Source organism: Hyperoodon ampullatus (genome assembly GCF_949752795.1).
Source record: "Hyperoodon ampullatus genome assembly, chromosome: 15".
In the NCBI taxonomy this organism is placed as follows: Eukaryota; Metazoa; Chordata; class Mammalia; order Artiodactyla; family Ziphiidae; genus Hyperoodon; species Hyperoodon ampullatus.
This window is the reverse complement of record NC_136928.1, coordinates 10,919,757-10,991,845: the sequence shown is the minus strand read 5'-3', so window position 1 is coordinate 10,991,845 and position 72,089 is coordinate 10,919,757. Positions and strand designations below refer to the sequence as shown.

Here is a 72,089-nt window from a genome sequence, read left to right as displayed (position 1 = left end):
CCCTGGTGGTCCAGTGGGTAAGACTCCATGCTCCCAAGGCAGGGGACCAGAGTTCGACTTCTGGTGGAGGAACTAGATCCCGCATGCATGCCGCAACTAATAGATCTCGCGTGCTGCAACTAAGACCCGGCGCAGCCAAAATAAATAAATATGTATATTTTAAAGATACGTATATACATATGAAAGGAAATGATGACTACAAACCATGATAATGATTTCTTTGGGAGACAGAGAACGAAAGGATGAATGTGTGTGTGTATATATATACGCATATACTGAGGAAGCCAGAAGGAGAGAGAAAAACATCACTTATGGAGCAATGATGACAACGTATCATAACCAAGGATTTTGCTCAGTCTACTCTGTGTATTAAAAAAGAAAGAAAAACAGATAAAGCAGGAAAGCATGTATTTTTCAGATATTTTGGAGGTAGAATCCGTAGATTTCCTGACTTTTTTTCTTAGTGGTTTGAGATTCACTCTCCCAAGGTAAGCGGCCCCACGAGCTTTTCCTTCCTTCCAACGGAGAGACCGGGGTCAGCCGAAGAACGGCGGGTGCGAGCCAGTTTAGAACAGAGGCCCGGCAGTAGCGGACGAAGGGGGCGGGGTAAACAGGAAGGCGGGGCTAAACGGGGCTTTCTGGGAGCAGGGCTGTTGGGCAACCGCAGTAGCGCGCCTCGCCGCTATGGCGGCGCTGCTGTCCAGTTAGCCGCCGGTGGTGGCAGCAACTTCCCCTCAGGAAGTCCGGTCTCCGCCTCCTGCTCCCACCCCGCTTGCTCGGCGGCGGAGGCAGCGGTTGTCCCTGCCTCTCCGCCTACTCCACCTCGGCCTACCCACCGGCCGGCGGCGTTGGCGGGGAGGGGGACAGTAGTTGTAGACGGCCGCCCCTGCCTCAGAGAAGGTGAGTTCCCGCCCCGGCAGCGGGGGCGGCCCAGGCGTTCAGCCCCTCGACCCCACGGCCAGGGAGAGGCCGGGCGGGCCCGGAGAGTACGCTCCCCTCTTCACCCGCCACCCCCGGAAACGGGCGCCCGTGCCCCACGCGGATCGCTGCCGGGGAAGCTGAGATTGGAGCGGGAGAGAGGCGACCAGGCCGAGGCCGTGGATCTGAAGCGTCAGGGAGAGGGAAGGGGATGATGAGGCCACTCGGAGATCGAGGGGACAGAGACGGGGAGAGAAAAGGCCCCAGACGTGGAAGGGCGTAGACCTGCGCAGGGTGAAATCAACATCCTGGAAAGTAGCGAGCTCACTCACACTTGGGGAGAAGTGGAGTTCGGAGTTTGGGGAGAGTAGGAAGTAAACACGCGAGCTGAAAGGTGCCGGGCCCTAGAGGAGAGAAGGGGGTGAAGCTTTTGAGGGACCACTTTGTAGAGTTTGCCCGGGTTTTTGAGGATAACGCCGTGTAAAACAAGCCTCTGAGATTTACAGCCCTATCTTGACAGTGGTCTGAGTTTTAATATGTACCTGCCAGCGTCAAAGCTAATAAAGCAGGACATCGGGGCGGCGAAAACAGCTTTTATTCAGCAACTACTGACAGTAGGAAAAGAGCTGAGCTCCATTCCGATTTGCGCAGAGGTGTCTGGGGAGAAGATGTAGGAATGGGGCAAGGTGGAGCTCAAGTAGAGGCAGGGACGTGCAGAATTCCAAAGGGTTGGGTGGTGTCCTTGCAGGCGAGCTGTGGCAGTTTGCTGGCAGTTAGGGAAGTGAGGATTCTGTTTTCCCGCAGGGACTGGGAGACAGAGGCCCTGTCCTTCCTGATGATTAACACTGCAAAGGAATGGCTTCCAGATCCTTGAGAAAGACACCCCTAAGTTGTAGGAGGTACACACATACGTCTCAGAGACAGAGCAAGGGTTCACAATCGTCATCCCTTTTTAGTAAGTACTAAAGAGGGGCCAGGGACCTGTCCTCAGGCGTTGGCTAGAACAAACAGTAAATGTCTTTTGACAGCCCCAAGTTTTTCCAGATCTGAGCTCAAAATGGGGCTGGTTCATCCGAGGGCCGTAGCCACAGGCTGCTGGAGGCCAAGTTCAAGTTTGGTCAAGTCTTTGTGCAGAAGTTTGGAAGGAGTGTATCTGCCTAGAGTTTTCACCAGCACATTTTCCCTAACACAAAAAGCTATTTCTTGATCATCTCAATCTAAGAGATGTTTGAGTTTCTACAATTACTGTATACCTGCAAACAAACTGCTGGTTCCAAACCCTGAGTTTAGGCTTTAAGGAAGTTTTGGAAAGGATTTTAGACGGTGGAGCTTGATCTCACTGCAGAAGATCTAGTAAAACATTACGCCATCTTCATTTCCATAATTAATTTTTAGTATCTGCAGTGTTGCCTTATGTTGCTTTTTGTCTTCAGAGAGGAAGATGGTGGAAGCCAGAACATTGTTGGATAACTTAATTTCCTTTTTCCTGAGGGACAGCAGTAAATATAGTAACTTCATTAAAATCATTTTTATTTTCATCCTCTTCCACAGTATACTCTATTTTTGTGTGGTAGTCGATAATCTTTTATACCTTTCACTTGGAGGAATGGCAAACAGTAAAGTATTATAAATTTCTTAAAACATTTTATAAGAACTTTATATAAATTCCATTCACTAAAACTGGAAATTAGAATTTCATTGCAACCAAATGATGTTCCATTAAGTCCCTTAGTGAAGACAACCTTTGGAAGACTAGATTTAGTGTCTTCAATCAACCTGGGTTAGTGTGATTGTTAGGATATTAAAAAATAAAATCTCTTGAATTTTCTGCTTTCATACCAGATTTCCTGCCTTTCACTAACAAGTAAGCCTGAGCAGTTTATAGGTGTCAAGACTACAGTTCATTTTAGCTCCCATGGCCACATCACAGGAAGATTTGGAAACAGTTTCTTACGGAAAAAAAACAAAAAACAAAAAAAACCAGCTTTCTGCCAGACTTGGTTTTTTGCAATGACTTTGAATATGTGCAATTACTAAACACTTTAAATCAGTTCACACGATGCTAGCAGTTACTTTTCTATACTGCTTCAAGGTGGTATGAGAATACTGGAATAGGAGTCTTGACTGTTAAGTTCTAATGCTAATTTCTTAACTAGCTGTATGACCCTAAGTCCCAAACTTCCTGGACTTGAGTTTTGTCATCTGTGGGGAGAGGAGTTGGACTAGCCCAACTGAGTGGTTCTCAAATCAGGGGTGCTTTTGCCCCACCCCCTCTTCAGAAGACATTTAACAGTGTTTGGAGCCTTTTTTTTTTCCCCCTTGGTTTTTGCCACTGGACAAGAAAGGGCTTGGTGATTACAGGTGCTACTGGCATCTACTTGGTATAGGCCAGAGATGCCGCAAACAACCTAAAATGCACAGGCCACCAACACAAACAACAAAGGATTATCCTACTGAAAATGTCAGTAGTGTCGAGGTTGAAGTCTGCACTAACCAAACTGAGCTCCTTGTCAGCTCTAAAATTGTGAACCGATTTTGCTGTTCCATAATGATATTCTTTCCATGGCTTGGCTGTGTACTAGAACAGCAATTCATAAAACATGAAACTTTGACCTCTAATGGCCATCAAATGACATTCAAAGACTAATGAAGTCTGTTGAGTTATGCTTGAGACCACTAGGATTTGAAAAACAAAATACAACTTGTTACCTAAAAATTACCTCTTGTCGCTTTAAGTAAATATCCTTAATTAACTTTTCAGTTAACTGCTACTTAACACATGGTAAATATTTGATATACTGTTTAAAACACTAGTAGGAGTAAGACCCAAGGTATTTTTAGTTTAAATATTTATAAAAGCCTAACGTAATTACCAATATAATAGTACATGAACAATAAGAGAAAAAAAATTTGCTTAGTACTTGGCCAGTATCTTTTTTTTTTTTCTTAAAAGACTTTATTAGGAGATTCCTCCAAAAGGTATCAAAGAATTGTCATGCTTCCAGTTATTAAAATTCCACTCTCACTTTCAAGATCCTGATACTGTTAAAACTGCTGATCCATTTTCACCTATAGCTGTAACACTCTTATAAGGAGCTCCTCTATATCGGGCTTGATAACAAACAAAGGTCAGTAAGGATTAAAAATTAGCAAGCAGGGAATATATAGACAGTGTAAGATTATAAATAGGAAATTGAGAAATTAAACTCAATCCCAAAAACCCAAAGAAATACCACATGACCAGACTTCTATGAAAAGAAGTATACATTGCATTTATGGTCAAGGGAAAGATTTTCCAGGACACTTTGTAATTCATTCAGTCAAGTTTCTCAGATATTTTTGATAGTTAAAAATGTTCTACTGAGTAATAATATTCCTAAGAAATCAGTAAAAACAAAACCACAGCAAACAGTTCTTGCTTATCTGCTTTTCAGGAAAAAAAATTAGACTCATTTTAAGAATGAAGAATATTTCTGAATTCTTACTGAATCATAAATCCATTTACATAGCAATTGCCAAAAATGTGCCTTTGTTTTCTTGACAGTAAGCAGAGATTCGAGTCAAATGACAGAAAATCTAGCTAACAGCCCTTCTTACAGTTACTCAGAAAACAGTTAGAGCTCCTACTATGGACCAGGTACTGTGTGTTAGGACAAGAGCATTCACAGACCCATTCACGTTTACTGATCTTTTAGAAGGACTGGTGTGTGTTTGATGGCATTCTGAGATAGGATGTCTGCCATGGGTCCAAGTAACACTAATTTCACAAGCAAGAGCCGTGAGCTAGCTAGCCATAGATTACTTATAATTATTGATGTTCAAAGGTTTAGTTCAAGTTAAGACATATATTTTATGTTAAGTACGTAACTAGTGCCCGTAGTTAATGATTTTGTTAATTTCTTTGTATTTTGTCATTGGAGATATGCCATAGTAAATCCTCAGTTACTTTTATGGTTGTAGTATTAGTGTAAAATAGCAAGAGCTTGGCAAACTCATAGGTCACATACTAATCTCATTTCCTGAAAAGGCAAGGTTAATAACTAACACAGTTAAGAATATTCATGATGCTAACAGGTACACGCTGCATCTCTCAAAACTTCTTAAATGGGATTTGACCCTCAAGGTCAAAACAAAAATAAAACAGCATACTTTGGTTAATGGTTTCTTTGGGGCTTTTTTGGTTTTTTTGGCCGCACCACTTGGCATGCAGAATCTTATTAGTTCCCCAACCAGGGATCAAACCTGTGCCCCCTGCAGTGGAAACGCAGAGTGCTAACCACTGGACCACCAGGGAAGTCCCAGCATACTTTGGTTAAGATAACAGAATCAGTTACCTCATCTCCTAAAACTTAGTGCTGTGTTCTACTTAGTCTTTCCTAAGATTATAATGGTATTAAAAGATTGCAAATCTCAAGAGCCAGGAACAAGGCAAGGATATCCATCCTCACCACTTCTTTTCCGTATTGTACTAGAGGCCCTAACCAGTATAGTCAGACAAGAAAAAGAAAAACGTTTACAGACAGGAGAGGAAGAAATCACACTGTCTTTATTTGCAGATGCTATGATCATCTATGTAGAAAACCCCAAGGAATTTTGGGAAATGCTACTAGAATAAGTAGTGAGTTTATCAAGGACATGAAATACAAGGTCAATATACAAATCCAATAGTATTTCTAAATGTTAGCAACAAGCAATTAGACATTGAGATTTTTTTTTAAATACTATTTACTATTGCATCAAAAACCAAAATACTTTTGGATAACTTTAACAAAGTACAGTGAATGCTACATAACATTGCTGAGAGAAAGAAGATGCAAATAGTGGGGGAAATTGTCTTTTAATGCTTCTTAGTGAACTAAATTTAAAAGTATAGGACCATGCCATTAATTTGGTATATTTATTAAAGAGGAAGAATTTATTAAAGGGAACCTAATTACACCTAAAACTTAGCAAATTAACATTCCTAATTTTGCTCAAACATTTTTTTCTTCAGTGATTAAAGATATTTAAATATTTTTAAAACCTTTATGCTGTATTATGTTTTAATACCATGTCACAACACAAATCAAATAATGTGCTTTGGGCATGAAAAAATTTAGTAAATTTTTCACTCAAATTGAGTTGATTTGCTCGTTCAACTATTAAACCTATTGAGGCATATTAAAAATATTTCATACAATGCAAAAGTTAAATTCAGGTTTTGCTGTTTCTAAAAGGGTGGTTGGAATGTAACAAATTCTCTCTGACAGGTCTATAATTAGGAAAAGTGGAGTGGTTCTTAGTATTTTATTAAGATATGAAGCATTTTTTAGACAGTTTTGAATTACGAGTAATTCATACTATTCATGTGTTTCATATTTAACTCAGTAGTTCACGTGCAGTGTTTTTATTACTTTAGCTTTTGCAATGGCTTTAGCTACTAATATTGAAATAAAAAAGACCAAACCTTGTACAGCTATTGAATAACAACGTGCATAGTTTCATTTCTCCAAAATAAAAGATTCCATTTTCTTTCTCTTTCCACTATGATATCTTTCCTGGAAGTAAATGGCATTGTGAGTGTTGGTCTATAACTAGGCCTGTGGTGTACAAATAGGAATGTCAAGTTTTCAGAATTTTGCTAGATTTTTTCCAAAAATTTTAGAAGGTACAACTGAAAAAATACTCCAGATTAGTTTCAGAAGAGACAAACTATTTCTTGCTTGAGGCCTAATACCAGCTTGTAAATAGCCTGCGTGTTTCTGCTTGACATTCCATATTCTTTTAGACATATATGTAGCAGACATTAACACAGAACATAAACTGAAATCTTTATAAAGAGTTGGTTTAAAATCAGAGCAATCAGAAAAGATAATAAGGATCAAGTTGAACTTTCAGCTTTCATTAAAAAAAAAACAAACAAAAAAAACAAAGTCCCTCTGAAACATGAGTTAACTTGAGATACAAAGAATAGGTACTCCTGTCAGGCACTCCTGACCTGTTTACCCATAACCTTTTCTACTTTCTGTAGTTACTAGAATAATTGGTTGGAAAAACATTTCATTCTATCAGTTAAGTAGATGAAATCCTGAATAACAATAAAAAACAGCTCAGCTGTACAGCACTCAGTATGTGCCATGCAGTCCTCTAAGCACTTTACATGTATTAATTTCCTTAAGACACACAATAACTCCGAGGTGTATGTTATATCCTGTTAGAGGCTGAGAAACTTGACCAAGGTCATATAACTGATAAATGCCAGAACTGACTCCAGAGTCCCTATGTCTGGCTCCTAGAAGCAGTGAGATAATTAACATAGTATGACAACCAGTAGTTCTGCATAGGTGACTTGAGCTTTGTTAGATGGGTGATCTTTCTAGAAACAAAGCCAACACTTAAAAATCCAGTCTAACAAATTAAGGTAGAATTTTTTTTTCAAAACATGCATTATAGATCTTTAAGCTCCTCTTATACACTTTACTGAGGTATACTTACAATGAACGGCACTTATTTAAAGTGTACAGTTCAATGAGTTTTTGACAGGTGTATACTCCCATGAAACCACCTTCATAAACAAAATGCCAAATGTTTCCACCAATCCCAACAGTTTCCTCCTGCCCCTTTACAGTCCATCCCTCCCTCCACCCCTGTCCCTGGCAACCACTAATCTGCTTTCTATCACTATAGATTAGTTTGCATTTCTAGAACTTTTTATAAGTAGACTCATAGTAGGTACTCTTTTGTGTCTTACTCAACATGATGATTTTGTGATTCATCCATGTTGTATGTCTTGCTATTTTGTTCATTTTTTACAGCTGAGTAATTCTGTTGTATGGATATACCACATTTTGTTTACCCATTCCCTTGTTGATAGACATTAGAGTTGTTTCAGTTTGGGGCTATTACAAATAAAGCTTCTGTGAATATTCATGTACAGGTCTTTGCATGGACATATGTTTTCAGTTCTCTTGGGCAAATACATATGAGTGAAATGACTGGATCATATAGGAGGTATTTAACTTTTAAAGAAATTGTCAGATTGTAAAGTTGTACCATTTTAAATTCTAACTAGTAGTGTATGGGAGTTTCAGCTGTTCAGCGTCCTTTCCAACACTTGGTATTTTCAGTCCTTTTAATTTAGTCTTTCTAATGATGGTGTAATATTATCTCGTGGTTTTAATTTGCATTTACTTGGCTGTTTATATCTTTTTTTCTGAAATGTCTGTTCAAATCGTTTACCCATTTTTAACTGAGTTTGTCTTATTATTGAGTCATACAGTTCTTTATTTATTCTAGATATAAGTCCTTTGTCTGATGTATGAAATAAGAATGCATTCCACCATTTTGTGGCTAACTTTTCATTTTTTTTAATGGAAAGCTGTGTAAAGCCCTGGAGATCAGAAAATATTTCAGGTTTTGTAAAAGCAGAGAAGTGGATTCCAGAATGTGGAGAAGTTTTACATCAGTTGGAAAGGCAGCCAAGCATATCAGTTAATAACAGATTCTGGAGCCAGACTGCTCCTGTCATTTATTAACTGCAATCACAGACATGTTCCTTAACTTTTCTATGCCTCAGTTTCCTCATCTATTAACTATGTACGTAGTTATATAATAGTACTTACCCCATAGGCTTCTTAGGAGGATAAAATTAGTTACTATTCTTAAGTGCTGAAATAGTACCTGGTACATGGTAAGGGCAATGCTGGGTAAGTGTTACAGAACAAATTATTAATAGGTGACTTGTAAATGTAATACTTTGAAGTGACCATAAAAGGCAATTTCAGGTTTACTAAAAGTACAAGTGATGCCATGCCTGATTTTCTTTTGTGAACCATCTGTTAGGTCAGAGGAATGTTGTGGGATCATATTCTTCAGTGAGGACACTCAGTTTTCTGTGAGATTTTGGGGTATCCAGCAGTGTGCCTGGAGGTACTTGAAGTTTAAATGGCACATTTTATTTAAAGATTAAATTAAAACTTTTACATAAAATGGATGTTTTAAGGCTAGAATTCAAGAAGTTCACGAGTTTTTAAGGTTAATCATGAAACTTGAAATACATCTTTCTGTGATTGATCTCTAGGCTGTATACTCCCTAGACCTCCAGGCAATAAGAGTTCACTTGTCTGACTGTATAGAATGCTTTGGTCAAAATGATTGAGATTGAGAACGATTGCTGTAGAAAGAATAGTTACAATTTAGGAAGACATGTCCTGTGTTTTTCAGATATTAATAAAATGGAAAAATAAGACATTTATATAGTACAAATAGATTTGAATAATCAGACTCATAAGAAGGAAGATGGTGGGGAGCGGAGTGGAGAAGCATAGAGTGTTCACGTAAAGATGCTGAATTTAATTTTGGAATAAACTCAGATTCTATGAAATTCTTAATGTCTTTCTTATTGGGAATGAATAGGTCAATCCTAGATGAAGGAAAAGGGTGAATTCTTTGTAGCGTGCCATAGGTATTATCTTACTGTCTTCCTACTTAAAGTTTTCGCCAGTAACATGGATGAACACATAGACTGAATGCATATAAAAACTATGTGTGGGAAAAGTAGCAAATGTCAAGATTAAAACAATTTGAATTTTAAAGATCTTCAGAGGTAGGAATGGTGGCCTAAACCCATTACAAGATGAAGTGTAAAGTCCTGCATTTAGAGAAATTAGTCAATTACATTAAGTACCAGATGGGAGAAGACAGCCAACGTAGGGAGAGAAATGCTACCTCTGGGATTTTAGCAATCACAAAGGTCAGTAGAAGTCAGTAACATGTCTGCTATAAGACACGAAGTACTAGGGCTGAATGCCCCAGATCATTTCCATAAAGTCCAGAGTTCTACTGGTGCCCTAATAACTTCTCCTTCAGAATGGTATTTTCTGGACTAAAAAATATATTACCATAGTAAATATCAGAGGCTTACTAAATGTTTTTATAGTAAAATTGTCATTCTAATAAGCAAAAAGCCAGTACTTTAGCCTTGCAAGCACTTAGGAAATTAAGATTTGAGATGGTATATGAAATGATATCCAGTTGAAGATTGAAAATATTACCCTAAATGTCTTACCTCTCTTTATTTTATTCATAGATACCATGTTGAATGAGCAAAGACTGAACTTTTTACAGATACCTTTTGTAAAAGACTTATAAGGAATAGTGCCGTAATTTGAATCGCAGTGGATTTCACATTATGAGGTAGGTTGAAAATAAAGAGCTTCTAAATTGTTAGTAGTTTTTATACGGAAGCTGGTACTTTGACTTGAAAGCAAGCAAAACTTGAAAAGTGTTAGTTCAGACTAAATATATTAAAACGCGTGAGTGCTATCTTCAAATTCAGAGGTATAAATTTTGGATCACTTTCTCTAAAATAAACAATATTATTTATTTTTCAAGGTAAAATACATACTCAAAAAGTTAGCTTTACTTTCAGATTTACAGGAAGCAAAATAAGAAATTGAAGATGTATTTTATGAGTTTTCAGATGATTGATCTATGTTGATGTAATTCTAAACTTTGAATTATTTAATTGTTATAACAAGACTGTGCTTGGTTTCAGGTGAATGGGAGTGGAGTATTGGACAAAAAATAGATTTTTTAATCTCTGCATCATGGTTTTTAGCTCCTCAGTTGTTGTACAGTCTCACTATTTGGGGAAAGTTCATGCTAAAAAACTGAAGCAATTAATGGGTGAATATGATCAAATTTCTCCACCAAGTTCTCAACCTGATTAAGGTAAGGTTCCATTCACCTCTTCATTCATCTCTGCACCATCTGTGATCTTTTGGGATTGGCTTCTTTCACTCTGCATGTCTTCAAGGTTCATCCACGTTGTACCATTTATTAGTATTTCATTCCTTTTTATTGCTGAATAATATTCCATTGTGTGAATTGCCACATTTTATTTATCCATTCATCAGTTGATGATCACTGAGTCATTTCTGCTTTTAGCTGTTAGGAATAGTGCTGCTGTGTACATTTTTGTACAAGTTTTTGTGTGGACATAGATTTTCAGTCCTCTTGCGTTGAAACCTAAGAGTGAAATTGCTAGGGTTATGTGGTAACTCTGTTTGACACTTTGAGGAGCTGCCAAACTGTTTTCCAAAGTAGCTGCACATTTTATATTTGCACCAAGAATGAATGAAGTTTCCAGTTTTTCCTCCTTTTTGTCAACACTTATTATTATGTCTTTTTTTTGTATTTTTTTATACAGCAGGTTCTTATGAGTTATCCATTTTATACATATTAGTGTATATATGTCAATCCCAATCTCCCAATTCATCACACCACCCCCCCACCACCACTTTCCCCCTTTGGTGTCCATACGTTTGTTCTCTACATCTGCATCTCTATTTCTGCCCTGCAAACAGGTTCATCTGTACCATTTTTCTAGGTTCCACATATATGTGTTAATATATGATATTTGTTTTTCTCTTTCTGAATTACTTCACTCAGTATGACAGTCTCTAGATCCATCCATGTCTCTGCAAATGACCCAATTTAGTTCCTTTTTATGGCTGAGTAATACTCCATTGTATATATGTACCACATCTTTATCCATTCGTCTGTCGATGGGCATTTAGGTTGCTTCCATGACCTGGCTATTGTAAATAGTGCTGCAATGAACATTGGGGTGCATGTGTGTTTTTGAATTATGATTTTCTCTGGGTATATGCCCAGAAGTGGGATTGCTGGACCATATGGTACTTCTATTTTTAGTTTTTTAGGGAACCTCCATACTGTTCTCCATAGTGGCTGTATCATTTTGCATTCCCACCAACAGTGCAAGAGGGTTCCCTTTTCTCCACACCCTCTCCAGCATTTGTTGTTTGTAGATGTTCTTATGATGCCCATTCTAATGGGTGTGAGGTGATACCTCACTGTAGTTTTGATTTGCATTTCTCTAATAATTAGTGATGTTGAGCAGCTTTTCATGTGCTTCTTGGCCATCTGTATGTCTTCTTTGGAGAAATGTCTATTTAGGTCTTCTGCCCATTTTTTGATTGAGTTGTTTGTTTTTTTTAATATTGAGCTGCATGAGCTGTTTATATATTTTGGAGATTAATCCTTTGTCCGTTGATTCGTTGGCAAATATTTTCTCCCATTTTGAGGGTTGTCTTTTCGTCTTGTTTGCAGTTTCCTTTGCTTTGCAAAAGCTTTTAAGTTTCATTAGGTCCCATTTGTTTATTTTTGTTTTTATTTCCATTACTCTAGGAGGTGGATCAAAAAAGATCCTGCTGTGATATATGTCAAAGAGTGTTCTTCCTATGTTTTCCCCTAAGAGTTTTATACTGTCTGGTCTTACATTTAGGTCTCTAATCCATTTTGAGTTTATTTTTGTGTATGGTGTTAAGGAGTGTTCTAATCTCATTCTTTTACATGTAGCTAGCTGTCCAGTTTTCTCAGCACCACTTATTGAAGAGACTTTCTTTTCTCCATTGTATATCCTTGCCTCCTTTGTCATAGATTAGTTGACCATAGGTGCATGGGTTTATCTCTAGGCTTTCTATCCTGTTCCATTGATCTATATTTCTGGTTTTGTGTCAGTACCATATTGTCTTGATTACTGTAGCTTTGTAGTATAGTCTGAAGTCAGGGAGTTTGAGTCCTCCAGCTCCGTTTTTTTCCCTCAAGACTGCTTTGGCTATTCAGGATCTTTTGTGTCTCCATACAAATTTTAAGATTTTTTGTTCTAGTTCTGTAAAAAGTGCCATTCGTAATTTGATAGGGATTGCATTGAACCTGTAGATTGCTTTGAGTAGTATAGTCATTTTCACAATATTGATTCTTCCAATCCAAGAACATGGTATATCTCTCCATCTGTTGGTATCATCTTGAATTTCTTTCATCAGTGTCTTATAGTTTTCTGCATACAGGTCTTTTGTCTCCCTAGGTAGGTTTATTCCTAGGTATTTTATTCTTTTTGTTGCAGTGGTATATGGGAGTGTTTCCTTAATTTTTCTTTCTGATCTTTTGTTGTTAGTGTATAGGAATGCAAGAGATTTCTGTGCATTAATTTTCTATCCTGCAACTTTACCAAATTCATTGATTAGCTCTAGTAGTCTTCTGGTGGCATCTTTAGGATGCTCTATGTATAGTGTCATGTCATCTGCAGGAAGTGACAGTTTTACTTCTTCTTCTGCAATTTGTATTCCTTTTATTTCTTTTTCTTCTCTGATTGCCAATGCTAGGACCTGCAAAGCTTTGTTGAATAATAGTGGTGAGAGTGGATATCCTTGTCTTGTTCCTGATCTTAGGGGAAATGCTTTTAGTTTTTCACCATTGCGAATGACGTTGCTGTGGGTTTGTCATATATGGCCTTTATTATGTTGAGGTAGGTTCCCTCTATGCCCACTCTCTGGAGAGTTTTTATCATAAGTGGGTGTTGAATTTTGTCAAAAGCTTTTTCTGATCTATCATATGGTTTTTCTTCTTCAATTTGTTAATATGGTGTATCACATGGATTGATTTGCGTATATTGAAGAATCCTTGCATCCCTGGGATAAATCCCACTTGATCAGGGTGTATGATCCTTTTAATGTGTAGTTGGATTCTGTTTGCTAGTATTTTGTTGAGGATTTTTGCATCTATATTCATCAGTGATATTAGTCTGTAATTTTCTTTTTTTGTAGTATCTTTTTCTGGTTTTGGTATCAGGGTGATGGTGGCCTCATAGAATGAATTTGGGAGTTTTCCTTCCTCTGCAATTTTTTGGGACAGTTTGAGAAGGATGGATGTTAGCTCTGTTCTAAATGTTTGATAGAATTCACCTGTGAAGGGCTTCCCTGGTGGCGCAGTGGTTGAGAGTCCGCCTGCTGATGCAGGGGACATGGGTTCATGCCCTGGTCCGGGACGATCCCACATGCCGCGGAGCGGCTGGGTCCGTGAGCCATGGCCGCTGAGCCTGCGCATCTGGAGCCCGTGCTCCACAATGGGAGAGGCCACAACAGTGAGAGGCCCACGTTCCGCAAAAAAAAAAAAAAAGAGGTCACCTGTGAAGCTATCTGGTCCTGTACTTTCGTTTGTTGGAAGATTTTTAATCACAGTTTCAATTTCATTACTTGTGATTGGTCTGTTCATATTTTCTATTTCTTCCTGGTTCAGTTTTGGAAGGTTATACCTTTCTAAGAATGTGTCTGTTTCTTCCAGGTTGTCCATTTTATTGGCATAGAGTTGCTTGTAGTAGTCTCTTAGGATGCGTCGTATTTGTATGGTGTCTGTTGTAACTTCACCTTTTTCATTTCTAATTTCATTGATTTGAGTCCTCTCCCTTTTTCTTGATGAGTCTGGCTAATGGTTTATCAATTATGTTTATCTTCTGAAAGAACCAGCTTTTAGTTTTATTGATCTTTGCTATTGTTTTCTTTGTTTCTATTTCATTTATTTCTGCTCTGATCTTTATGATTTCTTTCCTTCTACTAACTTGGAGTTTTGTTTGCTCTTCTTTCTCTAGTTCCTTTAGGTGTAAGGTTAGATTATTTACTTGAGATTTTTCTTGTTTCTTGAGGTAGGCTTGTATAGCTATAAAGTTCCCTCTTAGAGCTCCTTTTGCTGCATCCCATATGTTTTGGATCATCATGTTTTCATTGTCATTTGTCTCTAGGTAGTTTTTTATTTCCTCTTTGATTTCTTCAGTGATCTCTTGGTTATTTAGTAACGTATTGTTTAGCCTCCATGTGTTTGTGTTTTTTACATTTTTTCCCCTGTAATTGATTTCTAATCTCATAGCGTTGTGGTCAGAAAAGATGCTTGATATGATTTCAGTTTTCTTAAATTTACTGAGGTTTGATTTGTGACCCAAGATGTGATCTATCCTGGAGAATGATCCGTGAGCACTTGAGAAGAAAGTGTAATTTGCTGTTTTTGAATGGAATGTCCTATAAATATCAATTAAATCTCTCTGGTCTATTGTGTCATTTAAAGCTTGTGTTTCCTTATTAATTTTCTGTTTGGATGATCTGTCCATTGGTGTAAGTGAGGGGTTAAAGTCCCCCATTATTATTGTGTTACTGTCGATTTCCTCTTTTATAGCTGTTAGCAGTTGCCTTATGTATTGAGGTGCTCCTATGTTGGGTGCATATATATTTATAATTGTTATATCTTCTTCTTGGATTGATGCCTTGGTCATTATGTAGTGTCCTTCCTTGTCTCTTGTAACATTCTTTATTTTAAAGTCTCTTTTATCTGATATGAGTATTGCTATTCCAGCTTTCTTTTCATTTCCATTTGCATGGAATATCTTTTTCCATCCCCTCTTTCAGTCTGTATGTGTCCCTAGGTCTGAAGTGGGTCTCTTGTAGACAGCATATATATGGGTCCTTTTTTTGTATCCATTCAGTGAGCCTGTGTCTTTTTGTTGGAGCATTTAATCCATTCACGTTTAAGGTAATTATCGATATGTATGTTCCTATTACCATTTTCTTAATTGTTATGGGTTTATTTTTGTAGGTCCTTTTCTTCTCTTGTGTTTCCCACTTAGAGAAGTTCCTTTAGCATTTGTTGTAGAGCTGGTTTGGTGGTGCTGAATTCTCTTAGCTTTTGCTTGTCTGTAAAGCTTTTGATTTCTCCATCAAATCTGAATGAGATCCTTGCCAGTTAGAGTAATCTTGGTTGTAGATTCTTCCCTTTCATCACTTTAAGTATATCATGCCACTTCCTTCTGGCTTGTAGAGTTTCTGCTGAGAAATCAACTGTTAACCTTATGGGAGTTCCCTTGTATGTTATTTGTCATTTTTCCTTTGTTGCTTTCAGTAATTTTTCTTTGTCTTTAATTTTTGTCAATTTGATTACTATGTGTCTCGGCATGTTTCTCCTTGGGTTTATCCTGCTGGAACTCTCTGCGCTTCCTGGACTTGGGTGGCTATTTCCTTTCCCATGTTAGGGAAGTCTTTGACTATAATCTCTTCAAGTATTTTCTCGGGTCCTTTCTCTCTCTCTCTTCTCCTTCTGGGACCCCTATAATGTGAATGTTGGTGAGTTTAATGTTGTCCCAGAGGTCTCTTAGGCTGTCTTCATTTCTTTGCATTCTTCTTTCTTTATTCTGTTCCACGGCAGTGAATTCCACCATTCTGTCTTCCAGGTCACTTATCCATTTTTCTGCCTCAGTTATTCTGCTATTGATTCCTTCTAGTGTATTTTTCATTTCAGTTATTGTATTGTTCATCTCTGTTTGTTTGTTCTTTAATTCTTCTAGGTCTTTGTTCTTTAATTATTCTAGGTCTTTGTTAAACATTTCTTGCATCTTCTCGATCTTTGCCTCCATTCTTTTCCCGAGGTCCTAGATCATCTTCACTATCATTATTCTGAATTCTTTTTCTGAAAGGTTGCCTATCTCCACTTCATTTAGTTGTTTTTCTGGGGTTTTACCTTGTTCCTTCATCTGGTACAATGTCCTCTGCCTTTTCATTTTGTCTATCTTTCTGTGAATGTGGTTTTCCTTCCACAGGCTGCAGAATCGTAGTTTTTCTTGCTTCTGCTGTCTGCCCTCTGGTGGATGAGGCTATAAGCTTATAGGATAGATGATTGCTACAGGGGCTCTTTCTTGATCTGTGTCTCAACAAGTGACACCTATCTGCCTTTTTGATTATAGCCATCCTAGTGGCTATGAAGTGAAATCTTTTTATTATAAAACATATTTAAACATATAAGGAGAGAAAGCAGTATTATGAATGCTCATGTACCCACCATCCAGTTTTAACAATTATCAACATCTTTTTAATCTTATTAGTGACTTTTAACAGTTTTATTGAGGTACAGTTGACATACAGTAAACGGTATGTATTCCAGGTATACAGTTTGATAGATCTTGAAAGGTGTATATACCCATGAAATGATCACCACAATTAAGATAGTAAACATATCCATACCCACAAAAGTGCCATTTATAATCGCTCCCTCCTACTTTTTCCTGCCTCATCCCCAAGCAACCACTGTGTTACTACAGATTAGTTTGCATTTTTAAGAGTTTTATATATATGGAATCATATATTATGTACTCTTTGGTCAGGCTTCTTTCATTCAGCATGATTATTTTGAGATTCATCTATTTCAAGTGTATCAATAATCTATTCCTTTTTATCATTGATTCCATTCTATAGATATACCACTATTTGATTTATGCATTCACCTGTTGATGAATATTTGGGTTTTTTTTTCCTTTCCAGGGCTATTACAAATAGCACTGCTATGAACATTCATGTATAAGTCTTTATGTGGACATATGCTTCCTTTTCTTTTGGATAAATATCTAGGAGTGGAATAACTGTATCGTATGTTAAGTGTATGTTTAACTTCCTCAGAAACTACCAGACTGTTTTCCAAGTAATTGTATCATTTTACATCCCTACCAGCGATGTATGAGAATTTCAATTGTTCCACATGCTCACCAGTCTCTTTAATTTCAGTCATTCTAGTGAGTGTGAGGTAGTACCTTTTTGTGGTTTTAATTGACATTTGCTTGATGATGAATGACATTGAGCATCTTTCATTTGTTTATTGTCCATTTGTATATATTCTTTTCTGAAGTGTCTGTTCAAATTTTTTACCCATATTTAATCAATTATTTGTTACATTATTTTGCTCTAGTCAGAATTTTTATACTGTTTGAGTAGAATAAGAGCTAAATTTTCTGACTCACCAAATTAGGCTTCATTTAGACTTTCTTTTTAATCTCAAATTGCCAGTAAAGCTAGCTCATCATTAGTGACTCTAGATTGCTCTCAGACTTGTTCTGTTAATGGAAAGAAATGTTTGATTCTACATGGGTTACACTGCCTCCTAATTTTTGGAAATAAAGTATAACACAAAAATATCTAGTGCATTATCATCTCATAGTGAGTACCTTTTCTGCTAGATTTGTAATGCAGGATTTGAGGTGAGGGGAGAGAAAGAGAAATAGTAGTTGTACTACCCCCACCCCCCAAAAGAAATTTAAACAAGCAAACAAAGACTAGCATTATCTGCTTTAAATTTCTTTTGAAACTTTTCCCTAAATAAATCCTAGCCCCTCTCAGCTGTCACCTCCATTTCCTTCCTTAACCCTCCCACCAATGCTTTAATAATAGAGAACAAACCAGAAGGCATTCTAGAATGCTTTTTTCACCAATCAGAAGTCATGGAATGAAATCCAAGACCCTGTTCTGAAGATACGGAACTCTTTTCCCTCGTCTTTCCTCATGCCCTATACCTATGATTAGTTTTGTCTCATAGCTGAATTTCTAATTTCCGGCATTCCCAAACCACTTTACAAACATCCTTTTATTATTAAGTCTTACAATACTCTAGTCAGGTGAGTATATTTGTTCATTTTATTTTGTTTGAGTAAACAGAAGATTTTAAAGATCAAATTACTTCTCTATGGTTTATTACTTTTCTTAGATAGCAGTATACAAAAAATTGACTAATCTGAACTTTAGAAATCGTTTGAACATTCAGATCAGGCCAGTCACCATGGATGTGTAAGTCGTTGTATCCCTATATTCCTTAACGTTTTTAGCCCTACAAAAGAATTCTATATGTCAGCTCCTTTCTACCCTCTTCATCCCACTTCTGAGAAAGATAAAATTATTTGTGAGTGACCTAGGCAATATTTGACCTTTCTGATGCTCCTTTTTGGCAGTTAATGTCATGATGGTTAACTTTCATGCCAAAGTAGGTTTTAATTTGTTTGGGCTTCTTTATTTTGTTTTTTGAGACTCTTTTCAAGAGTAAAAGAAATATTCAGCATAAAATAATATAGTAAGAAGAATTTTCTCCCATCTTCTCTACAGAGAATCCCTTGTCAACCTAATGAAGCATTCAAAGAAGACATCTGACTCTTTTCAAGATGAACTTGAGGATTATATCAAAGTGCAGAAAGCCAGAGGCTTAGAGCCAAAGACGTGTTTCAGAAAGATGAGAGAGGATTATTTGGAAACCTGTGGATACAAAGAAGAGGTTGATTCTAGACCCAGGTGTAGAATGTTTGATCAAAGACTCCCTTATGAACCCATCCAGACCTACCGAAGACCATGCAATATTTCACAAGCAGTGGAGAAGCGGTTACCTCAGTGGCTACCAGCTCATGACAGCAGGCTGAGACTAGACTCCCTGGGCTACTGTCAATTCACCAGGGACTATTTCTCAGGAAAACCAGTAGCCCTGAACTTTAGCCAACAAGAGTATAACTGTAGCTCATACAGTGTAGAATCTGGAGTTTACAGGCACCTCTCCTTAGAAAACAGTACCAGTGCCCATCAAACTAGTTATAAACAGATACATCAGAAGAGAAAAAGGCACCCAGAGGAAGGCCGGGAAAAACCAGAAGAGGAGAGGCCCAAGCATAAGAGGAAGAAAGCTTATGAGGAAATAGATTTAGACAAACACAAGAGTGTCCAAAGAAACAAAACAGAGGTGGAAACAGTCAGAGTCAGTACAGAAAAGCATAAGAACCGAAAGGAGAAAAAAAGCCGAGATGTAGCCTCTAAGAAAGAGGAACGTAAGCGTAGAAGAGAGAAAAAGGAACAAGGGAAAGAAAGGACAGAAGAGGAGATGCTTTGGGACCAGTCTATCCTTGGATTTTGAAGCTCTTGCATTGGTTCTCCTGAGGTTAAACTGAAAAAATAGTTGAGGAGCTTGGTTTTATGATGTCCACGTTCATATCGCTCTTTTCATGTGAACAGGTACAAAGGCTAAGTGAACAGAAAACAGTGTACTTGCTGTCCAACATGGAAATTACTTTTCCTCCTTCTAAAATCATTACTACATTTTTCTTATACATAATGTAATTTCCCTTAATGAGGTAAATAAAATGCTTTATTCATCAAATTGCTATGATGGTGGAAGTGTTTTTCCCTTGGGAGGTCATTTATTTTAAATTGGAGGATTAATAGGCTTTACAGAATCTATTTCTTGATTGGGTTTTAGTTTGGGGTGGGTGTTTTTATATTCGTTTTCTCTGTGAAGCAGTTTAGATTGATTTTTTTTCCTTTGTTAGATCTAACTTGCAGTACATTTTCTAGATTGGAAAGTGGAAAATGACATACATTATAATAAGCTTAAGTTACATACAGTTTTAAATGTTTCAAGAAGTCTTGATACAAAATCAGTTTATATTCTGGAAATGTTTATAATATAATAAAGTTCTAATTTCTACAATTTTTTTGTTTTCTAATTTCTACATTTTTGAACACACAGTGATGTGTTCCTATTCAACGAAGATTTTCTTCTAGAAGAGCAATAACTGAGCATGTATAAACCCACTTTTTAGGGCAGAAATCTGAACGACCACAATTTTTCCAAATAGTTGAAATTGGGGAATTTATAAGAAAATGCCATTAGAGGAACTTCCTTGGCAGTCCCGTGGTTAAGAATCTGAGCTTCCACTGCAGGGGGCACAGGTTCCATCCCTGGTCAGGGAACTAAGATCCCCCATGATGCGTGATGTGGCCAAAAAAAAAAAAAAAAAGCCATTGGAATATTCTTTCCTGACCAGTGTTTTCATTCTGATAAGCCGCTTTTTTACAATAAGCATATCAAGTGTTTGAGCACTGCTATTTTGTTGTAGAAAGAGTGGTGGCCTGGGAATCTGAATCCCAGGATTCTAGACTCAACTATGCCATTAAGTTGTTATGTGACTTTGGGGAATTCACTTTATTTTCCTCATTATCAAATATACCTAGAAGGACTGGCCTCTAAAATGCCTTGGATAACAACAAGATGCTGTGATATGAAAACTCTCTTTGCATTCTACAATGTTGTGCTTACATGTTTATTGTAATCTTAACTTTAAAATTATTTTGCTTAAATTATTTTTAATCACATATATTCCCTTCCCCTACTCAACCCTCTGCATGCAACCAGTCTCCCCACCCTTGCTAGGCGGCTGCCTTACTCAGCTCTGACCCCTCTCTGGGTCCCCACCTTGCCTAGCTTCCTACCTCAGTGGGTCCCAAATAGCAAAGAAGAAAGAAAGGAGGGCTTCCCCAGTGGCGCAGTGGTTAAGAATCCGCCTGCCAATGCAGGGGACATGGGTTCAAGCCCTGGTCCGGGAATATCCCACATGCCACAGAGCAACTAAGCCCGTGAGCCACAACTACTGAGCCCGCATGCCACAACTACCAAAGCCTGCGCACCTAGAGCCCGTGCTCCGCAACAAGAGAAGCCACCGCAATGAGAAGCCCACACACCGCAACGAAGAGTAGCCCCTGCTCGCCACAACTAGAGAAAGCCCGTGCACGGCAACAAAGACCCAACGCAGCCAATAAATAAATAAATAAATAAATAAAAATAAAATAGACCAAAAAAAAAAAAAGAAGGGGAGGAAGGTGAGAGGGCAGGTGACCCATTTTATTTTAAACTAATGACCACAAACCTCCAACCCATCAGGTTTCCCTGGTAAAGTTCCCATCCTCAGAGATGTCTTATATTTTCCCCTCTCTCCTCAAACCTTCCCCTCCCTGGTACCTGCCATACAGGGCCCCCTTTCTCTCAGCTGATGACCTCACCTCACACTCCAGTGAGAAAAACAGAAACCTTCAGAGGGGGGACTTATTCATTGTCCTACCACTGGATCTATAAACTTCCCTCAAGTATTCTGTTCTCTGTCTTCTCTACAATAATAGTGTCCCTTAATAAAGACAAATCCCTCGCCTCATGCACTGAATCCTACACGCTTTTACCTTTTCAAGGACTTCATCTCTCTCTTGCACCTTGAGTCTCTCCTCTACTGGATTATTCCTTTATATGCAAACAAGCTTCTGTTTCCCCTCTTCAAAAAACAAAGCAAACAGAAAAGCAAAACTCCCTTGACACCCTACATCCTCCTTCAGCTATCTCCTTTCTCTTCCACATCAAACTTGTCTACAACAGCTGTCTATACTCACACCTCTCATTCTCACCTCCTATTCTAGTTTCTGTTCCTACCATTCCTCTGAGACTGCTCTTGTCAAAGTCTCCAATGACTTCCATGTTGTCAAATCCAATGGATATTTTTTATTTGTATTCAATTCAGCCTCTCAGCAGCTTCCATTTGGTCAGTCAGTCCCTCTTCCTTGAAACATTCCTCTCTCAGCTTCCATAGCACCACACCCTCTTCCTTGAAACATTCTCAGCTTCCATAGCACCACACCCTCTTCCTTGAAACAATCCTCTCTCAGCTTGCATAGCACCACATTCCCCTGATTTTCCCTACCTCCATAGCTGCTGCTCCTTATGGGCTCATTTACTGGTTCCTCTTCCACCCACCTCTAAATGCATCATGTATATTACATCAGGAGTCAATCCCAGACCACCACTCTTTCTAATCGCACATCCTAAGTGATCTCATCCAGGCTCATGGCTTTAAATTTACCTGTATGTTGATTTGTGGACTGAATGTTTGTGTCATCCCCCAAATTCATATGTTGACATCTAATCCCCAATGTAATGGTATATGGAGCAGGTACCTCCCTACATTTGGGAGGTAATTAGGTCATGAGGCTGGAGCCCTCACGAATGGGCTTAGTGCCCTTATAAGAAAAGGTCAGAGAGGTAGCTGAGCCACCCAGTCTACAGCAACGTGTTACAGCAGCCCAAACTAAGACAGTTGATGACCTCTAAATTTCTATTTCTAGCCTAGATTTTCCCCCTGAGTCCTAGACTCATAACCAACTACATTTGTTGTTATTTCCACCTAGAACACCAAAAGGGCACTTACATCCCTCATCACCAGTCATTCTTCCCTCAGTCTTCCTCATCTCTGCAAATAACAGCACCATCTTGATTGTTCAAGCCAAAAATCACTGAAAGCTCACTTGACTCTCTCCTACATCAGAGCCATCAGTGATCCCTCCTGGTTATATCACCAAATTATCTCTCCTATTGTCCAATTCTCCCCATCTTCATTGCCACTACCCTGACCCAAACCATCATTTATCTCTGGTATTATTTTGGTTTTATTTGTACCAAACAGGACTAATAGGTCTGAGAGAAGCTGAAAACTGGGAGAAGTCATCAGAGGCTCTGAGTTGGTGAGCGCAAAACCAGCAACAGGAGTACTGAGAGACCAAATGTATCATGGTCATCTAGCACTGAGGATTTCAAAAATATCCAGCAAATATTTCCTTCCAGAAAGACAAAGCCTTACCTGAAAAGAAAACTGCTAGGCTAAGAAACCTAATAGATCAGGGAAGTAACACCAGAGGTAAGGGAAAGAGAAGGTACCAGTAGTAGGGAGAAGGGGAAGGTCCCCGATGAAGAACCCAGAAAATTCTGCAACAGCAAAATACATCTGAGGTGAGAATGCCACCTTGCCAAGCAAGACCCATAGGCCTGTAGGAAATAGAGCAGAAAAATTTTCTGAACCAAGCTTAGCTCTGAAAAGCAGAGAAGTAGCCATATTTTGAGCCCTTCACTGTAACAAGAGGGAGCCCTCAAGCTGTGATGCTGGGAAAGGTACCCTAGGCCATTCTCTCTCCACAAAAATGTGTTCACAGTAGTCCAGGTCACCACATTTCACTTAAACTTTGGAAAGGAGGAGGAGAATATGATCTAGCCACACAAAGTGTTACAAAAGAAAATTGGACTAAAATACTTTGACAAGACACCAGAAAAATGCAGACCCAAAGCAGATGAAAACTCTAATCTGACCCTTCAAACAAGGCTGCAAGTGATCAAGAAAGCAATTAAAGCTTTAAGAAAAGCACATAAAGTGGAAAAAGAACTCTGAAATAAAATGGCCAGACAACTATGCAACTGAAAAAGACAACAATTAATTCCAAGAAAAATACAATATAATGCAGTAAAGAAAAAGTAATTGTATTTTTTAGTCAAAAATATTCATTGAGCATCAAATTTGAGCCAGACATGGTTACTAAAAAATGACCTTGACAGACATGGGAAAAAATTAGTAAAAGAAAAAAAAGTCATTTCAGAAATAAAAGGAATACAAGAGAGTATAAACACCATAGAAAGAACAGGGAAATAAACGGTAAGAAAGAGAGTAATGAAGATAATCCAACAAAAGTAAATTTACACCTTGCAAGAAGGCGATAAAGATAAAAGATGAGCAAAGGAGATCCAAATATACTGGGAGTCTCTAAAGAAGAAGAATCAATGAAGCAGCACAAACATTTAAAACTCTATATTTGTTTATTAATGACAACAATATGTATACACATTTGCAAAACAGTTGACTGTTGACTTTGGGCAACGCATGGAGTGTTCTGAATTCTCAGACTCCAAGACAGTTGAACTTTCAACTCTGACAACTTTGGCTTTGAATTTCAGTTGGGCACTTACAAGCTGTGCGTGGTAGATTCTTTGTCGGGGAAAATGACAGTGATAATTTCCCCTCCCTGTAGCCACCCCTTGTTTCCCATCCGATAAGGCTGGGCTTGGCTATGTGACCTGCTTTGGCCAATGGGAGAACAGCAAATAAGATGCGAGCTGGATTTGGAAAGTGCCTGTGCTTGCCCTCATGCTGCTTTCGGAACTCAGCCACCTCATACAAGCCCTACTGAATAATGAGAGACTTGTGGCTATGTTTGCACCACCCAGCTGCCATTGAACTCTCTTCCTCCTCCCCAGATACAAGGCACCTTGGCCACCCAGCCCACACTGAGCCAGCCCAACCAACTCACAAAATTGTGAGAAATAAATGTTTGCTGTTTTAAGTCATAAGTTTTGTGGCGGTTTATAATGCAGCAAAAACTATATACTGCATGACTTTAGGTCAGTTTCTTAATCTGAGTCTCAGTTTTTTCACCTGTGTTGCAGAGATAAAACAATTACCCATGGAGGGCTCTTTTGAGGATTAAATGAGGAAATATATGTGAAGTTCCTGGCACAGCATAAATACTCAATAATAAAAAGAACCGACCTCTGCAGGCTGGAAGGGTGGCCGTCCTCAGGCTGGGGTATACAGCTTTAGTGCTTTGCAAGCAGTCCTCAAATCTAGAATGCCAGAGGGAGCCTGTGAAAGCACTGGAAGGATGAGGCAGCAGAGGCCAAGCTACCAGGTGCATGCCTCAGGCCACAGCACTAGCCATTGGGGGTGGGGGGGAGTGCAGTCTAGGCTATTCCCTGCCACTATCACCGCCCGCCACCCCATTCCAGTGCGCCCCCCCCACCAGCGATGGATGCAGGGGCACTCAGTGACTTAGCTGGCTCCTCTGGGAACGTAAAGTATGGATCTCTGAGGACAAGAAACAAGCCAAAGGGCTTCCCTGGTGACGCAGTGGTTAAGAATCCACCTGCCAATGCAGGGGACACGGGTTTGATCCCTGGTCCGGGAAGATCCCACATGCCGTGGAGCAACTAAGCCTGTACGCCACAACTACTGAGCCTGCGCTCTAGAGCTCATGAGCCACAGCTACTGAGCCCCCATGCCACAACTACTGAATCTTCGTGCCTAGAGCCCGTGCTCTGCAACAAGAGAAGCCTGCGCACTGCAAGGAAGAGTAGCACCCACTCGCCGCAACTAGAGAAAGGCCGCATGCAGCAACGAAGACCCAACGCAGCCAAAAATAAATAAATAAATAAATAATTAATTAAATTTTTTTTAAAAAGAAAGAAAGAAACAAGCCAAAGAAAAGGACAATCCTCCCAGGCAGGATGGATGTCCAAATCAAAGAAATGCTTCACAGATTGCCTGAAGACCAGAGTCCCTAATAGCAGTGGACACCAACTGGGCCCTGGGTCCTGGCAGAAATTGAACATCCTTGTATACCTCATGCTCACGGCCACCACAGAGGGAACTGCCATTACCCCCACCATGTTACATGGAAGAAACGGAAGAAAGCTGAGGCTCAGAGAGATTAACGTGTCCAGGGTTACTCTGGAGCCCAGGCCCATCTCCTTCCAGGTCTGAGGTTTGAAACACCTCCCCCCAATTCTCGCCCCCCATTTAGGGAGCTGGAGTCCAGGAGGAGCTGTGCTGGGTTGGGGTACCTGGCAGATAGGTGCTGCCTACCCCAAGGGGCCAAGGGTGAGGAACTGGGTTTGCCACAGACTTTGAAAGGAAGGAAGGAGTCGCTGGCCCCACGGTGTATGAGACAATATGCAGAGGACGGTGGGCAGAGTCCTGGAGGGACTTGGAAAGTGAGGTGTAACCTTGGTCTAACAGGAAAGGGAGTAACGGGCGGTTTCTAGGCAGAAAAGAAGGGCGTTGGACTGGATGGGCTAGAAGGTTCCCCTCCAAGCAGCAGGCTCCGCCACAAGGGGACCTCATTTCCGCGTCTGGAGCAGCCTGAACCTAGCGACTGTGAGCTCCTCCCCAAGCCTGGCTTCTCTCACCCTCCCAGGTCTCCCCTCCATTTCACTCCCCGCCCAAGGTCTCTGGCCAGGGCGGAGCGGGAAACGACCCCAAGCGGCGCCCTTCGGTGCAGCCCCGCAGCCTTGGTTTCGTCGCGCTGCTGCCTTCGCTCGCGTACCCAGGGCGCCGCGAGGCCACCTGGTCCTCCATCACTAACTCATGTCAGCGACATCGGTGCGCACACTGTCTTCTGGTGAGTGCTGACAGCTCTGCACGAAGCAGCTTCGCTTCCTACTCGTACCGCCACCCAACCCCAGATTCCCTTCAGTTCTGGACAAAACTTGTGTCTCACCCCGCACTAGGATCGCCCCAGAGCGTCTCAAACGACTTTCCCCTAAGAAGGCGGCGATCGCTGAGGCGATAGCTGTGGTGGCCACGCCCCCCAGGGGCGGATAGTGCGCCGGACATGCAAATTAACTGGCGCTTCAACCCAGGGGAGACGCGCGCAAGAAAGGACGCGAAAAGTCACTGGTCAATCAAGAAGCGAACAAAGATGTCTGCGAAAGAGGCTAATGTTTTCGGTATAGTATTCACATAAGAAAGGAGGTGAGGGGACTTCCCTGGAGGTCCAGTGGTTAAGACTTCGTGCATCCACTGCAGGAGGCATGGGTTCCATCCCTGGTGGGGGAACTAAGATGCCGCAGGCCACTCGGTGAGGCCAAAAATTAAAAAAAAAAAAATGAGGTGAGATTTAGACCGAGCATGAGGTGAACTAAGGATGCATGAAAGAAGGGAGGACTTAGAGAGGGGCGGGGTCTGAGGACTCAGATGTTAATCTGTTTTTTTCAGCGTAGTATTTGACATGCTCTTTGCTTTGTATACCGTAACATTAAGTGGAGTTTTGAAGTTAAGAAATGGACTGAGATCCGCTTGTGTGCATTTTCGACTGCATTGAAGGACATGGGGTATCCATCTTTTCTAACTGGCTGTTCCTGTGTTATGTGTTTTTATTATAAACTGGCAATCTAGTAGGTAGAATATTTCTCTGAATTCTTTGAGCTGCTCTAGCAAATTAACAAAACCCCAGGAGGCAGTTGTTGAATCATATGATCTGTAACTGCATAGGTGACAACTTGAACTTGTGATTGGCATCTGAAGGGGGCAGAGGTCACCAGGGAGTCTTCTGGACTGAGCCTTTAGCCTGTGGGATCTGATGCTATCTCCCAGAAGATAAGGTCAAAATGGAGTGAATTGCTTGGTGGAATTGGTGTCAGAATCCGACCCACCTTAACTTCCTTTCTCCCATTTCTCCCATTACAAACATTCTTCAAATAAAGTTCTTATCTTTGTGAACTGCCTCAAAGCTACTTGAAATGAAGCCTGACATAAATTAGTACACAAGCCCACAGATTTCACAAGTATCACAGGTGGCATTGAGCCCAGGGCTTAAAAGTTCTGGCCTTTCGCAGTGGTTAAGAATCCGCCTGCCAATGCAGGGGACACAGGTTCGATCCCTGGTCCGGGAAGACCCCACATGCCAAGAAGCAACTAAGCCCGTGCACCACAACTACTGAGCCTGTGCTCTAGAGCCCACGAGCCACAACTACTGAAGCCAGTACACCGAAAGCCCATGCTCCGCAACAGGAGAAGCCACTTCAGTGAGAAGCCCATGTACCACAACGAAGAGTAACCCCCACTCACCACAACTAGAGAAAGCCCATGTGCAGCAATGAAGACCCAATGCAGCCAAAAATAAGATTAATTAATTAAAAAAAAAAAGTTCTGGCCTTTCATGATTCTGTGACCAGGAGAGGTTTAGAGAACAAAGTCTGTCCACAGGAATACAGAGTAAATAATAAAGAATAGCCAAATAAATAGAGACACAAACAGATGTCAGTTCTCAAATTAATCTAAAAGTTCAGTGACTCCCAAGCAAAATCGCAAGTGTTTTTTGGAAATTGATGAGCCAAATTTAAGATTTAAGGAAATCAAAATGTCAAGAATAATCAAAACATACTCAAATAAGGAAAAGCTAGGGAGAGGACTTGCTCTGGCAGCTATTTAAGACTTATTATGAACTATAGTAATTAAGACAGAGTGGTATTGGTGCAAAGATACAACAGAACCCAGAAGCAGAACCATGAACAGATGGACATTTGGTCAAAAATTGTTAAAAGAAACAAGCCGAAGATGGAATCACCTGTGCTAAGCCCCACAGAGACTTAATACCTAATCTGATCACAGTTTCAGCCTCTCCCAGGAGTGGAATTTTAAACCAGTCAGTCTGGAATTACCTGGTCAGCTCCAGTGAGGTAACCTGCCTAAACCCCCCTGCCTTCCTCTAAGGGACAGTGACCTTGCCTGAAGTGATCCACTCTTAACTTCCTTGTCCCACCCTCCCTCTGCCTATGAAAACCTTCCATTTTGTTCAACTCCTCAGAGCCCCTTTCTATTTGCTAGAAGGGAAGCTGCCAGATTATCAAATAAAGCCAATTCGATCTTCAAATTTACTCAGTTGAATTTTGTTTTTTTAATGTAATGAAAGCAGCACTTCAGAGCAGCAAGGAAGACGACTTCTCAATAAACTGTGTTGAGGAAATAAGGTCTCTGTATGGGAAGACAAATGAAGTAGGATGCCTACCTCACAGCTTGGACAAAAATCAATTCCAGTTGAACCATACATCCATGACGCTTTTACAAGACATCCTATGAGAATATATCTTTATGATCTATGGCAATGGTTCTCAGTCAGGGACAATATTGCCCCCCAGGGGACATTGGACAATCCCTGGAGACATTTTTGGTTGTTAAAACTGGGGGTAGATGGTTGCTGCTGGCATCTAGTCGGTAGAGACTAGGGATGCTGCCATACATCCTACAATGCACAGGACAACCTCTACAACTAAAAGTTACCTAACCCAAAATGTCAGTAGTGCTGAAGTGGAGAAACTCTGGTCTAGGGTTAGGAAATTACATCTTAAATATGACACAAAAAAAGTTCTAACTCTAATAGTTTAATTGCTAAGTTTGACAACATTATAATGAAGAACGTCTGTCCATCAAAAGATACTGCCAAGAGAACGAAAATGCAAGGCACAGAGTAAGAGATCTCATACAGATAGAGCCAGCAAAGGGCTCATCTGCAGAATACAGGTAAGGAAAAATGCAAACAAGGCAACAGAAGAATATTCCAGAGACCTCGACCAGCACTTCACAAAGAGAAAATCCAAATGGCCAACAGATATTAGGAAAGGTACTCAGAATCATTGTAAACATGGAAATATTGATTTTAATTGTTGTAATTAGATACAGAATTTAAGGTCAGATCATTCCAAGTGTTAGAAAGAATGTGAAGCACTCAAAAGCTTCTGGGGGAGGATTTAAATTGATAGAGCCTCTTGAAAAACATTTGGTATTACTCTGTCTGATAAAACTGAATGTGCCATGCTGTGTAACGTGCAAAGTGGACATTCCTCTCCTGGGCCTACAGTCTATAGGAATGCAGGCTTATGTATGTCAGGAGATGTACGATGTACGTAAGAATATTCATGACAGTGTTGTTTAAAATGGCCCTGGACTGGAAACACTCACGATGCCCATGAATGGATAAATGATCTGTGATCATGTATGTACGTATGTATGTATATATTTTTTTCATAGACTGGAATACCATACAGCCAGGAAAATGAATGCACTGTGGTGAAATTCAGAACAAAAGAAGCATATAATTCCATTTATATAAAGTTCAAACAAAATTAACCAGGCAAAACTAGCATATTTTGAGGTTTATATTTAAGTGATAAACTGTAAAGAGGAAGGATGAGATTACCATAAAAATCATGCTAGTGAAGGACAAGTGCAAAAAGTTAAGATTAAGAAGGAAAGGAGGGCTTCCCTGGTGGCGCAGTGGTTAAGAATCTGCCTGCCGATGCAGGGGACACGGGTTCGTGCCCCGGTCCGGGAAGATCCCACATGCCGCGGAGCGGCTGGGCCCGTGAGCCATGGCTGCTGAGCCTGCGCGTCCGGGAAAAAAAAAAGAAGGAAAGGAGCCAGGCTTCTGGGATGTGGCAGTGTTTTATTTACCAATCTGAACGGTGGTTTGGTGAACATTTCCTTTGTGATAAATCATCGTGCTGTAGATTTGTTTCGTGCACATTTCTGCACGTGTGCTGTATTTTACAACTTGAGAATGGCATGTTTTATTTTTTAAATGTTTCAAACTAAACTCTTCAAACAGGATAGAATAATAGGGTTTAGGTTATAGACTGTGTCCCAAGGTGATGAGCTTAAGTGTTCCTAAATCACCTTAAGAACTGTGATTGGATTTGTTTCTCCTGAGAGCCTGGAGCTGTGAGATGATGAGGTTCTAAAACTCAAAAGCCTGAGACAAAGAGGCATGGCTTCCTGCTTCCCAGCTTCCCTGCTCGCAGGGGGCCTGGCAGAGAAGTTCGAGCTGCAAAGAAGTTGGGATTCTTCTCCTGGAGCTGAGTAAAGCCTACCCCTAGCTAGGGCTCCTTCCTTCTTTCCTTCCTTCCTTCTGAGGTTCTTGGCAGGCGAAACTCTGCTCTCGGTGGACCCACAGATCTTCTACTTACACAACCCCAAAGACTTGTAGGCTTGAGGAAGTGAGGTTCCATCTGTTTGTGGAAATTTCGCTCAGTAAACTAGTGCATGGTGGTGCCTCCAGGTGAGAGGTGAACCAACCAAACGTGTTGCTCTTTTGCTGTCTTGTTTGGTGGCCTTGGGTGCACTAGTTGGGAGGGATGGTGGCTTGAGGTGCAAACAGGAGGAGGCTGGGTGAGAAGTACCGCCGAGGCAGTTAGGACTCCTTGGATCTGGGCTTCCCAGGGGACCTGGATACGTGGAAGTGAAGTGTGGAGAGAGGTCAGGGTCCTTTGTCACTCCTGTATTCATTCAGCAAGTGTTTATTAGGCATCTGCTTTAGGTCAAGCACAACTTGACATGATGAGGAGACAGCAGTGAATAAGGAATCTCTGCTTGCTGAGGGATTTCTTTTTTTTTTTAATTTTTAAAAAAAAATTTTAATTTTTTGGCGTACCGCAAGGCTTGCGGGATCTTTGTTCCCCAACCAGGGATCGAACCCAGCGCCCCCTGCAGTGGAAGAGCGGAGTCTTCACCACTTCACCTCCAGGGAAGTCCTTTGGCGAGGGTTTTCTATTCGAGGGCGGTAAGATGGAAAATAGACCAAATGTTTCAATTAAATTGTATGTCAGATGCAGCATTCAGCATCACCTGGGACTGCAGTAGAAATGCAGAGTCTCAGGCCTCACCCCAGACCCACTGAATCAGAATGAGCATTTTAACAATATCTGGAAGCACTGTGTTCCGTGATGGTAAGTGCCATGGAGAAAAATAAATCAGGGAAGTGGCCTAGGGTGTCCCGGGGGGTTGGGGGAAGTGCAGTCAAAACTGTGAGAAGGTGACATTCCCACTAAGGCATGGGAAAGCAGAGTCCTCCCGTGGGATACATAGGTAAAGAGCTTTGCTGGCTCAGAGAAGTACAAAGGCCCTGAGGCTAGAGTATGCCTGCGTGTCTCTTGGGAGAACTGTGGCTGCAAAGGAGGAGCAAGGGGAGTGTCATCAGAGAGAAACCAGACACCGCAGGACAGTGAGACAACCAATAGTGGCTGGGCTATGTAGGCACCCTTGGGGATTTGGGCTTCCTTCTGGGTGAAGGAGCAGACCTGAGGGATTTTGAGCAGAGAAGTGATATTAGCCAGGATTACATTACATTCAAAGACTTATTCCGGCTGCTGGTTTAGAAACAGACTCAGCAAACAGGCGCTAGAAGGCCAGTTAAGAGCTGACAGCCGTGATTCAGCAGAGATGTGGCCCGGCCCTGGCAGGAGCAGCTTGTGTGGAAGTGGTCCAATCCTGGATGCATTTTTTTTTTTAACATCTTTATTGGAGTCTAATTGCTTTACAATGGTGTGTTAGTTTCTGCTGTATAACAAAGTGAATCAGTTATACATATACATATGTTCCCATATCCCCTCCCTCTTGCGTCTCCCTCCCTCCCACCCTCCCTATCCCACCCCTCCAGGTGGTCACAAAGCACCGAGCTGATCTCCCTGTGCTCTGCGGCTGCTTCCCACTAGCTATCTACCTTACGTTTGGTAGTGTATATATGTCCATGCCTCTCTCTCGCTTTGTCACAGCTTACCCTTCCCCCTCCCCATATCCTCAAGTCCATTCTCAAGTAGGTCTGTGTCTTTATTCCCATCTTACCCCTAGGTTCTTCATGACCTTTTTTTTTTTCTTAGATTCCATATATATGTGTTAGCATACGGTATTTGTCTTTCTCTTTCTGACTTACTTCACTCTGTATGACAGACTCTAGGTCCATCCACCTCACTACAAATAACTCAATTTCGTTTCTTTTTATGGCTGAGTAAAATTCCATTGTATATATGTGCCACATCTTCTTTATCCATTCATCCAATGATGGACACTTAGGTTGCAAAACTACAATGAGATATCATCTCACACCGGTCACAATGGCCTGGATGCATTTTGAAAACAGAGCAGCCTGGACCTGCTGCTGATGGCGCTGCCCATGCGGTGTGAGGGAAGCAGGGGGCGGCGAGTGTCTCCTGGGGTTCTGGTCGGAGTCAAAGAAGAAGGGATGGGAGTTGAGGGAGACAGAGCCTGCGGGCAGTGCGAGCCCCCCAAACTCCCCGCAAGTCCCCTCGGAGGAGAGTGGACTGGAATCTCCGCGGGGGGATGGCAGCTCTGAGCGGAAGGAAATGCCTTAGAGAGTTTGGTTTCAACTGGATGTGGGTTTTTTTGTTTTTTGGATTTTGGGGGGCAAATTTTACTTCCTACCCTGTAGTGTGGCCAAGTTTGTCTTTATATAGAGCATTCCAACTAAAAACAAAGCCAGAGGGACAGAGATGAGGCTGAGAAGTAGGCTGGAAAGTGATAACCTAGCAGACTGTGAAGAAAGGTAGAAGTTGATGGGGGTTGCGGGTAGAGACCAGAGGGAACATGGATTCTATAAAGGCTGGAAAAAAAAAAGGGAGGTGGCAGTTGCGGCTGGTACTTGGAGACTGAGGAATATGTGGAGGTCGGACGCGGATGGCCTGGGGACTTCCTAAGGACTATTTAGAGCAATAAGAAACAGAGGGGCTTGGCTGGAGGAGACATCCAGTCGTCCCTCGGCATCCATGGGAATTGGTCCCAGGATAGCCCCACCCCCGTGCTCAAGTCCCTGTACGAAATAGCGCAGGACAATGAATACCGAGTCTGGCGTCTGGCCTCGGTATCTGCGGCTGTGAAAACGGGCTGGCTGTAATCAGATTGACTTTAAAAAGATTTCGAAGGTTTCGCTGGCTGCTTCCTGGAGAAGAACTCAAGGGTGGGTGAATGGGGATGGAGGCTGATCTGTGGTGCCGGTGAGGAGATGGGGCTTGGACCGGGGAGGCGGCAGCTTGGAGGGAGGGCAGTGGGTAGATTCCAGAGGTGCGTAGTAGGTGACATAGGCCGGGCTTGGTGGATCTCACGGTGCCTACATGTTCTGCGTATATCCGAGCCCCATGTAGGCAGGGCCTGCTTCCCCCTGCCACTGTCCCCTCCCATCCACCTCCCAGTGGACAGGCCTGAACCTCTCCTCTCTCTCCTTACCGGCACTTGTCATGGCTGTTTTGCATATTTGGACAGGGGGCTTGGTGGGGGGGACCGTATTTTCTGGCCATCACACTGCACTGTAAGCTTCCTCAGGGCAGAGAACATGTCTCTTTAGTTCACATCTCTGTCCAGGGCCGAGCAGAGCGCCTGGCTCGGGGTATGTGCTCCCTGAACATGTGTCATGAGCAGGCGAGAACATACAACATCACACCAATTTGCCTCTCACATCACAGGGTTCGCTGCACACAGGAAACGGAGACCCTGAGGGAATAAGGCAGGGATGTAAGTCAACAGCACAAGTGGCCAGCCTGGCTCCAGATCCGCATCTGCCCACAGTTGTAACCTGTCCAAAGGAACCCAGACCGGAAGCGGAGGGTGCGGGAACCCAGCCTCGCACCGCACCGTGCCTGGGAGGCGAGTCCTCCCAGGGACTTTGCATTCCACCCTCCTCCCGAAGGCTGGGTGTCCAGGGCTCTCAGCCACCACCCTGAACTAACAGATCGTCACTGTCCACATATTCATTCCTCCTCATTCTTCCGTGCTGAGGAAGTGACCGGAGGCCTCTCTGAAATTACATTTCACTTCGCCAGAATCCAGAATCAATTTGAACCCTCCACAAAAAAACGGAACCTCTCTGCTGTTAAATTCGTTCTCACTTCAGATTCTATTTAGGGGAGGGGGTTTCCCTCCTGGCCAGTAGTGTTTCAGGAGCCGATCCTTCCCAAGGAGGATGGCCCTAGCCCGGCAGCCCCCGCTCTGGGCCGGCACCCTACTGTGCCCTACCGACCAGGTCTCTGGGTGTCTGCAAAACACTGCTGCTTTGTTGGCCCTAGCTTAAAACTAGGAGCACCTAAATTTGCAGAGATCTGATGTTTTTTTAAAGAATCATGGGGAGAAAAGTGGGGGGGAAAGGGGAGGAATTCTCTCTGGTGGTCCAGTGGTTAGGACTCAGCACTTTCACAGCAGAGGGCCCAGGATCGATCCCTGGTTGGGGAAATAAGATCCCCGCAAGCCTCGCAGCACGGCGCGGGGGTGAATCATGGTCCACACCTGTTCTGTCACACCAAGCAGCTCTCTTAAAGATAAGGTAGAGCCTTTGTGCACTGAAACAGAAAATGGGTCTGAATATATTGTTCGGGAAGAAAAGCTAAGTTGCGAACCAGAACGTACGATCTGACCTCAGGCCTGGTTGAACTGAGTTTTAGTCTGCAGTAACACAGTAATATGTCCAGTAATCTCCGGAGAGTGAAGTCAGCGGAGTTTAATTTTATAGTGTATATTGCTGCTATGGCTTTTTACATTTAGCACAAACAGGTATTTATTTTAATTAACTGGAGAGATAAAAACACTAAAGTATAACAGAAAAGTTCTCAGAATAGACCACCAGCAACACATTAAGTGCTGCTGGCTGTCATTCCAGCGTCCTAATGAGAATATTCATCGCTGACAGGCACAGCCCAGTTGCTCTGTACCCATCACTCTTTCAGTCCTCATAACACCTAGAAGGTTGGTACCAATATTGGACAGGTTAAGTGAGCAGGCTGTGGACCCTCTGCCTGGGTTCAAATCTTGGCTCTTCCACTTTCTGGCTGTGTGATCTTAAGTAAGTTATTTAAACTCTAATTCGGTTTCCTCATCTGTAAAAAAAGGAATAATAATAGGTCCAGATTTTATCACAGTAAGTGGCATCTTCCTCTGTTCTTTTACCCCAGCTATGAGATTAAAGTATACCTGTGTGTGTGTATATATACATACATACACATTGTGTGTGTGTGTGTGTGTGTGTGTGTGTGTGTGTGTGAAAGAGAGAGAAAATGTATGATGATCCCTATTATTTTTTTCTTGGCACATAAGCACAGGGACTAGCCAGTTCTGTTTCTGTAGAATTTACAAATAATTTTAGTTTAATTTATTTGCCTGATGTTCTCTCTGTTTTCTTAAAATGACTTGATTTTCTTATTTTTATTACACATTATATTATTTATGGCAAAAACCCCACAAAGTACAATTAAGTAGAAAGACTAAAACCATCTATAATCCCCAAACCTAGCAATAACCACTGATAAATTTTAGACATTAATGATAAATTTCCAGATCCTCAAATTTACACAGTGTTTTAAGACTCATTTTCTTAGTCCCTTATATTTTATGATTCTCAGTCTATGTCAAAATCATATATTTTCTTATTGAAGTATAGTTCATTTACAGTATTGTGCCAATCTCTGCTGTACAGCAAAGTGACTCAGTTTTATACATATATACATTCCTTTTTTAATATTCTTTAATAGTCTTGGTTTATCCCAAGAGATTGGATATAGTTCCCTGTGCTATACAGTAGGACCTTATTGTTTATGCATTCTAAATGTAATAGTGTGTATCTACCAATCCCAAATTCCCAGTCTATCCCTCTCCTTCCCCCCTCCCCCTTGGCAACCACAAGTCTGATCTCTATGTCTGTGAGTCTGTTTCTGTTTTGTAGATATGTTCATTTGTGCCATATTTCAGATTCCACATATAAGTGATATCATATGGTATTTGTCTTTCTCTTTCTGACCTACTTCTCTTAGTGTAATAATTTCTAGTTGCACCCATGTTGCTGCAAATGGCATTATTTTGTTCTTTTTTATGGCTGAGTAGTATTCCATTGTATATATGTACCACATCTTCTTTATCCATTTATCTGTCGATGGACATTTAGTTTGTTTCCATGTTTTGACTATTGTGAATAGTGCTGCTATGAACATAGGGGTGCACGTATCTTTTTGAGTTACAGTTTTGTCTGGATATCTGCCCAGGACTGGGATTGCTGGATCATATGGTAACTCTATTTTTAGTTTTTTGAGGAACCTCCATACTGTTTTCCATAGTGGCTGCACCAACTTACATTCCCCCATTAACAGTGTAGGAGGGTTCCCTTTTCTTCACACCCTCTCCAGCATTTGTTGTTTGTAGATTTTTTGATGATGGCCTTTCTGATCATGTGAGGTGGTACCTCATTGTAGTTTTGATTTGCATTTCTCTAATAATTAGTGATGTTGAGCATCTTTTCATGTGCCTACTGGCCATCTGTATGTCTTCTTTGGAGAAATGTCTATTAAGGTTTTCTGCCCATTTTTCGATTGGGTTGTTTGTCTCAAAACCACATATTTTCAAAAACCAATGGCTACATGGTATTTACAGCACATGATTATAATATAATCTCCACTAGAAATTGGAGAACCTGATCTGTTCAAGAAAAAAGCATACATTTGTAGCAAAACAATTAACAGAAAGTTTTTTCTTCATCTTCCTTGGCAGAGTTTCATCCATAGTCAATATAATGGAAAATTCTAAGACTTATGACTCTTTTCAACATGAACTTCAGGATTATATTAGAAAGCAAAGAGCCAGAGGATTACAACCAGAGGTTTGCTTTAGAAAGGAGACAGAAGACTCTGTGTACAGAGAAAGGGACCACACTGCACACAGACCTCCAATGCTGGAGCAGAGATTCCCCTTCAGGAGGCCCCACAAGTCCCCCAGTTCCTACAAAAGGACGAAAACGGTGGAAAGCCGCTTACCCACACTGTCCAATATTCATCACTTCCGGCAAAGACTGGAACCTGTAAATCACTGTCAGAAAAAACACGGCCATTTCTTCCGGTGGTTTCCAAGCCCACCTGTGCAAGGAAAGACCACGGACCCACACACAGCACAGCACAGAGAAGAGGCCAGCTGCTTCTCAGAGGACCACACCGGCGTCCATCAGGCAGGAGATCAAGACGGAGGCTGGACGGGAAGGTCCAGGGAGAAGGGAGGAGGAGGACATGGCGATGAGGAGCAGGTATCGTGGAAGAGGAAGCACCACAGGGATGAAGAGGATGAAGAGTCCCACAAGGAGAACAGGAGGAAGGCCAGAGCGGCGCCAGGAAGCACAGAGAAGTCCAAGTACAGAAAGAAGAGCACCCCTGATTGGGACCCCACGAAGGAGGGAACAAGGTCCAGTAGAGAGAAGAAGCATCCTGGCAAAGAGAGCACCCACGAGTGGGACTTGTGGGATGAAGCTATCCTCGGTGGCTGTTACTGACGCTGGAGATTTGGGAACCAGAATATTAAATGATTCGGATCCATTGGAAAGGCTGAGTTAAATGGTGTTGAAGCAATTCAATAGCCATACTTCAAAGAAAATAAAATTAGATCCCCACCTCAGACTCTGTTCAAATATAAAAACCCAGCTGGTTTTAAGATGTCAATTTAAAACCAAAATAGAAAAGTATTAGAAGAAAATAGAGGAAAATTGTTTTCAATCTTGGAATATGAACGGCTTTCCTGAACAAGACACGTTAGCCAGGGGCCATAAAAGAAGAAGAAAAATAGGGCTTCCCTGGTGGCGCAGTGGTTGAGAGTCCGCCTGCCGATGCAGGGGACGTGGGTTCGTGCCCCGGTCCGGGAAGATCCCACATGCCGTGGAGCGAAAAGAAGAAAAAAATAATACATGTATTTGCAAAAACACTTAAACTCTGCATATAACAGAAGATTTTGTGGTACATTTTCTTAAAAACAGAAACTAAAAGATATGCATTGTGCATATGCATTGAGCAGCTCCAGAAAGATACACAAAACACTGGTAACTGGGCTCTGGGGGCAAGAACTGAGCTGGGGGAAGTGGGCAGACGGAGGTAGCTGGTAGACTAACTATTCAAAGTGTACATTTCTATTTTGAATTTTGCACTATATGAGACTACTACCTTTCCAATAAATATTTTAAAGGTAAGAAACAGATTGGGAAGAAATATTTGCAACACTCTCTACTAATATCTCTTGTGCCCGTGATCAAATGATTGCGCCTTAGCTCCAAGCAGCTTCTTTGCTCCGCTTTTATGAAACTGGACCCTGTAAACGTGTCTCCTTTGCCAGCCGGCTAGTTAGTCTCTGCCAGTAGAGGGCGCTGGAGGGACACCATAAACTGGGAGCTGGAGGGACTTTCTTCCTTTTCCCAGGTTTGCCAGTTTTCCTGGCGAAGCAACCCTTGCCTTTGTGTGTGTGTGATCTAGCGGCAGCCCATGCCCTCTGACATATTTCTATGTCACTGGGGGGCTGTGTGACCTGAGAGATCTATGTTCTCTCTGCAGAGTTCTGAACCTCAGTCATGGGAGGCCCTCTTCCAAGTTTCTCTCCCCTGTTCACCCTCCCTCAACCGTCAAGGGTGGGCAACCTTCAGCCTGCAGGCCAGATCCAGCCCTCTGCCTGTTTCGTGTACAGCCCTTCATCAAAGAACCGTTTTCACACTGGAACCCCAAAGGAGCAAAATGTTATCCCAAAACAGTGGATCCCATTCTTCTCATTAAAGAACTTTGTTACACAGCTTGTACTCAATTATTATTATAGTTTTAATTTCATCAATACAAAGATTGTGGAAATTTGTTTTCTGTGTTGTCATATAAGTACCTACATAATATCCTTGATTGTGCCTCTTATTCCACAAAACCTAAACTATTCACCACCTGGCCCTTTACACAAAAAGCTCGCCAATCCCTACCTCAGTCTTTTTCTTTGTTTTTTCTTATTTTTTGGCCGTACCACGTGAGACCTTAGTTCCCCCACCAGGGGTCGAACCCATGCCCCCTGCAGTAGAAGTGCGGAGTCTTAACCACTGGACCACCAGGGAAGTCTGCCGGCTGTGGGTTTTTTATACCCCTTTTGGTTGTTAACCACCTTTTATTAGTTAAAATTTTTTTATATCTAATTTTCTCTGTTTAAATTACTGGTATGGTTTGTCTCTTGATTTGGCCCTGAATGATATAACCCTAATAGACAAATAGCTTCTACCATTTAATAAGAAAATATGAACAACCCAATAGGAAAATAGGCATTTGTCTATTCATTTAGTTAACAAATACTGAATTCCTGTCATTGTTCTAGGAACTGAGATAAAGCAGAGAATGAAATACAAGTGAGATACAAAGAAGGAAAGTAGGAAGGAAGGCTTTGTGGATGTATATATAATAGAGCTCATTTCTGGGATTGGGTCATGATGGGCAGGTAACCCCCTTGGATGTGGGTCCGATGGACTTTGAGAGTCTTGCAGGTTGTTGGAGTGTCCATTGCTTGCTGTTTGGTATCATCCCACATTTGTAGAACATCTGGCATCCTTAGTCCCCATCCACTAAATGCCAGTAGTTCCCTCTCCCTACCCCAAACACAGACAATCAACATAGGTCCCCATAAATCTACAAGATATGCCCCCTTCCCAGAGGTTTCTGCTCCCTCTGAGAATGCCCGGCTTAGCCTTCGAGTTCAACTGAACAAAAATTTAGAAATTGAGTCCCTGATTTCCTTTGTCCCTGAAGACAACCCAGTGAGACAAACAAAGCTGCTATCTTACCTCCATTTATCAAAGGAGGAAATCAAGACCTCAGGGGCTGGAAGAACCAAGCAACAATTCCAACCCAGATCCTCTGACACCTGACCCAGCGTTCTTCCCACCTTTGTTTCCAAATGCTACTTTAGGCAATGCACAAACACAGCATCAAACAACATTGAATGGCACAGGGAGAAGGCCGATCACTGTTCAGTTCTCCTCCGCTCCTTGTGCAAGGAGAGAGGCTCCATTCAGTGCTAATGTGTCTTTACACCCCTCTCTCGGGCTGTTAACTTCCCCTGCTGACTTCAGCTTTTGTTTGCATCGTATGTAACAGTTACTTTCCATTTATGGCACTTGTTATTAGACTTTTTTAAAAAAATAAATTTACTTGAGCTTTTCTTTTTAGGTCAATTTCAAGAAAATGCCATCTTGGAATACATAAATCTGGAAAAATAAAGGTGAGGGGTGAATAACCACAGGGAGGGAAACACCAGCTTAAACCACACCTTATATGTTTCAAATACAGGCTGACATGTTGAGGGATAAGGTAAAGATTCAAATAAGGAATAATTGGGGGGGGGTGTTGAAATCTGGTTATGAATATTTAGCATATCTAAAGCTGTGTCTGGAGGTTGGGAAAGTTTTTCGGCTGAATGGCTTGGGCTTTCTAGGAGGGTCTGGGCTAGTTGTGTTTCATCAGGAAGCAATAACCACTTCACTGTTTCAGATGCACTTCACATCATCTGAGCTCTTTAACTTGAAAGTTCTTTACTAGAAAGTTCACGTGTCTACATCACTGTCCCCTGCAATGTTAGGATCATTTTTTCCAGTATACAATTGAGAAAACTGGGGCTCAAAGAGTTGAGTAAATGTACCCAAGTTACCCACATGGTGAGTGGCAGGACTAGAAGGGGCCCCTGCTTTCCCAGCACCACACTTGCCTCCCTTCCCTGCAACCACCCGCTGAGAATGATGGGTACAGAAGGATCAGGGACAGAGGGCCCAGGGCAGGTAAGTATCAGGACCGTGGATTTTAGCATGGGAGTTCATGGGTGACGTGGAGCTTGAACTGACTGCAATTGTCATTGTCTGGCAACATGTCTGTGTGAGTCAGGAGATGCAGCTCCTGAAGGGCAGGAACTGGCTCTCCTACACCGTGATTTCCCCGGGCTGAGCACGGGGTTAGATGGCTCCCTCTACGTGTTTGTTGAATGAATGGCATGAGGGCCAGAAAGCTTTTCTAGATCAGCACAGCCTGCAGAGGCTGGAGAGTAAAACTGGAAACGTGGTTCAGCTTAGATGATTTACAGTCATTAATGCCTCTGTTGCATTGACTACAGCACAGGAATGGCTACAGCTCTAAAAGCATTCACAGGCCAAAGCAGCTCAGTGGTCGATCTTGTACAAAGGTCACACTAGAGACCAATATCCCTTAAGAATATAGATACAAAAATCCTCAACAAAATACTAGCAAACCAAACCCAACTGCATATTAAAAAGATTACACATTGTGACCAAGTGGGATTTGTTCTAAGAATGCAAGGACCATTCAACATAAGAAAATTAATCAATGTAATACACCACATTAACAGAACAAAGGGGAAAAAACCCCACAGAATCATCTCACTTGAAGCAGAAAAAGCATTTGACAAAATCCAATAACCTTTCATCGTAAAAACCACTCAGAAAGTTAGCAATAGATGGGAACTTCTTCAACACGATACAATACACTTATGTGTACAGCAAAACCATAACCAACATTACACTCAATGGTGAAAGACTGAAAGCTTTTCCCCTAAGATCAAAAATGAAACAAAGTTATTTGCTTTCAACATTGCTATGCCACATTATACTGGTAGTTTTACCAAAGCAATTAGATAAGAAAAAAATAAAGGCATCCAAATTGGAAAGGAAAAAGTAAAACTATCTCTATTCTGAGATGGCATGATCCTATATGTAGAAAATCTCAAAGAATCCACACACACAGAAAAACTACTAGAGCTAATAAACATTAAGCAAAGTTGCACGAAAAATACACAAAAATCAGTTGTGTTTCTATACACCAGCAGTGAGCAATCTAAAAAGGAAATTAAGAAAACAATTCAATTTACAATAGCATCCAAAAGAATAAAATACCAAAGAATAAGTTTAACCAAAAAGGTGAAAGACTTGTACACTGAAACCAAGAAAAGAAAAAAAAAATTGCTGAAGGAAATTAGAGAAGACCTAAATAAATGGAAAGAAATTCTATGTTCATGGGTTGGAAAACATAATATTGTTAAGATGGCAATACTACCCAAAGCAGTCTACAAATTCAATGCAATTCCTATTAAAGTTTCAACAGCTTTTTTTTGCAGAAATGGAAAATCTGACTCTTAAATTCACATGGAAATATAAGGGGCCCCAGATAGTTAAAACAATATTTTAAAAGAACAGAGTTGGACAACTCACACTTCTCCATTTTAAAACTTACTACAAAATTACATGTATTAATCAGGGCTCTTCAGAGAAAAAGAACCAATAAGAGGCATAGATATAGATATACATATACATATAGATAGATATACATGATTTATTAAAGGTATTGGCTGTCTCAAGCATGATGGCTGAGAAGTCCCATGAACTTCTGTCTGTAAGCTGGAGACCCACAAAAGCCTGGGTTGTGTTGTTCAAAGGCCTGAGAGCCAAATGTGTAGATTCCAGTTCTAGTTCAAAGACCCGAGAACCAGGAGTGCTAAGGGCAAGAGAAGATCAATGTCCCATCTCAGGCAGGCAGGCAGAAGGAGGGCAAATCCAACTTTCCTTCACCTTTTTGTTCTGTTCAGGCCCTCAACACATTGGACGTTACTCACCCACACTAGGTTGGACCATCTGCTTTAAGCAGTCCACTAATTCAAATGCTACTGTCTTCTAGAAACAATCTCACAGACACACCCAGAAGTGATGTTTAAACAGATATCTGGGCATCCGTGGCCTAGTCAAGTTGACATAAACTTGACTATCACACTACAGTAATCAAAATGATGTGTTGTTGGCATAAGGATAGACATATACATCAATGAAATAGAATTGAGAGTCTAGAAATAAGCCCATACCTCTGTGGTCAACTGACATTCAACAAGCATACTAAGACTATTCAATGGGGGTAGAATAGTCTCTTCAACAAATGATGCCAGAACAACTTGATATCCACATGCAAAAGAATGAAGTTGGACTCCTACCTCACACCATGTATAAAAGTAAACTCAAAGTGGATCAATAACTGAATTATAAGAGCTAAAACCATAAAACTCTTAGAAGAAAACATCAGGGTAGATCTTCATGACCTTGGATTTAGCAATTGATTTTGAAATATGACACCAAAAGCATGAGCAACAAGAGAAAAATAGAAATATTGGACTTCATCAAAATTAGAAAGTTATGTGCATTAAAGGACATTATTAACAAAGTGAAAAGACAAGCAGCTGTATGGGAGAAAATAGTTGCAAATCATATATCAGAGAAGGGTCTGGTATCCAGAATATATAAAGAGTTCTTATAATTCAACAACAAAAAGACAACCTAATCTTTTTAATGCACAAAGGATTTGAATAGACACACAAATAAGAAATACAAATAGCCGAGAAGCATATGAAAAGATGTTTAACATCATTTGCCATTAAGAAAATGCAAAGCCACAATAAGATACTACCTCACAGCCACTGGGATGGATATATTAAAAATAAATAAATAAAAAAGAACAGAAAGTAACAGGTGTCGGTGAGGATGCGGGGAAACTGGAACCCTCATACATTGTTGGTGGAAATGTAAAATGGCACAGCTGCTCTAAAAACTGTTCAGCAGTTCCTCAAAAAGTTAAACACAGAATTACCATATAACGTAGCAATTATACTCCTAGGTATAGACCCAAAAGAGCTGAAAACAAGTACTCAATACATACTTACACAAGAAAGTTTATAGCAGCATTATTGACAATAGCCAAATAAGTAGAAACAACCCAAATGTCCGTTAATAGATGAGGGGATAAACAAAATGTTGTATATACATACAACAGAATATTACTCAGCCATAAAAAAGGAATGAGGTACTGATACATGCTACAAAATGGATGAACCTCAAAATCATTACTGGAAGTGAAAGAAGCCAAACACAAAAATCCACATATTGTACGATTCTGTTTATGCGAAATATTCAGAATATGTCAATCAGTAGAGAGAAAATGAAGATTAGTGGTTACCAGGATTTGGCAGGGGGAAGGGAGCAATAAGGAGAGACTGCTTAATTGGTACAGAGAGTTCCTTTGGGGAGATGAAAATGATTTGGAATTAAATAGAGGCGGTGGCTGCACAACATCATGAATGTACTAAATACCACTGGATTATATCCATTTTTAAATGGTAATTTTGTGTTTTCACTTCAAAAAAAAAAAAAAAGCTCACACTAATGTGTGGTCTCCCCAGGTCTGCCCTGTGTACGCTCAGGCCTCAGCGGTTGCTCCTGGTTAGGAAATATGGAGGGAGACTCTGGCCTCTGGCAGGGCTGTAGGAGCAGCCTCACACTCAGGACATGCTGCACCCCCTCTAGTGACTTTGAACTCTTTGAACCCAGCTCAGCAGTGCCGGTCCCCAGCGACGGGTAAGGGAGCTGAGGCAGGAATAGGTTGGAAAGGAGACTGGCTTTGGACGCTGAAAGTATCCCTGCCCCATGGCCTGCTTTAGACCTCCAAGGACACGCCATCCCCAGTTGGGTAAACTCCAGGCTTTTAGGGTGACCCGCACGGCCTGCGGGTCTAGGTCCCTGTTGATATTGTGACCTTCTCCCACCGCCCTCCCCGGCTTCCCTCTGCCCCGCAGGCCCTCACACACCCAGCTCTCCTCCTTGGATCCTTCCCCCACCGTCCCACTCCCCGCTTCCTCTGCTAACCTGCACGTGAACGGCAAGATCACCCTGACAGGTCTCCCTGCCCAGAGCTTGACTGCACCACCGGCAGACAGAGCTGCAGGGCACCGCACAGCAGGAGGGGAGAGGCAGGACGAGGGGACACACACACTCACACACACACACACACACACACTCACACACAGCTTCAAAGTGGGCGGGCATCTTTGTTGATCTTCTGCTAACTCCCCATTTCAGTGTTATTTTAACAGAAATTACACACTGGGTGGGGGCGTGGTGGAGAGAGCATCCTAATCTTCTCAGCTCTTCTGGACTCTGAAGGTCAAGGTCTGGCTTTGCCCCCGGCCCAGGCTGGCTCCCCAGCTCACCTTCCTCAGCGTCAGACTACGTGTCACTGTCAGTTAACTTTCCTTCACCCTCACAACTGTGTGCCCTTGAGGGAAGGGCCTGGGTCTTGGTGACTTCAGGTCCAGCTGGCCCTGGAGTGCACAGGAGGCTGTCAATAACCACTCAGAAAGGAAGGAAGTGACCGGAGTTAGGGTCCTGCTCCACGACCACTCCCGTGGGACCCTCCTGAGCATCCTCACTTCTCTGAGCCTCAGCTGCCTCATCCGGGGTCACATGGAGTGCAGATCCTGTTCTGACCTCCCAGGGCAGGAGGCGATCACACACGTGCGATTGCTTGGAGACGCAGCCAAGACCTTTGAAATGCGGGGAGGATGAGGGCAGAGACCTCGCCATCCTCTCACCAGACTCCCGCCTCTCTCCCCCGCCAGGTCCCTCCCTCCCTGCTACCCGCTCCGCCCTCCCCCAGCTGCCCCGCCAGGTCCCAGCCCAGACCGTCTTCGCCGAGCCCCGCCAGGACCAGATGTCCCGGGCGCGCCAAGATGCAGCCGCGGCTCTGGCTTCTTGTCGCCGCGCAGCTGGCAGGTAAGGCGGGGGGACCCTGGGGCGCGCGGGGCCGGAGCGGGTGGGCTTCGCTGGACCCGGGAAGAGCCTGAGCCGTGGAGTTTGGGGAAACTGTCCCCGTAGGATGCCCAGCCCAGAGCCCGGAGCTGCGGTGGCGCCCGGGAGGCGACCGGCAGGCACAGTCCCTGGGGGTGGAAAACCTCCCCAGGGAGCTCATGACCCCAGGGCTCCCGGGAGCCTCAGTGCCCCAAAGCCTGAACCTAGAAGGGGAGACAGGAAGAGAGGAGGGAGAGAGGAAGGAGGAGGGAGGGTTGAAGGAGATGGGAAGGAAGAAAAGAGAGAACGGAGGTCCAGAGGGGAAGGGGAAATGCCCTTGTCCAGGTCTGGCCGAGACGTGCCCCCAGGAAGGGGCCAGGGGCCTAATTCTGGCTTTGGTGCACCGGCGCTTGGCCCAGGGTTCTGTAGACATATTTTTATTACTTCCGGGGAAGTATCTGTAGCACAATCCGCCAAATACCAGGCTGTTGCCACTTCTCAGGCAGGAGTGTCAGGGTACCCCCTGAGGGTCCCCAGTTTCCCGAATACTCCCTGGGCGTGGGTGTTGTAGGCAGTGTGGCTCCCCGGACAAGCAGCGATGGAGTTCGAATGTTGGGGTTAGAATACAGCAGACAGTCCGTCCCTCTGGCCAAGCCCATCAGTCTGTTTTTTAGAAGAAACATCTCCACACCCCAAGCTGCCCACTAACCTGTGGTTGATTTGCTGTCTTGTTCAAGAAGTCCAAAGCTGATCCTCCTGCCAGGGTGATAAGGCCTGCCTGCCTGGGCTTTGACCTAATGAACTCAACGACATCTCAAGTAGAAGCTAGTCTAGGCCATTCAAAGCTACTAGTGTTACTGTGGGTCATTTTAGAAACAGCAGGTCCCTCTGAGAGTGGAGTCACGGGGGGACTGAGACCATCAAAAGAATCAAATGAGACCATGTGTGTGGTAAGGCCTGGCTCTGGGTCCGGTGTTCAGACTGGACTCAGCCACAGCCGGGGGTTCAGCCTCCAGGGGCTGAAAAGCAAGTGGGCATGAGAGAGACCAGGGTGTGTCTCAGCCAGGAAGTCTTCAAGTCAGGACGCAGGAGAGGATCGTACACAGAGCCCAAGGCCCCTCTGACCCCTCTCCACTCTGGGCTTTCTTGGTAGAGCTTCTGGAATCTTATTTGCAGTCCCACTACGTGCACATGAGCCCATGATGTGGATCCGGGTTTCCTCAATTCAAGGAGTGGCTCAAAGCTCAGGTTCTGGGGCCCCAGACCTGAGTTTGAATCTGGATCCACCACAAAAAGGCTGTGTGACCTTAAGCAGCCTCTGTTATAAGGTTAAGCAGCGGTGTTAACCTTCCTGAGCCTCTGTTTCCTCATGTGTAAAATGGTATGTTTCCTCCCAAAAGATTTGGTGAGGATTAAACAAAATAATGTACGCACCATATTCAGTACAGTGATTCTTTATTTTTTTATTATTTTTTTTATTTTTGGCCAAGCCACGCAGCATGCAGGATCTTAGTTCCCTGATCAGGGATCGAACCTGTGCCCCCAGCAGTGGAAGAGAGGAGTACTACCCACTGGACCGCCAGGGAATTCCCTGTCGATTCTTACTATCTCCCCCAGGAGGTCAATGATCCCACACAATGAAGAATCTCTACTCTGCTAAAAAGGCAGTATGGCTTTTGGGGAGAAGAGAGAAGGCCCAGCAATCACCTGGGTCCCAGGTACCCTTTCATTCTCAGTGCGAGCAGAGGCTCAGAGCCATCTGAGTGTGAGGGGAGTCCAAAAGTTTAAGTTCATTTCTTCAGTGTTAGAGAAGGTCACTCTGGGGCCAGGGAGCCTGAGCCCCAAGTACAGGCAGGATTGTGAATGTGGGCCACGACCTCAGAAAGCCTTGGGTACACACACACACACACACACACACACACACACACACTCTGTGGCCTCCTCTGCCCAGCCAGGTCTGTGTCTTCTCTGGACCTTGTTGCTCCTGGGTCTCTGCCCTGGTCTGCAGTCTCCTCTGCCCCGCAGCTAAAATGAAAGCTTTGCCGGGTCAGATTCAGTTTGTTGGACTTGGCCATGAAGGACCCATTCTAATCCTCTCCTTACGATTTCATTTGCTACCAGTAACAACCCCTGAGATGTGAGACACACAGGCAGTGATTTACCCACATAGAGCACTTTCCACTTGGCAGTGCTTTTTTGGACATTCTAAGCCTCAGAAGCAGGCAGGACAGCAACAGCAAGCCGCCCTCCTTTTATAGGAGGAGACAGGCTCCACGACTCGCCTGAGGTCCCACAACTGGCATGAGGCACAGACGGGGTTCAAGGCCAGGTCTGTGTGTTCTGCTCTAGTTTTCTTGAACAATCCCCTACCTGCAGGGGCATCCCATCTGAGACTGAAATGAACTCCCAGCGCCACGTCTGGGGTGTCTGTCCTTCCACTCGGGAATGGGGATCCAGAGACCGGTTGATTACGGGCTTGGGGAGTAATGGGCTAGAATTGTGCCTACCAGGGGAGAGTGAGTTCCTCTTGCTGGTTGTCACTGTCCAGAAACGGTGGCTGGCCCTCTTTTGGGTTGGCCAGACCGGCCATGTGCTCTGCCGGTGATTCTGAGCTCCTCTCTGAGCTTGCCCTGGGTCTCCTGCAGCTGCTTGGAGCCTTTTGAAGGTCTACGTAGAGCGGCAGCAGGACAAGGTGAAAGGTAACCAGCTTTGACTTCAGACTGAATCCTTGAGTTTGACTCCTGGGCACTTACTAGCTGTAAGCAGGACTTTGAATAAGTCATGTCATGCCTTAGTTCCTCATCTGTGAAATGGGAATAAAAATCCCAAAGTAAGTCTGAGCCATGATTGAGGTAATTTATGCAAAGAGCCAGGCATAAACATGCAGTCAACAAGGGGCGCTCTCTCCCCTGTCGCCTTTGTCAGACTGGCATCATTAACACCGGCCTGATGGATGATCGCATGGGGGATGGGGTGCTCGAGCTCTGAGTCCTGGGGCTGCATTTCACACAGCATTTTCCCAGGCCCTGCAACTGGGCAGGCGCTCTCATAACTTCTCTCATACTTGACTACGGGTGACGCTGAGGCCCCACGAGCCTGGCCATGAAAAGGTGCTGATGGTCTCTGCTGTTTCTGCTTCTCATAGCTCTGCATGGCAGCTCTGCACTCCTGCAGACCCCTGCGTCCGTGACGGCTCAGACCAACCAGACGGTGAAGCTGTCCTGTGAAACCAAAACCTTCCCCACTAACTCTCGCATCTACTGGCTGAGGCAGCGCCAGGCCCCGAGCTCTAACAGTCACTACGAGTTCCTGGCCTTCTGGGATCTCACCAAAGGGACTGTGTACGGCAAGGAGGTAGAGCAGGAGACGCTAACTGTGCTTCGAGGTTCTTCCCGGTACAGTCTCAGCCTCCAAAGTGTGAAGCCTTCCGACAGCGGCGTCTACTTCTGCATGATGGTTGGGAACCCCGACCTGACCTTTGGGAAGGGAACTCAGCTGAGTGTGGGTAAGAATCTGGCTCAGTGCTGTAGATGAGCACTGAGCACCTACTGGGTGCCGGGTGCGTGCCAGGCCCTGGGACATCCCACTCTCAGTGAGCCCCGCCCTGCAGGAGGGAAGGACCTCCAGAAGCAACAGCATTACCCCTAATAGAAACAAAAAGTAACCCAGGGTTTCCCTGGTGGCGCAGTGGTAGAGAGTCCGCCTGCCGATGCAGGGGACACGGGTTCGTGCCCCGGTCTGGGAAGATCCCACATGCTGCGGAGCAGCTGGGCCCGTGAGCCATGGCCGCTGAGCCTGCGCGTCCGGAGCCTGTGCTCCGCAATGGGAGAGGCCGCAACAGTGAGAGGCCCGCGTACCGCTAATAAAAAAAAAAAAAAAAAAAAAAAAAAAAAAGTAACCCAGGGCCAAGCAGGTACCAGGGTTGTACGTAGTTATTTCACTTAATGCTGTCAAGCACCCTGGGAGGCAGGTGCTGTTTGATCCCATTGTAGATAGGATGCTTAGGAGCATCGCTGCTTCTTCTGGAGACTGGGCAGCACTGTCCTTCAGCCATTCTAAGTTCACCTGAGGCTGTGACTGGATTGGGCCGAGTCCCCAGACCTGCTAGTGGTCTCAGAAATCCCCTCCCAGTGTGCACACGGAAAGAATGAGCATTGGGACGCAGAGCTTGAACCCACGCCCAGCGTTGCAAGGAGTGAGGAGGCTGGATCCCAGACCCAGCTGCAAATTCTGCTGCAAATTTACCCAGTGCCTGTGGGCAGGTCGCTCCCCTCCCTGGGCCTCAGTTTTCCCATCTGTATTGTGGGGCTGCTAAGGGCCTCCATGACTCCCTCCAGCCCTTAGAAACTGCAATTCCTCAGGAGTTAAGTCATCATGTCCAGTAGAAATATGTTTCGAGACACAGATGTAATTTAAGATTTTCTAATAGCCACGTTCAAAAAAATCAAAAGAAACAAGTAAAATTAATTTAAATAATATATTGTATTTAACCCAGTGTATCAGTGATATTATTATTTCAATGTGTAATCAGTATACAAATTATTACTGAAATATTTTACATTCGCTTTTCATACTAAGTGCTCGATATTTATGTGTACAGCACATCTCGGGTCAGACTGGCCGCGTTTCAAGTGCTTTGTAGCACACGTGGCAGGTGGCTGCCATATTGGATGGTGAGGGTTAAACTATCAAGGGTGTGAAGGAATCCTCAAAGGCCCCTCCCCAGGTTAGCCCATGGCCAAGGCCAATGCCCAGTGGGCCTCCCACTGTCTTGCTTCCCACTCACCTGGGATCTTTTCAGGCTGGGGGCACTGAGAGTGACAAGGGGACCCCCAGGAATTAGACCACTCAGCATGGGAGGTGCAGGCATAGCGACATGATCAGGAAGACACAAACCAGAGTGATGCCCTCGTCACATGTCACCAACCTCGGGTCTTACATCAGGAGGTAGGGAATGTAGGGAGAGCTCTCCTGACAAGAAGCCGAGGCATCCCTGGAGGGGTGGGTGTCAAATGATTCTTGTATTGAAAATTGGGCTTTTGTGAGTTTGGGGTTTTGGTTTGATTTATTGGTTTTGTCTCTCTAAGCCTCACACTGCCCACTCATGAGATTTCAGGGTCTAGGAAAGGTGGATGGTGAAATAAGCAAAACTGGTTTTCAGAAGATTCCCGCCATGTGTACCACCACCCGCTCACCCCTGGCTTTGATCTTCCCAAACCCCTCTCACTGCCTGGCTCCCCGGAATGGCAGTCCCTCCCCAAAACACGTGCTGGCAACCGTATCATCTCCGCAGGGTACGGGTATTCAGAGTCAAAGCCTGCCCTCCTGCCAGAAGGTCAGTACATTTTAAAGGAGGAAGCCTGGATGGTAGAGAAAGTATTTGGGGGAAGATGGACCTTTTTCAGGCCCCTCAAGACACCATGGGCTCAAAACTCCTGCCCCTTTCTAAGAGGAGAGAAGTGGGGAGAACTGGGTGTGGCGGAGTAGTATCAGGAAGAATCAAGGGGACCTGCCTCTGGGCAAGAAGACATTGAAATAGTCTCCCCCACAAACCCCCCATCCGTCCCCAGGCCACTGTGCCCAGGCAGAGCTGCCCCCTCGCAGGCTCACCACTGCCCACTGGGAGCCTCTGTGCCTCCACGTGTAGGAAGTAGGGGAATGAATACTTCCAAGGCAGTGCAGACTAAAGGGGGTAATGGAAGGTCCAGACACCGCAGCAGAGGGCCGAGCTCCTCCCAGGCTTTCAGAGCAAGAGACTGAAGCTGTTTTCCCCTTTTACAAGAGTCCCTCAGCGCTCTGATGACCTGATGTGCTTAACGTTTTGTCAAAACGCATTTGCTCTCGAAGCAGTGTGCGGGGTGAGAGCCTAGGACACACATCTTTTGGCTCAGATGCCGGCCCTGCCGTTTCGTGGCTCTTGAACTCTGAGCAAGTGATTTATTTCAACCTTCTGAGCCTAGGCTTCTTCGGAGATAAGATGGGGAAAATAGTGCCAGTCCCCAGAGCTGTTGGGTTCAATAAGCTTAAGCTGACACTCTTGGCATGGGCACTAGCCCGAGGTGGGAGCTTGGTAAGGGTTAATTCTGGTTAGCTGGCTCTTCTAGAAACTTCATGGAGCAGGCAGAGTGGGGCACGTTTTCTCTACTGCTCATGGCTCAGGGCAGTGAGCGTCTGAAGTGTCCACATTTTATATGGAAGCTACCGGGCCCAAACATTGGCTGCTCCTCCCTTTGCCCTTGACTCTAGAATTCAAGTTCATGGTGTCACCCGATTCCCTCTACCATTTTGCAGAAAATCATTTCAGTGAAATGTCTTTGCCCAACCCTCAGAGGCAGGGGTTGGATTCAGCGGCGCCCGGTGTCCCCCTCCCTTAGCACCTCCGAGCCTCCGGTGTCTCCCTTCGCCCTGTGGGCTTGTCCCTCTGCCCTGTCCCAACACTTCAGCACGTGACACCGGATTAAAAAGGGGGAAACGGAGGCACAGAAAAGTGATAGGACTTGCCCCAAGTCACGCAGTGGTTAATCAGGGGTTCTGGGGCTCTTTTCACATCTGGGTGGCTCCAGAGCCCCCCTCTCCAGGACACCAAACAGACCCCCATCCCTAGGCCTTCAGATTCATCTGAGAGTTGGGGAAGTAGATCAAAAATCCCAGTGATCGGTGACCTTCAAGCCCCATAGCAGCCTAGGGAACACGGAGAGGGACTCTAGTACCTGGATATAAGATTTGCAGTTGTAAGTTTTATCTCTGAATCCACCTGCTGTTTACCTGGCTGAAACACGTGTCTTGCTTTTGTAGTTGATGTCCCTCCCACCACTCCGCAGCCCACCAAGAAGACGTCTCCCAAGAAGAAGGTGTTCCGGTGCCCAAACCTGGTGACCCTGAAGGGTGAGTTCTCCCAGACCCCTGGATTCTTAGGAGGACAGCAGACACCCTCCCTCCCTCCATCCCTCCCTCCTGTCATTCCTTCCCTCCTTCCTCAAGCCCTTCCCAAGTGTGGACTCCAGCCTGTTTCTCTAGCCCTGAGCTGGGGTCTGAAAGGGAGCTGAGTGTGACAGCAGTGCTATCCTCCAGCAGCTCACACTCTAGTGGGAGACACACTCCCAAATCATCACAGGACAAAACTTAATGAAGGATACATCCAACCAAAACTTGTTCCTAGCAAGATTAAAAAGTAGAAACCACTCAAATGTCTACCACCTGATAAATGGATTAACAAAATGTGGACTCTCAATACAATGGAATATTATTTAGCCATAATCAAGAGTGAAGTACTGATATGCTACCACATGGATGAATCTTGAAAATATTTTGCAACGGAAGAAGCCAGTCATAAAAGACCATATATTATATGATCCCCTTGATATGAAATGTCCACAATATGACATTCCTTGAAGACAGAAAGTAGATTAGTGGTTGCCTAAGGCTGGGGGGTTGGGGAAGGAATGGGGGAACACAGCTAATGGGCACAGGATTTCTTTTGGAGGGGATTAAAATGTTTGAAATTAGATTGTGGCGATAGTTGCACAACTCTGTGAATATAACAAAAACCATTAGATTATACAATTTAAACAGGTGAACTTTACAATATATAAATTATATCTTAATAGAGCTGTTAACAAACAAAAAACTCAACCCAAAGGACCAGCACTTTGGGACTGACATATACACACTACTATATATAAAATAGATAACTAATAAGAACCTACTGTATAACATAGGGAACTCTTCTCAATACTCTGTAATGATCTATATGGAAAAAGAATCTAAAAACTAGTAGATATATGCCTATTATAACTGATACACTTTACGGTACAGCAGAAAGTAACACAACATTGCAAATCAACTAGACTCCAATAAAAAGTAATGAAAAAAGACAAAGGACCAGCACTTTAACCTTCCCCAGTTTTGATGCCTAATAGAAGACCTAGCACACAGTGTGTGCTTCATATATGTTTACTAATGAGTAAACCAACTCACTGCTCTGTGCTACAAGCACCAGACACCGTAGCTGAGTACACACGCACACACATGCACACACACACTTGCCTTGAACCCATCAGCCAAATGTGTTTCTGGAAAAACACTGACCTCTGTCCCCCAAAAGTTACTGATGACAAAAAGAAAGTGCCACCTGCTCCCACCCATAGGACAAACCACAAGCAGCCATACCAGGGCTGCCTCATGCTACTGGTGTTGCTTTGTCTTAAATATTTATATAAAGTATCAGAAAGAGTCTGGGGGGAGGCATCTAGCAGGATCCAGGGCATGGGAGAGGGAAGCTGTCACATGAGTTCACAGTAAAAAGCAAATCAGAACCCATGTACAGAAGGACAGAGTCTTAGGGAAGAGACAGTATGAGTTCTTTGTATAAAGTATGCCCCCCAACTTTGCCTAAAGGATTTCAGGCAGGGTATAACCCAAAAAAGGACACAAAAAAGGACACAAAAGTGCCTCCAAGACAGTAGAGGCACTAAGATGAGGATGCAAAACCTGGGTCTGTGCCCTGGCTCTGGAGGAACCAAAAAACCCAGTGAAGCAAAGAGTAGACCCCAAGTCACGTGGCACCACTAACACCCCTCCTCCCACCATAATAATATAAAGAAACAACCCAGGCATCAAAGCCTTCATCCTGGCGCTAAATTCTAGAAAAAAATCTGCTCTGTTCATTCTTATGTAAAGACCGCTGCACGATAGTGAATTCAGTAGCACTTTATAAATGATGGAAAAATGGTCTTCAGATTTTTTGCATCATTTCTGATACCAACCCTCAGTAAAATCCCAGGGTAAAATGCAATTCCAACATTAGTAGGTTATTAAGAATAACCAGGATGTGTGTGAAGGTGGCCAAGTTGGGGGGAGGGGCGTCAAGGGGATTAGGTGGAGGTTGTATTGGGGGTGGGGACCATGAGGAAGTGTAGCCTAGTGGTAAGTTAGCCAGGCCTAGGTCTGAATCCCTGTCTGCCGCTGCTTATACTGTGCGACCTTAGGCTAGCTATTCAGTCTGTCTGAACCTCAGTTTCTTTCACCTGTCAAGTGGGAATGCTCACCTGGCTGCAGTCAAGGCAGGATAAAATGCGATACTATACACAAGGCGCCCAGCTTGGCGGGGCACCTAGACAGAGCTCAAAGCTTGTTATCATGAAAGAAACCCACAGGCCGCCATGGGGAGGGGTCTGCTCCCCTTGAGACAAGCTGGGGAGGTGCTAGGGGACAATTTCTAAAGTGCTGTGACAGGAACAGTGTGGTGAGATACAGATCTCAGGAGACCCCAAGACCCGAGCGAGGCAAAGAAGGTGGGGCTGAGTGTCACTGGTGTGTCTCTGGCCACTGGCTCCCTGCCCAAGCAGGCTTTTCGCCACCTTTACTAGAAGCGGCAGTTTTCCTGGTAGGTGATCATGTTTCACGGAGGACCCGAGGACCGGTAGCTGTTTCTCGGCCTCTAGTTCAGGTCATAGCTCAGGAGGCCTCCCCTGACCCCTCTTCCCTATCCCTGCAGCCTGTGTCCACCTCCCTTACTTAAAACTTTATCCAGGCATAATTTGCATGTCATAAAATTCACCCATTTTAAGCGCATGACTCAATGATTTTTAGTAAATTTACCGAGTTATACAACCATCACCACGATCTAGTTTTAGAACATTTCCATCAAACTGTCAGATCCCTTGTGCCTGTTTATAGCTAATCTCTGTTCCCACCCCAGCCCCTGGCAACCACTAATCTACATTCTGTTGCTATAGATTTCCCTCTTCTGAACATTTCATACAAATGGAGTCATAGAATATGTGGTCTTTCATGTCTGGTTTCTTTCACTTCACACCATGCTTCTGAGGTTCCCCCAGGTCAGGAGAACATGGGGGAGATGAGAGGGAGGCAGACAGAAACCCTCACACATCAGAGGTGGGAAGGACTTCCAAGGGCCTCTCAGCCAACCTTCCTCTGCACGTGGCACCACGCAGCCTTGGTGACGGCAGGCTCCCTCCCTCGGAGCAGCCCACTCCATCCCTTCTGCCACCTCTCCTGCCCTTAAGCTGTCACGATGGGACTGGCAGGGGCTGTAGAACTCGGGGCATCTGGGTCCAAATCCTGGCCCTGCCTTTTAGTATCCAGGTGACCTAGGGCATGTAATTGAACTTCTCTGAATCTTGGTTTTTCTGAACTGAAAAATGAGAGATAAAAATGACAGTAATACCTTCCTTCCTCACAAGATGGAAGTCTGTAGTTAGTACTATACTTGGCACATAGCAGGTCTTCAGGAAACCTTCTCACCTTTCCCTGACATCGAAAACTCTTTCTAATTTTTTTAACCTTGAGCCCAAATCTGCAGCCTTTCCCTTTTCACCCATGGGTCCAGATTCTGCTCCCCAGCTACAGCCATAAGGACACGAAGGGTGCCAGAGAAGGATTTGGGGCATCGATGATATAAACTCTGCTGTTTACATAGCATACAAAATGGGCAAAGGAACAAATAGCCAACTGATAGAAGAAAAGTCATACGAGGCCAATATATGAAAATAGGCTGAAATTGACAAGTGGTGAATTGAAGTGAAATATCATTTTTCACCCACTGGACTGGCAAAAACTAAAAACTTCGATAATGTCAAGGGTCGGCAGGGTGCACCACTGGTGATTAGGAATGGAATTCACTGCAGCCTCTTTGGAAGGCATTTCACAGTATCTGTTATAATTGAAAATGGATATAGTCTATGGTTAGTAGTTCTCATTTACAGTATCTGCCTCCGGCAGGCTCCTGCATAAGGAAAGAAATGTACCTGGATGTTTTCTGCAGAGGTATTGTAAAACACAGGGAACAAACAAAACGCCTGTTTAAAAAAAAGAATGTGCTGGCACGTTTAAGTGAAGAAAAAAAGAAATCCTGGTTGCAGAACAATTTGTACTATATAAGCCTCTGTGTTTTTAAAAGCTATATGGGATGTATCTATGTAAATTATGTATGTGTGCATGCAAATTAGCAACGGCAGTTACTTCTGTGAAGGAGCGCCAAGGGGCATTCTAACCATATACTTAAACCTTTTACAGTGAAAATATATTCAGGTATTTCTTCTGAAATTGAAGGTTTTAAAAATAAATAAGAAAACTCCCATTACCAGGCATGCAAATTGTCTATCTCACTGGAACCTACATAGCTCCTGAGTTTATTAATTTTTAAAATTTGCACGTGGGCCATGAAATTTTATATATGAAATGATCTCAGTGTGTTTAAAGAGCCTAGAAAGAAGACTGGAAGGAACTATGTGAACAGCGGTATTCTGTGGGAGGTGGGGCTTCCGGTTGATTTTTCCCTCTTTGTATTCATCTGCACATCTCAACTAGTTAATGTGTGTGTTTTCCAGGCCCGTCCTGTGCCCCCCTCATTGTCGGCCTACTGGTGGCTGCCGTCCTTGTCCTGCTGGTGGCCTTGGGCGTGGCCATTCACCTACACTGTAAGTTGTGCCCTCCTGGGTCGTCATGGCGACCCCTTTTGCTGTTGGAGGTGTCCCTGCGGGTCCTTCCTTCTCTAGGGAAGCAGGGCGGATGGCAGCCTGTTGGAAGTTTGTCCCTCCAACCCCGAACCCATGATAGTTCCAAGAAGCGGTTCTTGGCCTGAGGCCAAGCTTCAGGGATCAGAGAACACCCTGTCTCTGGAGTCAGGCAAACTTGGATTTGAATCTGACTCTGCTGATTCCTGATCTAGTGAGCTTGGGCATATGCCCTGGCCTCCCTGAGCCTCAGCTGCCTCACCCCAGCTAACCATGTTACCTACTTCCCAGGGCTGCTTTTGTAAAGTCCCACCCAAGTGCCCGGCTCGGGGCATGGGCTCAGTAATCAGGAACACCCGTGAGCAATTGGGTTGGAAGCAGTGCACAGAGATTGCGGTAGGGTTTGGGTTATGTTCCCAGAAGCTAGAAATCCTCTCCTCTGTGAGGCTGTGGGGAAACTCAGAGATGGCTGCTGTACCCCGTCACTTCAGAGGTGGGATCACCTCCTTCTTCGGCCCCCCCTGGCAGCTTCAGGGGAGGCCCACACAGCTGGCCAAGAACCCAGAGCCCCAGACTCTAGCCCTGACTCTTTTGCTCACCTGTGCCACCTTGTGCAAGTCACTTACCCTCTCTGGGCTTCTGTAAAATGGGACAGGGTGGCCCACAAGGATGTGGACTAGATCAGTGGCTCTTTCATAGGTCACAGACCCCTTTGAACATATGATGACAATATGGACCCTCTCTGCAGAGAAATGCACCATGTGCACATTTTTGCATACAATTGCCGCCCCCCCAAAAAGGGATCCATTTATTCCATTCTAAAAACCATTAGAGTTCAGTGGTCTGCAGACTTTTTTGATCAAGGACCTCATCAGTAAAAAAGTCTTTTAATTATAAACCCTAACTTCAATTAGCTGTATTTATTTATTTAATAAATTATGTATGTATATATTTAATACATAATTATAACTATATTTATATTCTTAAATGATTAATATTTATGCTAGCTGTGTTTATTTAATAGTCTATGTATGTTATTAAATGTGCTTCAGAAATAAAAAGGATGAGACAAACATGTAAATAGACATGCTCATCTTTCCTTCCTTCGTCCCAGGGGGAGATCTTGCACTTCCCCAGAATACACACGCTCTGCTTTAAGACCACCTGCCTGTACAACCTCTGCTTCCTGACCTGCTGTGAAGGGCAAGGTGGCGCATTTAAGGGCACACAGACCGCCACTTACTAGCGACGTGACTTTGGGCAAGTCATTCAGTAACACACTCACTGTCTACGTCAGCTTCCCCATATGCAAAACGGAGATAGTAAGGGTACCAGCTCTTAGGTTTGCCATGAGCAGTAAGGGAGTTAAAACCCATGAGGTGTCTGGAGCAGAACCTGGCACCAAGGAAGTGGCCCGAGGTGTCAGCTGCCCCTCTCTTCGCCCTCCTCCCTCTCTGGGGCTCGGTGTCAGTGGCTCACAGCCCATGCCAACCAGCGGTCTTGTTTTCTCCTTCCAGGCCTGCAGAGGAGAGCTCGGCTTCACCTCCTGAAACAGTAAGTGGTTGGGGCCTTGGGAAATTGCCTGGGCCGCAGCCCTGGGTGTGGCCCTGGCTTCCTCAGCCCCTGCTGCTGCCCACAGCCTCCAACTGCGAGAGCCCCAGACAGACACCACCTTCAAAACAATCACACACTGTGTAAATAGATGCGCTCATGGATTTCAGGCAAAGAGAGAACCTAAGCAAACAGAATACCGATTAGTCATCTAAGTATATGTCAAGTATGGTAAGATTTAGCTCTTAGAAGCAATTATACTCCAATAAAGTTGTAAAAAAAAAAAAAGATTAGAGGAAGAAAAAAAAAAGATTTAGCTCTTAGCTCTCCTGAGAATAATAGTGAACTCTTTTTTTTTTTATTGAAGTATAGTTGATGTACAATGTTGTGTTAGCGTCAGGTGTACAGCAAAGTGATTTAGTTATATATATTCTTTTTCAGATTCTTTTCCATTACACGTGATTACAAGATATTGAATAAACAATCAACTACCGCATAGGTAGAACCAGTAGGATATCCCAAACTTTTCGCCACCCGTTATTTCATTCAGCTTGGTCCTGCATGACCTAGGAGGGTTATTTTTACAGGTCAAGACTTGCTCAAAGCATTTGGGACAGTAGAGCGCAGCCTTGAACTCGAAGACAAGTCGGTTCACCCCAAGGCCAGCATCTCCACCAGTGGAATCCCTTCCCTCCTGGTGTTCTGTGTTGGACTTGACCCCCACCTGGGTCCCAGGAGTTGGCAAACGCATCGGCTGAGTCACGTAGACACAGGGGCTACAAGGCTCACTGCTTAGGCCCACTGAGCTGGGTAAGCTCCAGCAGAAGCCAAGGCAGAGGCCAAGACTGCCTAAGGCTCCCAGGCTCAAGGGCTCTGGACCCCTGTTTGGCCACGGGCAGTGTCCTTGGACCGCCTTTTCTGCCTCAAAATAGAGATTGTTTCACATCTATCTATCTCATTAATTACAGCCCCCTCTATGTAGAGTGTTTGAAAAAAAGAAAGAAAGCCCCCGTTCCTACATTGAAGATCAAGAACTCTGGCTCTGTTGTGAGGCAGATCTGGGTTTGAGTCCTGTCTGCTACTCACCAGCCTTGGGACTGTAGGCAAGTCACTTCACCTCTCTGAGCCCCTGATTCCTCATCTGTAAAATGGGATAACAGTACCAACCACATGCCTATTGTAAGGACTTACTGAAGCAGCACCGTCTAAGTGCACAGCCCCTGGATCCTTGGAGTCAAGGCAGCAGCTCATGTTACTTACAAAAGGCAACTTTATGAGCCCAGCAACCAAGAAACAACATGTTTTCTGGTTGAATTATAAGTGACAGACCATATTATATTCGTTTCAGGTGTACAACCTAAAATGTATTTTTAAATTCTCTGAAATGATAAATTTTCATATATGCTCACTCTACTGTCTGCTCTACATTATTACACACATTGTGTTTGTATATATTTGTATACATTGTATTGTATAGTTGCTTAAACATGCCTGCTGCATTTCATGGGCAATTTGCGATGGTAATTTTGATGGTGTGCAATTTTCACTTTACGTGCTGGATTTAGAAACTACCCCGTACTTAAGAGACAGTAACTTAAGTGAATTTGTCGAACTCTAGACCTCCAGAATGTTCTGTTCAGAATCTAACTTGTGGTGACCTGTTGTGGAGAACGACTCCCCCTCAAGGAGCCGCCTGTGCTGTGCCTCCCACTCACCCCTTCGTTTTAACTTGTTCCCCAGTGATTTGATGCCAGTTTGGGAGGAATCGGCTGCAGGACCTCATGCTATGGCAAACCCCAGGGGTTGCGAGGATCAGCTTAGGCGAGGAGGGGGCTGGGGGTGGCCCCGGGTGGGCCCCTAGGCCCCTTCACCCTTTTCATTCCGAACAGCTCTGCTTTCATCCGTTGCCTGTAATTACACTTACCCGTAAGATGTCGTTGAACAAAAGGGTTTGTGGCTCAAAAGAAGTTTGAAAACCACCTCTGGTTTTGCTATCATGATCCAGGTGTGGATGAAATAGTCCCTGGGCCTCAAAGATCAGCTGTTACTAATTCAAGTTACAATTTGGGGCAGACATTCCCCAGCCTCTAACTGGCCTTAGAAAATCATCTATCGGCAGGCCACGTTCCTCTGGTCCCCTAGTGTGCATTGGTGAATCGCTTACCTTAGAAGGTACCGCAGGATAGTAACACTATTCAAAGCTAGAGTTCTTAGGGCTGCGTTTTTTGAGCATTTCAATTTTTTTTAATGACTGAGATGGGCCCTAAAAATATACCAACACAAAACTCTTGGCCCTAGGCTACTTACTTGGAGTGGAGCCCTGCATCCTGATGCACCATTTATCTCTCTTACAGGAAATACAATAGCATTTGCCTGATAATAAGTGGTTTCACAGCTTGCTGTTGTTTTCAGGTTTTATAAGTGAGCAGAGGATACGTTTTTGGTGTCCTGCTACAAAAATACATTGGTCGGTGATGAGCGAGATCTGGAAAAATGAGAGAGAAAGGACATGCTCAACCATGGAAATGTCACTGACCTGCTGAAGCTGCCTGCTTTTAACTACTGCAAGTTCTTTCTGTGGGCCTCATGCATGGGAGCAACTTGTTACATGGTCATCGGGAATCTTAGAGAGAAGGCTTCAGAACCCCAGGGCACTTTCTGCAACTTGCAAGGCACACTGGAGGATTGAGTACAAAATGGCACCCAACGCACCACTTCCGGCTCCTGTACTCATCCTGGGTTGGGCTGGGAATTTCAGTGTTGGCCATCCAGCCACCGCCTTGCTTTGCCCAGGTAAGGCAGTGACATTGAGACCCGAGTCTCTCATGGGATGGTGCTGGGATGGGTCCCTTTTGTCTTCCCAGGCTGGGGCTGACCCTCCTCACAGAAGGACCCAGAGAGCAGAACCAGACTGGAAATGAGGCTTCCAAGAGGGACTGACCTGGCTTCCATGGTCACTTCAGATTCTGAGGATCTCCTTTGGGGCTTGGAACTTGTGGCTTGGGGGACAAGAGGCCACTTGCTCTCCCACCAGGAAGTCCTTCAGCTTTCACTTCTGCCCTCCCATGGCTTGTATGTTTCTTCTCTTACTCTCTGTTCTTGTTATGATAATATCTTGGTTGTAAAAATAAAGTCTTGAGTAAATGATGCACATGACTCCTGTGACGTAAACACACAAAAGCTCATCTACACGGCAAAGATGTCGGTGCTCAGTTAAAAAGAGATGAGAAGGTTAAAATGACTATGTCTTCATTTTGCGTCAAGCTCTTCATTTGCCCCCAAACATGCTGTACTCCACTGTGTAGGTGCAGAAAGAAAGCCTGGACAGGTTGAAAGCACCCAAGGCACCCAGAGCCAGGTAGCAGGTGCCCCAGGGGCCACCCCCCCTCCAGCCCACCCCCAAGTTGCCTTCACTAGCACCTGTTCACTCCTACCGAGCATGGAACCCCAGGGACTCCTGGCCACGAGGCCGGCGACCTTGCACCAAAGAGAAGGTGAGACACATCAGGGTCTCTGTCACATGTCCGTTAATATTTTACTGTCTCTCAGCTTCAATAGTCGGAGAAGAAAGATGCAAGGAGAAAATGCTGAGCTGGGGTGGAGGAGTTGTAAAAGCCCCTGGATCTTATCTTAGTTCCCCAGCCTGGGCTTGAGCAACTTAAGAGCTATTGAGCCAAAGAAGAATTCAAACTTTGGCTGCATTAACAGAAGCACTTGGCCCAGGTCAAAGGAGGAGAGAGTCCCACCTGCTTTTCCTGGCCAGCCCAGGGCTGGGAGGTGGGATTTAAGTAGGGCAATGGCAAACCAGGCCGTCTTCAGAGGCCTCTGGCAGCCGCAGAATGTGACGAAGGGCCAATGTGACCGTCTCCCAGCATCTGAGAGGCTCCCTGTGGAGTCAGGGGCACAGCAGGACCAACTGTGGTGGGTGGGAGTTAGAAGGGCATAGATGCAGGAGGTGCTCAAGAGAAACTAACACATTCTGCCCATCAGCTGTAAGGACAATAGAACAGGCTGCCTCCCAAGGCTGACAGGTCATGGGAAAGGGCCGGGTTAGCCTGGACCAGACTCCTCCAGGGTTCACTTTGCTCCGAGACGCCCTGTTTAATAAGAGACTAAGGCCCAGACATGCAGCCTACCCTCCCTGAAGGCTCACACCCTGTCCGCAGAGGAAGTAAGAACAGATCTCAAGGGCCCCCCAGCCCACTACGGGCTCTGCTATTTAGCTGCATCCCCCTGCTGCTGTCTTTGTGACTGTGTTTAGTTGTTTGTGCGTTTGCATGGGGTGAGGTTTGGGGTTCAGGATGGGGGGTGCCTTTCTGTTTTCTGTGCAACAGGCACCTGCTGGGGCAGCCTGGGCTCCATCTGCCCGGGGAGCTGGCACTGGTTTGGCTGCAAGCAGCAGGGGCTGCGGTGAGGAGGTCTGCACTCAGCACCTGACTTTTGTTTTGAAGAAGGAACTGAGCATTTGCTACTTTCTGGAGGGCCATTATGGCAAAATATCAAAAACTTTTTTCTTAATTTAGCTATCTTTTGACTAGCAATTTCACTCTTCGGCACGTATCTTAAAGAAACACATCTCAAAGTGATGTGTGCAAAGAAATATGCATCAAATTGTTCCTTGGAGCGTTGCTTATTAGCCAAAAATTGGAACCAATCCAAATGTCCCTCAAAAGGAGCCAGTTAGATCAGTTGTGACGCAAGGGACTCCACGCAGCTGTGGAATGAGCTAGAAGCCTATACACTGGCATCAGATGATGACCGCTACATCTGCATCTATTATAACATCTGTATTGATTATTCTCATTTTAAATGTAAGTGTTGTCACTGTTAAAATTCAAGCACAGATAAAAACAGGCAAATATATATGTTAGAAGTCAGGATATGGGTACCCTTGGTGCAGGGATGATCATGAGAAGGGAGTAGGAGGTTTGGGGTGGGCATGTGCTGTTTCTCCATGTGGGAGCTGGTCATAGGGGTGTGTTCAATTTGTGAAAAGTCAATAGAGCTGTACAGTCATGAGATGTCAACTTTCATATATAGCTATGGAAATAGATATACATTATACTTCTATAAAGAGATATTTTAGGGCTTCCCTGGTGGCGCAGTGGTTGAGAGACCGCCTGCCGATGCAGGGGACACAGGTTCGTGCCCCGGTCCGGGAAGATCCCACATGCTGCGGAGCAGCTGGGCCCGTGAGCCATGGGCGCTGAGCCTGCGCATCCGGAGCCTGTGCTCCGCAACGGGAGAGGCCACAAAGTGAGAGGCCCGCGTACCGCAAAGAAAAAAAAAAAGATATTTTAAAAATCCAAGTATAGAACATTTCAGAAATGTGTAAAATTGGTATTTGAAAGTTTCTTGTTCTTCCAGATGTTTCCTGCATGTACTTTTTAAACAGAAAATTGAAATCTTATAAAATATACTATACGATGTATAACATAGAATATTGAATCTTGTTGCTTGATTTTTTTTCTCTAATCAAGACCTCTGGACATATTTGTTCCTATATGAATAGAAAAAGGTCTGGAAGGATATGCTCCAAACTGTTGATGGCATTTCCTCTGGGGAATTTCCATTTCTGCCTGGTACATTTCTGTGGTCTGTGAATTTTTACAATAATCATCTATTACTTTTAAAATTGGGAAAAAAACGGAGGTTTGGAAAAAAAGAAACAACTTGTTTTAAAAGAGGCTCTGGTGGTTGTAATCTTAAAAAATTGGAATCTGTTTAAATATCCATCAGTGAGGGATTTGTTCATAAATCATGATTTTTAAAACTCTGTACAACAGAACTCACTGTGATGCACGCTGATATGGCCGGTAGGTAGACCTAACTCTACCAGCTGTATGACCTTGGGGGAGCTACTTGACCTCTGGGAGCCTGTTCTTTCCTTTGAAATGGGGGCTCCAGTAGCATCTCCTCCTCAGTCTTGTTGTTGGCCTTGGATGACCTCAGAGAGGGGGGTCTGGGGCAGTGCTTGTTTCCTCCCCTCCCCTCCTCTTAGTGGGAAGCAAGGGTGGAGGATTCTGGGCCCCCGCTCGCAGGTGTGGCGCCCGCCCAGCCCCAGCGGGGCCAAGTTCAAAGGAAGAAGGGGGCCCCCACATCCCCCTCCTTTTCATCCTTACTCAGCCCCGCCGCCTCACCCCAGCCGCTCACTCTCTACCTGTGGGAAGTGAGCAACTCGTTTTCAGAAAGTCATCCCCGGCCCTGTGTGGGCTACAAAGCTGATCCGAATCTACCACCCAGTCAAAGGGAAAGAGAGAAAGAGCCCTGTCTTCAGAGGCCTTTCCAGGTGTGGAGGACAAAAGAGGTTTTCTCTGTCACTTCTTGGGAAACCTCCTCAGATGCGTCACTGACACTCCTCAGTGGCTGTGAGTCACTGGCTCCTGGTGTCCTCCTGCTACAAAGCTCGGTGCATCAACTCCAACAGAAGGAAACCATAGTCCCCAGCACTGGATCAGTTTGAGATTCACAGAAATACGCGTGACACGTGTGATTCTTTCTTTTCTTTTTTTTTTTTTTTTGCGGTACGCGGGCCTCTCACTGTTGTGGCCTCTCCTGTTGTGGAGCACAGGCTCCAGACACGCAGGTTCAGCGGCCATGGCTCACGGGCCCAGCCGCTCCACGGCATACGGGACCTGCCCAGACCGGGGCACGAACCCGTGTCCCCTGCATCGGCAGGCGGACTCTCAACCACTGCGCCACCAGGGAAGCCCAGCACGTGTGATTCTTATCAAGCCAAAAGCAGAAGTGCTGAAAAAGGCACACCTGTTCCTGCACAGTATCACTGGTTCTCCGGGGTCGTGTTTTTTCCAATTGACAGCATTTTACATGCGAGTCCTCATCTTTAGAGCTTAACTTCTGCTTCTAAATTTGAATGGAATCTGCCTACCTCTCTGTTCATATATTATTTTTTTTATTAATTTTTATTGTAGTAGAGTTGCTTTACAATGTTGTGTTAGTTTCTGCTGTACAGCAAAGTGAATCAGCTATACGTATACACATATCCCCTCTGTTTTGGATTTCCTCCCCATTTAGGTCACCACAGAGCACTGAGTAGAGCTCCCTGTGCTATACAGCAGGTTCTCATTACTTGGCTATTTTATACATTGTATCAATAGTGTATATAAATCAATCCCAATCTCCCAGTTCATCCCACCACCCCGCTTCCTCCTTGGTATCCATACGTTTGTTCTCTACATCTGTGTCTCCATTTCTGCTTTGCAAATAAGATCATCTATACCATTTTTCTAGATTCCACATATATGCGTTAATATACGCTACTTGCTTTTCTCTTTCTGACTTACTTCACTCTGTATGACAGTCTCTATGTTCATATATTATTGATTGCAGGCCATCTCCCATCCTGTCCCTCATTTATGTGAAATAATTACCTGTCCCTCTCCCTGCAGTTAGTGGCCCTCTTCCTTAGGCTGCTTGCTGCCACTTCAAATATATTAACTTGGGCAACTTCTGTGTGCCCAGCCCACCCTGTGCTGGGATGAAGGTGGCCAGGGCGACAGAGCCCAGCCCTCCAGACTCACATCTTCCACCAAGAGGCTTCTAGGCTGCAGTTCCCTTCTTTCTAGCCATTCCCTCATTTCCTGGAGTGAGGGGACCAAGATCTGTGGGAGCCCTCTGGCCCTATCCTGCCACCTGCACAAGTGGTCAGCATTCCCAAGCCCTGAGGCCAGAGTCTCCGTGAATAAACAAACAAGTGACTTACTTCAGTCTGTATGACAGACTCTAGGTCCATCCACCTCACTACAAATAACTCAATTTTGTTTCTTTTTATGGCTGAGTAACATTCCATTGTATATATGTGCCACATCTTCTTTAGCCATTCATCTGTTGATGGACACTTAGGTTGCTTCTATGTCCTGGCTATTGTAAATAGAGCTGCAATGAACATATTGGTACATGACTCTTTTTGAATTATGGTTTGCTCAGGGTATAAGTCAGAAAGAGAAAAACAAATACCGTATGCTAACACATATATACGGAATCTAAGAAAAAAAAAAAAGTTCATGAAGAACCTAGGGGTAAGATGGGACTAAAGACACAGACCTAATAGAGAATGGACTTGAGAACATGGGGAGGGGGAAGGGTAAGCTGTGACAAAGTGAGAGAGTGGCATGGACATATATACCCTACCAAACGTAAAATAGATAGCTAGTGGGAAGCAGCTGCATAGCACAGGGAGATCAGCTCGGTGCTTTGTGACCACCTAGAGGGGTGGGATAGGGAGGGTGGGAAGGAAGGAGGGAGACGCAAGAGGGAAGAGATATGGGGATATATGTATATGTATAACTGGTTCACTTTGTTATAAAGCAGAAACTAACACACCATTGTAAAGCAATTATACTCCAATATAGATGTTAAAAAAACAAACAAACAAACAAGCGAGAAGGCTCCTCTAGGAGGCCTCGTGTGCCCACAGGCTGGCTGCTCTGAGGTCAGTGGGTCGGGAGCACCGCCCTCCCTCCCCGCCCCATCAGCACCTCTCCTCCTGGATACCCCACCTAACCTTACTGGGCATCCCAAGGCGGTGAGAACTCAACTTCTCCACTTTCTGAACGTTTACTCTGCCAAGTAGAGTCGACAAACCCCCTGGAGAACACAAGCTCAACGTATCAGATGCTAATTGAGCACCTAATGTATCCTTGGCACGAATCCTGGGCTTACATCATCTTCGGGGACACGGACACAGGGCTGGCACTTGGGTGATGCCCAGAGTGAGTGCCCTTGGGAGACCTCACTTGCCCCACCCTCGAACCAGGCCTGGACAGATGGTAAACAAGCCACCAGGTAAATACCCAGCTGATGGGAACACAGGCAAAGGCATGAACTGCTTCCTCACAGAAAAGCCGTGTTCCCACTGTCAGAAGTGTTTGCAGCCTCTCACAGCAGATTCGTGGAGGTCTCTGTGGTTGGGTGACCGTGAAGAGGGGAAGATTTGAAGTGTTGGCGGGAAGCGGAAGACCCTCCTTCACCCCCTGCATCCCCGCAGCATCCTGTGGGCCGAAAGCTGGTGGCTTGGCTAGACCTGCTGGCCGGGGGAGGGCCAGGCGGGGCCAAAGGGAGGATGGGACTCCTGTCTCTCGCCCTTCACCACACTCCGGGCCTCAGCCAAGCTTGGGGGACCCAGAGAGATTTGGGGATGGGAAGAAAGGTGACTTCCACAAGAGTGGAAGTGGAAGACCTTCTCTGGACCCCGCTCAAAGCCCACCTCCCCAGAAATCCAGAACCCCATCTATGGTGGCCCACCCAGCCGTGTGGGGTTCTGAAGGAGGCGCAAAGAAAAGCACTCTGGGGCTCAGACTGCAGCCAGTGTTTCCTCCAAGGGCTTTGCACATCTTCCTCTATCAGGACTCTGCCAGCCCAGCCAGCGCATACGGAGCTGATCCGTGGAAGAGGGAGTGATGCTACAGAGGTTTTATGTAGGTAATACCCGAGTGAGTGTGCTCCTGTGTGCTAGGGGCGTAGAGGATGTTTGCCTTGTGAACTAGGCCTGATTGTTGATAGACGGGGCCTTTCAATGGACAGCCGTCCCGTCCTTGAGCCTGTTCAGACTCTGCTGATGTTAACACAAAATCTCCCCAATGGCTTCCCTGCCCTGCTTTTAGTATCCAAACTAAATTAAGACCTTTGTGTGTATCTGTGTGTTTATGAGAAGAAGGTTGATTCACATGTTCTCAATCTCCTGCCATAACCTCTACAGAAAGATTTCATCTTCGTAGAATGAGTTGCGACTCGGTCAAGGTTAAGAGTACATTTTCCAGGAAATGGAAACCCGTCGTTTGCATACAAATGGTCACTGGGTGAAAATGTAAAAGCAGGATGCCACTCACTGCTGGAAAGAATGGGGACAGCCTCACAGGGGTTGTCGATGGTATCATGAGACACTGCAAATGCCTGGAAAACAGTTTGGCAGTATCTAGTAGCACCTAATATAAATCACATACTCTAACTCAGCACTCCTGGGAATATATCCCCTATAAAGTAAAAGCACCGCTACCTAAGGATAAATGTACAAAATAAATATACCGCTACCTAAGAATAAATATACAAATATATAATATAAATAATATTATATATTTATAAATATAAATAAATATACAAACAATTGATGATTATTTCAATTTCCTTTATTTGGGTAAAATAAAAACTGGAAACAACCCCAAGTTAATGAGTAGGGAATCACTAAATAAACTGTGATCTATCTACACCTTAAAATATCATGCAGCCATCAAAAGAATGACTTAAAAAAATGATTTGGCAAGATTGCCAGGGATCCTCAGAGAACAAAAACAGAATGTATTTAAAATATGATCCTATTCTGTAAAGCAAATAATCATCTGCAGAAAACCATATATATATATATATATATATATATATATATATATATATAAATAAAACTGAGCGTATATGGCTGCATGAGGAGGTATCAATATATGCCACTGTAGAAGGACACCTAACTGATACCAACATGAGGCACTGTGCTAAAAAGCACTGAAAAAGGAACTAGTGTCTTTTAAGTAACGAGAGATTAAAACAAAAGTAATCCTTTTATTTTTATTAACTTGACTGTTCGTTAAAATTCAATTTCACAACACATCAGCAAGAACTTAAGAATAGATATTTTAATTTATTCTGGCACTGTCCAATTCCAGAAAGGTTTTGGGGCAGCTTACAAAGCTATATGCACAAAGGGAGCAATAAGGACAAACCAGCAATGGGATGGAGCCGAGGCAGCATCACAGCGACCCAACACCCACTGGCCTTCAGCATCTCTCTGCTGGCTAATCTAGTGCACGTAAAACTTGATGTCTCTGTATCCTTCATCCTGATGTGATAGCGCCTCTTACTTTCCAGTTTTAGTCTTCCCATCACTCCAGATAATTTATTTTCTCCTCTAAATTTATCTAAAATTACAATTCACCTCCCCCCAGAGTCTGTACTGTTCCTGCTGTGGGTTCGTGGTATGAACACTCAGGTCGCTCAGAAGCATGGTGAGATGAGAGAGAACAATTTCCACTCATCTGTACTTTTTTCCACAGAAGTAGAATTTGTTATTGCAGTAGCTGAACATATTATAGTTCCTGCATTTAAAAAGATGCATTTGGAGTATATAGGTACAAGGAAGTTATTGACTAACTGAGAGGTTGTTCTTTGATCCTTTAAAAACTTTATTTTTTTCTAAAAGCTTGAGAACAAAACTTCTCTCATCTCCCCAAACTCTTAGTTTTTAATTTCTTATCAGGGTCCCAGAATCAGGCTGACTTCTCAAAGTGTCAGAATCCCTGAGGCTGATCTTCAGTCTCTTCTGTGACCACCCCTACCCTCTGAGACTGGGGGATCTTAAGTTTTCACACGAGCTTTTGTTACTGGTCGGCCACATTCTGAATTCTGGATTCCTTCTTCCTCACCGTGAAGGCCTGTTTTTCCCATCCTTACATCCCAACAGAGGGAAAAATTGCGGAGATGGAAGAATGTGTGACTAAGTCATCTTTTGAGAATCAGAAAGGTTTTCTTTCTCAGAGGTAAGAGTCTCTCCCTCCCAAAGGGATTAACAGCTACTAGACACATACTGGTCAGTTTACAATTACTGATCCCAGTAATTAAAATACAGTGATTCAAGAACAGACCCCAGTAGAATATATGGATTACATGGTACAAGTGGCATTCACATACACGGGGAGAGACTGGATTCTATAATAAAGGGTGCTGGGACAATTAGTAACTATTAGGGAAAAAGCAAGTTTTAGCCTTTCACATCTTGCACCAAAAGAAATTCCAGGTGGTTTCCATAAGTGAATGTTTTAAAAATATATACTGAAGAACAGACACCAGAAGATCAGTATTTTAATGAATAACAAACTGTAATAAAAATGAAAGACAAACTTGTTTCTAATACAGATTGGAGTTGTTCAAACAAAAAATAAACAAAAAAGGAATCCATTTTAAAAATGCATTTTACCAGATTACACCAGAAAATAATACTCCAGGTAGATAAGAGTGCTGAAAAGTGAGCCCATTAGTATTCCATGGCTCGGAGTACAGGCTGGTGCCACTACCGTGAAGGGCAATTTGGTAACATGTATCAAGAGCCATAAAGTTGTTTTTATTGTTTGACCCAGCAATTCCACTTCTGGGAATTTATCATGAAAAGGTCATTATGGTTACACATAGGGATTACTAACTGCAAAGACATGTGAGCATACTGAAAACACGCTAAAAACCTAAGTGTCCACCAGTGAAATAAACAAATACATCAATACAATGTAAAGAGAGCCCCTAAAATGATGCTGTGCAAGAATGCTTAATAACTGGAAAGATATTCACAATATATTTGGGTTTTTTTATGTTTGTTTTTTATTGAGGTATAGTTGATTTACAGTGTTTCAGGTGTACAGCAAAATGATTCAGTTATACATATATATATATTATTTTTCAGATTCTTTGCCATTATAGGTTATTATAAGACATTGCATACAGTTCCCTGGGCTATACAGTAGGTCCTTGTTGTTTATCTAGTTTATACGTAGCAGTCCGTATCTGTTCATCCCAAATTCCAAATTTATCCCTCCCTCACCCTTTCCCTTTGGTAACCATGAATTTGTTTTCTATGTACACAATGTATTTTTTTTAAGATGTTTTTTGATGTGGACCATTTTTAAAGTCTTTATTGAATTTGTTACAATATTGCTTCTGTTTTATGTTTTGGTTTTTTGGCCGCGAGGCATGTAGGATCTTAGCTCTCCGACCAGGGATCAAACCTGTACCCCCTGCATTGGAAGGCGAAGTCTTAACCACTGGACCACCAGGGAAGTCCCCACAATGTAGTTTTATTTTATTTTATTTTTTTACTTTTTATTTTATATTGGAGTATAGCCGATTAACGATGTCGTGATAGTTTCAGGTGCACAGCAAGGGGACTCAGCCATACATATACACGTGTCCTTTCTCCCCCAAACTCCCCTCCCATCCAGGCTGCCACATAACATCCCACAACGTTTTTTTGGTTTTTTTTATTTATTTTATTTTTGGCTCTGCTGGGTCTTTGTTGCTGCGCGCGGGCTTTCTCTAGCTGCGGCGAGTGGGGTCTACTCTTCGTTTCGGTGCG

General features: G+C 43.7%; 2 protein-coding genes across 2 annotated transcripts; both read left to right on the top strand.

Moving 5' to 3' along the window:
* The first annotated feature begins 18,666 nt into the window (after positions 1-18,666).
* On the top strand, positions 18,667-19,698 carry KRCC1 (lysine rich coiled-coil 1). Its single transcript, XM_079720750.1, has one exon. It carries the CDS (start codon positions 18,682-18,684, stop codon positions 19,453-19,455), a length of 774 nt encoding a protein of 257 aa, XP_079576876.1. The 5' UTR covers positions 18,667-18,681; the 3' UTR covers positions 19,456-19,698.
* Positions 19,699-45,880: 26,182 nt separating this feature from the next.
* On the top strand, positions 45,881-58,973 carry CD8B (CD8 subunit beta; the record flags this gene model as incomplete). The annotated part of the gene is made up of 5 exons (XM_079721374.1): positions 45,881-45,923; positions 49,084-49,443; positions 52,734-52,823; positions 57,290-57,379; positions 58,933-58,973. The coding sequence occupies 5 exons, from the start codon at positions 45,881-45,883 to the stop codon at positions 58,971-58,973; spliced, it is 624 nt and encodes a 207-aa protein (XP_079577500.1).
* Positions 58,974-72,089: the final 13,116 nt, after the last annotated feature.

Bases quoted from the DNA above. Each gene is read 5' to 3' on its own strand.
- KRCC1 (XM_079720750.1), top strand. From the start codon at position 18,682: ATGAAGCATTCAAAGAAGACATCTGACTCTTTTCAAGATGAACTTGAG.